This window comes from Branchiostoma belcheri, unplaced genomic scaffold, assembly GCF_001625305.1.
Source record: "Branchiostoma belcheri isolate BF01 breed outbred unplaced genomic scaffold, Haploidv18h27 scaffold398, whole genome shotgun sequence".
Lineage (NCBI taxonomy): Eukaryota > Metazoa > Chordata > Leptocardii > Amphioxiformes > Branchiostomatidae > Branchiostoma > Branchiostoma belcheri.
The window spans coordinates 644-72,732 of NW_017804018.1; the positions used below are offsets into that span (position 1 = coordinate 644).

General features: G+C 42.8%; 4 protein-coding genes and 1 pseudogene across 5 annotated transcripts; all 5 read left to right on the plus strand.

The window, feature by feature from the left end:
• Window positions 1-3,040: 3,040 nt before the first annotated feature.
• Window positions 3,041-18,433, plus strand: LOC109476861 (RING1 and YY1-binding protein-like). Of its 2 annotated transcripts, none has more exons than XM_019777878.1 (4): window positions 3,041-3,189; window positions 12,477-12,614; window positions 15,048-15,317; window positions 17,258-18,433. In XM_019777878.1, the coding sequence occupies exons 1-4, from the start codon at window positions 3,152-3,154 to the stop codon at window positions 17,514-17,516; spliced, it is 705 nt and encodes a 234-aa protein (XP_019633437.1). In that variant the 5' UTR covers window positions 3,041-3,151; the 3' UTR covers window positions 17,517-18,433. The 2 variants fall into 2 exon arrangements, with proteins under 2 accessions (XP_019633437.1, XP_019633438.1); XM_019777879.1 differs by having other exon boundaries at window positions 3,045-3,189; window positions 12,492-12,614.
• A 10,174-nt stretch (window positions 18,434-28,607) lies between these two features.
• LOC109476856 lies at window positions 28,608-29,691 on the plus strand (annotated as a pseudogene).
• A 20,692-nt stretch (window positions 29,692-50,383) lies between these two features.
• LOC109476857 lies at window positions 50,384-60,814 on the plus strand. The gene is made up of 6 exons (XM_019777874.1): window positions 50,384-50,527; window positions 50,629-50,774; window positions 52,096-52,316; window positions 52,783-52,902; window positions 53,247-53,385; window positions 60,512-60,814. Exons 1-6 carry the CDS (start codon window positions 50,428-50,430, stop codon window positions 60,812-60,814), a joined length of 1,029 nt encoding a protein of 342 aa, XP_019633433.1. The 5' UTR covers window positions 50,384-50,427.
• Window positions 60,815-61,041: 227 nt separating this feature from the next.
• LOC109476858 (tripartite motif-containing protein 2-like) lies at window positions 61,042-70,250 on the plus strand. The gene is made up of 6 exons (XM_019777875.1): window positions 61,042-61,246; window positions 61,492-61,563; window positions 65,175-65,194; window positions 65,410-65,475; window positions 67,864-67,929; window positions 69,637-70,250. The coding sequence occupies exons 1-6, from the start codon at window positions 61,042-61,044 to the stop codon at window positions 70,162-70,164; spliced, it is 957 nt and encodes a 318-aa protein (XP_019633434.1). The 3' UTR covers window positions 70,165-70,250.
• A 569-nt stretch (window positions 70,251-70,819) lies between these two features.
• On the plus strand, window positions 70,820-71,845 carry LOC109476859. The gene has a single exon (XM_019777876.1). It carries the CDS (start codon window positions 70,820-70,822, stop codon window positions 71,843-71,845), a length of 1,026 nt encoding a protein of 341 aa, XP_019633435.1.
• The last annotated feature ends 244 nt before the right edge of the window (window positions 71,846-72,089 follow it).

Genomic DNA, 72,089 nt, shown 5'->3' on the forward strand with positions numbered 1-72,089 from the left:
GTATGACGCGTTTCAGGCTCTAAATAAGGCAGCAGAACACAGTTTTTTGCCTATGGGGATTTCTATAGTTAAGGACCCGGAAGTGACTGACATCGACGCGGATGATAAAAATACAGTAGGGTACCATAGAAAAGCACGAGAAACGAATATGTTAAAATATAGGGTACGATGTACAAAATAACAAAAAGTACAAAAAGTTATCGTTTTTTTGACATTATGGCGCCCTCTTTTAAATGGCCTCCTGCGGAGCGCACCGGAACTGCAGCCGACTCACCCTGGCAGGCAGCGAAAAGGTCACGCGCATTTATACGCCAACCGAGCAGCCTTCCTTATCTCAATTATGCGATATCAAAGCCGACATATTATGGTACCATACGGTAACTTGTATGTCCCGGTGTCATCCACGTTAGGCTGTGTACAAGTGGTGCAAGCTGTTTGTCGCACTCATTTCTTATCCCTACGTCATCATAAATACTGTGTTCTGCTACCATGATTTCCAGATTAAAAAAACCTCGCTTTTCACCAGCTTCCCGGAAGTCCGTTACCCCATGGGGTGCGGGGTCATTAACCTCCAGCCGAAATCTTGTGTAACACACGCTAGTATCCAGGTCTGTCGTTTGCTAGCGACGCTGCGAATGGTGACTTGCATTCGATATATCAATCCCCAATAACATTCTGGGACAGTTTACATATGTAACGTGTGCACAACGAAGGGTCGCTATCTCTGTATAGATTTGTTATAAAGAACCAGCAGCTGAGTTACACGAACCCTGCGCGGGGAGAACAAATATGGAAGCGTGGGCGTGAATAATTCCTGCTTATGGTCCTGTCGATCACCATAATTGACTGCAACACGGTACCAATCAGCGTACATGACGTCACAGGAAGAAGCACATCTTGGATATCCAGGAGTTACGACAAGGCTGGATAGAGCATGTCCTGGATACACCAGAGTTCAGTAGCCTGACGTCCTAGACAGGCAAGGTAGACAGGTAAGGTAGACAGGCAAAGTGACAGCATAGGCAAGGTAGACAGCTCAGGGTTTTCCATAAACCCCTTTCAATACGTTAGATCCCATAGATAAATTCAACTACATTCTCAGGATCTCTCAGGGGAGATAACCAATACAGTGTTCAAATAGGAAAATACATTAGATGTTTCGATCTTAGAGAACACGTTAGAGAATAGTTAACCTTTATTGTTACATCATACATATACTCTGTAACGTTATGTAAGATGACGTTATCCACACATGTATTTAGCTTTGTTAGATCTTTAGTTTAGTTGTAGAAGCAGGCTCGTAGAAGTCCCTGTACTTTTTGTTGTGTCAATAAAGAATATATATATTGGTTTATTTCACAAATACAATAAACAGTACAATTGGTATGTTTCACATCGCAGCCGCAGGCTGAATTGCGTGCACATATTACATATTACTTATTAAAATCATAATGCCGCAACTGTTTAAAACCCTAGCTTATTTACTTTTAAAAACTAGTAAAGTATATACAATGACACTAAATACAAGGACAATAAATACAACCTGTAGGCAGAAAAGGACTGTACGGATATCCTACTATACAGAGTTGTTCAACAGTGTGACAAAGTATGGGATTGAGCTCTTTTTATAACGGTCGGTTCTTGCTGGCAACTGGTCAATCTTTCTGTTCTGTCTGGTCACCCTGACGCTAATGTTACCTCTATGTTCTGGCAACCAGTGACTGTACAGATCGGAGTTGTGTACCTTCTTGGCGAACTTAGCACACAGAGCGACTCTTCGGTCTTCAAGTGTTTGGAGTTTCAGCACTTTCAAGGCTGACGAGTAGTTGGTAAAGTTCTTGCCCAGAATAATCTTTGTTGCTCGACGCTGGATATTTTCAATCTTGCATCTTTGTCTTGTTGTCAAGCCAGGGTGCCATAGTGGCGCAGCGTACTCCAACACGGCGCGGACAAAACACGTATAGACAGTCAGAAGGTCTTCTATAGTATAGGCAGGTTGAATTGACGCAAGAAGTCTACATAGTAAGTATAACCTTTGATTCCCTTTCTTAGTAGTGTCCGTGATGTGGGTGTCCCATTTCAGATCTTCTTGGAATGAGACTCCAAGACACTTGGCTACTTTAACAACTTTCAGCAGGTGACCGTCGATGTTGAGAGCTGGTGGCGGCGGTGGGTTACGGGAGAAACAAATGTGCATGGCTTTACATTTGCCTGGGTTAAGCTTCATCTTGTTTTCAACTGTCCAGCTTGAGAGCTGATCGAGATCGTTCTGTATTCTGGGTGGTTGAGATACGGGTCTGGACTCTATGACGTTCAAATCATCGACGAATGACCACGACGGAGTATCGATGATCCCAGGTAGTTTGTTGACGTGGACTATGAATACCAAGCTTGGTGCCCTGCGCCAAGCCACAAGTAACAGTAAGACGTTCTGTGTGGGACAACGACCCTTGGTATCTTGTCCTCTGGCACCGTCCCTCATGAAAGCTGGCGAGCCAAGGGATGATCCCTGGTCGGACACCATGCTCAAGTAAAATGCCTCATCGCTATTGTGTGGTCGACCAAGTCAAAGAATCCGCATTTCTTTTCTTTACTTTGCCATTAGGCTAGCCGCGGCGACTGTTGCAGGGCTTCTCTTGCTTGCAGTCTTTTACAGTAGCCCTAACACTGTAAAAAACTGCAAGCAAGAGAAGCCCTACAACAGTCGCCGCGGCTACCATTAGGCATACATTGTACCGTGTGCAATTGTCGTGCATAAAGGAGGGCCTGCAAGCCCTTTTTTGTAAGGCGTAATCAGGCCGTTTTACACTTCGTAATTCGTAGGCAGCCTCCGCAGAAATCAACGTAATTCGTGATTGGACATTAGCCGCAAATCGTAAAGTCGTAATCAGCTCTGAGACTTTAACGTAATTCGTAATAGGCGGCGAAAATTTTGTGTAATTCGTAATCACTAGTACTCCCCCTTGCAGGCCCTCTTAAAGATCTTCCTCTGTCAATGATCTGGTGACCGCAAATAACCCGATAAAACCTGCCTTGGACTCTGATTGGCTTGAATAGGTCACATGACGTCTACCGCGCTGAGAGGAGACATCTTTGCTCAAGGCAGTGGAGTTTCTCCACGGAATTCTCCACAAATCGGAGTTTCTGCAGAATGACGGATAAGGGAGAACAAAGAAGAAGTCCCAATAGGTAAGAGGGTAATTTGATACTCTGATAATATTGAAATTTGATGCACTTATATGAAAATATTCTCTAAAAACACGAACGAATAGAGACGAATATGTCTGGTTTCGCGGGTAACGTTGGTTGTGCCCCCCTCCCCATAATTTAGACCCTCATACCATAGTCATCAGCTAGTGAGCGGACACACCAGACTGAATGCATATCAGAACAGCAAAAGTACCGAAGTAACGGGTTCCTTTCTCAGCACTAGGTGTACAGAGAGGTGAGGCGGCTTCCAGTGCCGAAGTTACGTCAACACTTGGTGTCCAGTGTCGGCGGCTTCAGCACTGGAAACTCTAAATCGACAAATCAAACCATGCCATTCAGCACTAGAATTCCTGTGTGGAGTTTCCTTCCGCACAGGGCCCCGAGTGCCGATGCCACTTTCCCCGCGAGTTCGGCACTGGGTGGCTAGTGAGGAACCCGTTACTTCGGTACCCTTGCATCAGAACTGGAAAAACCCTGAGGTTCCACCACACTGCCCAAACTGTGACGTCTCAGAGACCACCAATCACTACCTGTACCACTGCCCTCGCTATGACAACAAACGGCATCACATGCTGCTAGAAGCTGACAGCATACATGAGACATACAACATAGAAGAGGAAAACAGAGACACGGATATCGTCCACCCAAGCCAGAATGAGAGAAGGCCTTTCTGAAGCAGCAAACAAGCAGATGTACCTAATCCTCTCCCGGTACATTGAGAGTACGCACCGTTTCGACGTGCTCTCAATAAAGACACTCCCAGCTTCACATAAGCACAAGGCACCAAGACCAAACTACCTAGAGAGACTCTGAGCTGAACCACGCGAAAACGAGCACCAAGAGATCACGTCTAGGGATATATTAGATGTAAAACAAGGACAACAACAACAATAAGTTATATAATAACGGCAGTGAACCTTAATCTGACGCAACCTTAATCCGACACTTTTCAACACTCCTCTGTCTGTTAGGATCTAGCACTGATATGCAAAATCTTTTAATTGCTTTACAAACTCAATAAGGTATACAGCATAAAAACTTGAAACAGTGAGCTAACGAAGTCAACATGTTACATGGAGATGAGGTCATGAAATTTTCAGCCTGTTTTACACTGGTACGGCATGTCGTGGGAGGAAGCTTCCGGAAGGACAGTGGTCAAAACATAGACAATTTCTTCTTTACATCCTCATGCTATACATTCAACGTCACAGCGAATAAAAAAAAAACAATTAATAAAGTGTCTGTTGCTGACAAACCACTTGCCTAGAAGTGTCCTTCTTTTTAAGCACAGAGCGAGTTTGTTACGGTCATTCAGCGGCTGATCGAACAAAACCGCCATTTTGAATACTTGTTGTTGTTGTTGAAGACGATACCACTAGTCCGTACGTGGACGTGGCAAATGATCGCAACACTTGTATATCGCCAAAATTAATTTAGTGACGAATACTTCGGAATAGTGCAGAATAAGCTTTCTGTATGGTAAAATTATCGTAAAATTCTTCAATTATTCCATATTCAAATATTTCTTGCAACGAAATGCCCCGCCGTAACTGATTCGAATGTGGTCCCCTTCTTTGAAAATTCAATAGTCCCAAGCCACGTGATCTGATGTAGCGATGCCGGCGGTGCACCGGCCTGCCGACTGTTACTTTTGATGCCAATGATAACTAGTGTAAGTGTCTGTTGTTTGACAAAGGGATTGAGAAAAAGTGTTGTTGTGAATAGCAAAATTACAGGCAAACAGCTACACTGTTGCATGGCGTCGGATTAAGGTTTCGCTTAGAACAGAATACGCAGGGCACGGTGAATCGGGAGCGATGTTAAAGACGCAATTTTCCAGCGATATCTCAATGGTTGGGAGAGTGACACACACGTAGGTATGGCGTTAAAAACAGGCTACAAGATGCACTCAAGTGTCGGATTAAGGTTCACTGCCGTTACTATCCCAGTTATAGGATGTTTTCTTCTGAGTAGAAGATAGCGCTAATTTTTAAGTAATGAACAGCAGAGAGGCAGCAGCAGACTAGCCTGGGTACCATCCTACTTGTATGCCGGGGCTCCCACAGTCGCTTGCCTAAGAAGTACTACTTCTTAGGGAAGCGACTGTGGGAGCCCCGGCATACAAGTAGGATGGTACCCAGGCTAGCAGCAGACAGTCCATATAGAGCTTTTTACTGCACTCATCTCAGCTGGTTTAAAGACGATTTACCATTAATTCCAACGAAGTACCATTTTTTAAAGCCAGTGATTTATGACCCCCCCCCCCAACCTAAAATTTTAGTGCTATTAGACATATTCTTTCTTGTGCACATGTACTCAATCCATACTGATGAGTTTGGGATGCATTTATGCCATCTTAAACAAAGAAATTTTAACCATTACTTCTACGGAAAAAAGCACACTAAGTAAGTGGCGTGTTTTTTTTCCATAGAAGTAATGGCATGTTGGACCTAAAGTTTTGCAGTTTCATGCGGTAATTATCTAGGGTTCAAAAATATGCTATAATTCTACTGTAATGGGGGGGGGGGGTCCTAAGTTCGCTACTGTACCATAAATTTGTCACTTGATGGTTCCTCTATTTTTGAATTTACCTTAACTGTAGGGATGTTCCTGTATATCTCTGCAGTCATGATCAGGAGCTTTTCTCTAGTAGCTCCTCCATGGAACACAGTCTTGATGTAGCTGTCAATGCTAGTCTCAAAGCCATTGACAACTGTTCTTACTGCAAAGGATCTTTCTGTGATTTCCAGTTTCGCTGGGGGGATTTTTAATCTCAGGCTATGACTTCTCGTGTTGTATGGGGTATCAGGACGACTTGGACCGTTACCAACTCGGCCCATCGCAAATTTGGTCAACTCGGCCCACCGCCCTGGTCAACTCGGCCCACCATCCTGGTTAACTCCGCCCACCACCAAATCAACCATGTTGACTATGAAGTTTTTGAAGTCCAAAACTGCTGGTGCTTGGGCAATCAACAGGATTTTATAGAGACCACGTCTTCACCTTTTTGTTAGACAACTTTGAACTGTAAACTTTGAGTTTTTTTAAAGTCAAAACCCCGCATGCGCTTGGGAAATCAACATGGCTTTAACCGAGACCGCGACTTTTTGTTAGACAACAAAACTATTGAATTGTTTGGCTATAAAACGGGATCCAAAAAAGTCTAGTCATTCAGTGTACCGGAGAGCGACGACTTTGCCCATCGTTAACGTTGTGCCTACCACACGATACTAAACGAATTCATTTGTTTCACTATTTTAGTACATTCTTACTTTGTTTCATGACGATAATTATGTGACTGTTGTACCGATTACTTTAGTAGAAATACAGTCAAACCTGTACTAGCGGTCACCTTTGTATAGTGGTCACTCGGCCATAGCGGTCAGTTTTTGCCTGTCCCTTGAATTTTTCCCATTGACGTAACCATTAAGAATCGTGTCTATAGCGGTCACTGTTCAACGCGGTCAGCGGTCACCCCATTCCGGTCCCGCCGGCATGTCAACACCGCCGATAGCGGTCGCGGCTGACCGTAACCCGCTAAGCACCACGGCCGTAACACCACCCAACTCGGACTACAGCCGTTATAAATGAGCCTTGGGATGATTTTCCGATCGCTACATTACTAAAATGTGAACTGAAAATTCGACTCCATATGTGTATAAATAAAGGAAAACTTGGTTTTGACACGAAGTTTCTGCGGTCGCGTGTCTTTGATATCGTTTTCCCCAACGCCAGTGCCGTGCGTGCCGCATGTAGCTTTCAATGGACTCGGCCGCTCGGCAAAGATTACGGCCATTATCTTTACAAAAAAACTTAAGAATATCCACATTTGGTTTTTCGATTCCTTGAAATGCGTAGATATGTGCCCAGCGTCCGTTTTTCATAGGCATAACTCAAGAAATTTGGGATGGGAAAATGCGCTTCGTGTTTTCCAAGATGGCGCTTGTGCCAGCAGCAGACGGGTCAATTGGGGTCAACGGACGACTCCACTGTTATGGAGGTACATACACCGAGTTTTCATTAATCTTATAGAATCAAATGACGTAATTACATTAATAAATATTTGAAATACATTACTACAAGTAATTTAAGATGTAAATTTAAGACTGTACTAGATATTTTACAAAAGATATAAGCCTGAAAGGAGCCAATTTTCTGTTGACTACCACATTGGCATAATGGTAGAGGCAGACAACCCACGCGGGAAGAAACCTAAGCCGTAAACAAAGGAGTTTTTCTCTGCGTTTTCATGTTCAAAAACGACCAAAAACGGAAAGTAACTGGCAACTGACGGACAATTATTTTGCTGTTAACTAAATGGACAGCATCTTGGTACAAAAGAACTTATTTACGTGGTTGGAATTCGCTGTGGCGTATGTCGGTCGCGCGAAGCATTCACCAAAGAACAAAAACATGGCGATGTCGTTCTCTTACACTTCTCGACTTACTAGTAACGTGGCGATTGCGGAGAAACGATGGCGAAAGCGGAAAGACAGACGCCGAACTTATTCCAAAAGGTGGAAGTGATCGGACTGGCAGAGAGAGTGTGGAGAAATCGTCGAAAGCTGAGCTTAGATTAAATGAGTTTGCAGTCGGTAGAAATTTGCTTGGAGTTGACAGAAACTTTATTTTTGCTTGTTTTGCTTTCTTTCTTTAGCCACATGTAGTATGTACACAAGAACAGTAAATGACAACCAGTGATTTTGTATGTTTTAGTGTGAATGGTTTCATTATTTTTCAACCAAGTACAACTAAAGTTAGCCTGGTATCCAGTCTGATCGTGATTGGGGGTATTGGGGTGTTTAGGCAGGTTGTGTCTTCGGGGCCTCTAACTAGTAGTCTAAGAGCTTCCCCCGCCCAGTGCAACAGACCGTCCCAGTAGGAGTGTTACGCTAATCAGAGAGAGTATGCTCGGGGATTTGGTTTCCCCCAACACGATAGTTCGTGGAGGGCTAATTAATCTCTTGTGAAATACACACCGGGACGCTTATGTGAGGCGGGCGGGCCAGAGCTCTTGCGGCCCCGACCACGAATCAGACTGGATACCAGGCTAAACTAAAGTAAAAGAACAACAAATTATTGAACTATAACGTTAACAAGTAACGTTACATCCAAAAAGGGGTGCAATGTATGTATTCATATGTTTCAGAATAAAGACATCTCTGTTGGTACTGAAAGCATCATGTGTCGCTTTTTTTTTGGCGGGGGGGGGGTCAACTAACCGGCTGTTTCTCTATAGTGGTCACCTGGCCATAGTGGTCAGATTTGGCCAGTCCCTTGAGTGACCACTATAGACAGGTTTGACTGTAGTATGTAAGTAGTAAACCTTCAATCAACATCGTTCGTTGACTAAGAAGTAGTGCCAGTTGTAGTCGTTATACTTGTGTAAAAAGAAAGAAATTACATTACTTGAATAAACTTTTGATTGTAGATCGATGATATTTGTTCCAAAATTGACATTGTGTGTGCGTGTGTTTCTGTCTAAATTACTGTCTCCGCGGTATTGGGCCGAGTTGACCAGGTAGATGGGCCGAGTTGACCAGGTAGATGGGCCGAGTTGTCTGGGCCAAGTTAGTAATGGTCCGAGTCGTCCGACATTCGGGGTAACCAAGGGTTGGAAAAGTGATTCTTTTTCAATGCCTTAAAACCCTTTGAGGATTCTAAATACATGTACTTCCAGCATATCCCCTCTGATTCTGAACCTTCTGACTGCTAGGCTTGTCAGTCCCATCCTTTTTAGTCTTTCTGTATAGCATAAGTCTTGTAGCTCAGGGATCATTTTGCTGGCCCTCCTTTGGACTGCCTCAATAAGGTCTATGCCCTTCTGTAAGTTGTAACCATCTTAAAATAAACTAGAGTTCGGAGGACTCATGCCTTCGACAGTTTGATATTGTTTTGGGGGGTGTTGTGTGTATGTATAGTGTAGGTTTTTTGAAGATGATTATCGTAGTAATGTTATAGTGGTCAGAGAGTCTTTTTGTGAACGAAGCAACATACTATTTACCTAGCCTGTACCATGTCTTTCTACGGAAATACGGAATGTAGAATTCGTCATTTGGTACAGGGGTGCCTTGAGCATATGCTCAAAGAATGATATTTGCAGCTTTGGCATACATCACTTGAAAATGGTGTGAAACAGGTCTTTTCTAATTGTGTAAAATGGGTCTTTTTGCTATGCCCAAAGAACAAAGAAATATTTTTTAGGCAACAGCAGTTGCAAGGAAATGATCTAGCGTAGTTTTCAATACATTAGGCCACACCAATTTAATTTGTTGGTTCTCGGATTCGCCCCTTCGTTTTTTTCTGATTTGCAAAAAAAAAAAAAAAATTTGATTCTGGTCCTGAATCAACTGAAAAATGCTCATGTTTTGCCCCCAACAGCTGAGGAAAGTCCTTTTCTTCCTAGTTGTTACAGTTTTCCCATCTATCATTGCAGTGGTTTGATTAAAAGTTCACAATTCAATGTTCAAATTTTAACCCAGCCTTTTGTGTTGACTTCATGGCTCATTTCATAGCATTTAAGCCTATAATAGGATGCCTTAGACCTGTTTTTATTTTTATTTTTTTTCGCCCTGTCGCTTCATATTTTTTCTGATAAATTCCGAGAACCAACAAATTAAATTGGTGTGGCCTTAACACCTTTGGAATACTTGCTCCAGGTTCCAGGTAGAAAATACATGTGCAGTTTGTATCATCAGGAAAATAAGATATTTAACGGGGGGTGCCCTAATTCCGACCCATCCCTAATACCGAACTAGTTTGAAAAATCCTTGTTGCGGCGTTATGCATGGGAGCACGTGCCTAAAAATAACCACAAGAATGGACAAAGTTTTTGTGTTGATATCGGTAATCTCACAAAGTTTGTTTTAGTTCATACACTCCGACAACAGACGAGTCTGTGTGAATTCGACACTTGTTCAGGGGTTGACGAGCGTGTCAAAAATGCAGGTTTTGCTTTTCAGACAGCCACTTTGGAGCAAGTCGTGTAATCGTAAAAAGAGGACTTGTTTGGGACAGAAGACAGTTGTAGATTGTTTCAGTCATAATTTGTGTATTATAATTTCTAAACTCTCTTCTCAGATCGACCTGTGTTAAACACTGGGTCGGAATTAGGGCACCCCTGTTGCGATAGAACCTTTCACCGGCAAAATGACCAAAAACCTGTCGTGCGTTTTGCGAACCATTACGCTTGGGTGCAAGGCGATACACTCAAGTGAAATATGCAGCTTTAATCGTTGTGATCTTTATCTGTCAATATTATAGCTCATGTTGCGCGGGTTTTTGGTCAGATAAACTATTACCAAAGGCCTGTGCGTTTACATGGAACATAGGTCGGAATTAGGGCACATCCCCCCCCCCCGTTACCGCTGTTTTTGCCAAGATAATGGTATCTAGGGACTTTTCATGGGTTTTCTTACAAATGGACACGCTTTTCACTGGCACTAAGGGACCGTACAATATTTAGCGGGGGGGAGGGCCGGTCGTCTGAGGGTCGGGTAAAACATTTTTTCCTTGACCCTCCCCCCAGCTCAAAATTGTTTTCCTTGACCCTCCCCCCAGCTCAAAATTTTTTTTCTCGACCCTCCCCTTGACGTCAATAATATACATTGAAGAAAAAATGACGTTTTACAAGTCCAAAGGCCGGAAGACGTTCCTGCCCGCCTGGAGTGTAGAGGACGTCCAAACAATATATTGATTACATGTACTAGTATATTTTATAGCGCTGCATTTTGGGGTGGAGGACACCTCGAAAAAAATTAATTTGTCGTCCTCGATCAACAACGCTATGTACTGCTCTTTGAGAGGCAGAATTTGCCGAGAGAAAGGGAGAGATGGGGCCGGAAATTTTGCAAGCCGCCCACGGTTAGGCCGGAGAAATTGTCACATTTTTTTGTTTATCTTTAAAATAATACCTCAAAAAGTACCAGAGTTTGCTCCGCTGAGATTTGTATGGAACCCACTATCGTCTCGCGGCGAACCTAGGGCGGTCCGGCGGCATGCTCCCCCGGGAAAATTTTGAGATTTTTAACCCTCTGTAAACGTGTTTTCCTGCATTTTCGGGGGAAAATTTTGCTGCTATACGAAGCTAGATTTCTAGTACCTTGTAGCTAAGTTTCTTACTCGCTATTCGACTGCATGACGTCCACGAACTTCTTCCACAATACACAACGGGGATCGGGGCTTGCTCCCCGGGAAAATTTTAAAATCTTGACCCTCTGGAAACGCCATTTCTTGTATTTTGGGAACGCCTTTTTGCTGTTTTGCTGATACACAATTCTGAGTTTATCCGACCAAGTGTCTGCATGTGGCAAAAATAAGGCGTCCAAAGACGCATGCCTGGTGGGGACGTATTTTGACACACCGCCGGCGCCAGTGAGCCGCGGATGATACGATACGTCCGACGTAGATCGTGTTCGGGGCATTTTCCTCCGGAAAAATTAATTTGTAGATCACCAAAAACGTTTTTTCCCGCACTTTGAGAGGCAAATTTTGGTGAGAGAACGTCTGAAGTTATTTTGGATCTGGAGAAAAATATTTTTCCTTGACCCTCCCCCAGGCCCAAAAATTTTTCCTAGACCCTCCCCCTAAGCCAAAAAAGTTTTCCTTGACCCTCCCCCCCAGATGACCGGCCCTCCCCCCCGCTAAATATCGTACAGTCCCTAATATTGTATTTTTATCAGGAAAATTGTGCCAATGATGCTATACTGGGGAGTCCCCAAAATCACTTTCCCCGACGTCCATGTGCTTACCGGAGTGGTGCCTTTACTTGCCCGCGGCAATTAATTTGTTTTCTATTGTCTGAGGTGTTCCTTGTGACAAGAGCAAAGACTATATTTTTTTTCAAATTCAAATGAAGCACAGATTGAAAAGGGAAAAAACAACACAAAATCCCCCTGCTGCACCACAGCGTCGGGGGAAAAAATCACAGCGTCGGGGGAAAAATTCACAACGCCGGGCGAATGCGCTGGCGAGAACCCTGTTTTCCTATTAGGCTATTACATTGTACTTGTAGTTGTCAACTAAGTCTTCCTGCAGTTGAAATTTCCTTCTTATACTGTGGGAAACTGTTTTATTGGGATAGAAATTCCAAACTTTCCTTGGCATGCCCCAAACCTAAGGCATACCTAAGCCAGCAGCCGAGTGACCCTGGCTTCCCCTCAAGTCTGTCAGGACTGCTGGTCAGTTAGCTGTAGCTACATGTAGTTACTAGGGACCTGAAGCATTACAACATAGTCTAACTTCATTATGCCACTAACATAAAATAGTTCCCTTCCCTCCAGACCAAAGCGTGACAAGAAGACGGAGGCGGAGGGATACTGGGAATGCTCCGTATGCACCTTCCGCAACAATGCTGAGGCCTTCAAGTGCAGCATGTGTGATGTCAGGAAGGGCACATCCACAAGGTAGGGCACACACAACAGTCAACATGTATTGCTTATTTCCATATAAATGTACATGTACGACAGACTCAGACCATTGGACAACCAATGAATGTCCAAACAGCATCAGTATTGGTCATTGAAATCATTCAAATGCCAGTATTGTTGGAAGTCAGGGATTTTGCAACCTGAAACATACATTTTACGTTTTACAAATTTTATATATACTCAAGGCCTGGACAGTCTGGACCTTAACCTAAACAAGTTTCATCGAGTTATACATGTAACCAACTGTCTTTTTTAGTGGTAAATTCTTGTCTTTGTACAATGTACAGTCAAACCTGCACAGGGCAGCCACCCAGGGGTCATGAGAAAAGCGGTCGCCTTGGACACGTGGTCTCCTTTAGAGGGCCAACTTACAACATGAATGAGGCATAATTGTTTCAAGTCCTTTTATGTCAAATGCAGTAAGTATCGTAAGATCCCAGGGACCTTAAAATAAGGTAGATTAAGGTGGGTCAAAGTTGCGGGCAAGTGATTAATCAAATGCAAACAATAATTTTACTGAGTGCTGTTACGCACGGTGATCAAAAATAGAAATGAGCTCAATCTGCCTGGCTGTTTCCCATTAATCACTTCCCGGCTTGTGAAATAATGCACGATTTCTAGTCATTTTATCAACATCCTTGCCTTTACGAAGGAAAAATATTTTAAAACTTTAAAAACAATTTTGGTCAGCAAAGAATATTTACAGCAGCCACCTAACCCCCTTCTATCAACCAATCAGAGGATAGGCCATTTGAGGTGAACCAATCAAAGACCTATAGTAGTATTTACATATTGAAGATGGCGACCAAACCTGAATTTGCTTGCGGCAGTTTGTATTTATCTTTGACTAGTCTGGTAAAAATCGATGTCCGATGGCTTATCCTTCCATAGAAATATTCATATGGTTTCCAGCTTTTAGTCGACAGTTCTCCCTTTTGTCTTAGCAAACTCTTGGTGCTAAATAAGTGTTCCCTGGCACGTAACTGCAGCGAATTGCTAATGAAAATGACGGCAGCCTTAAGATCAGTGCTGAAAGATACGTTTTTACTAATCCTGAAAGATATATTTTTACTCGTGTGCCGACATTGGTTCTTTGCAAACACAACAATAGCGGGGCAAATTGGCTGTCAGGGCTCTAGCCAGCACCCATTTTTTTTGTCAATTGTAGGAATGGAATTTTGCAGCAGGTGAAGGAAAAAAATTTAAACCAATCCATCAGCCTTGACTGACAATTGACAAAAATCTTGGGGAAAAATATAAAAACATCCAAAGGACCACCTACAACCACTCTCAATCCCTTCAACACGGCTTGATTTGCCTTTCAAAATGTGGGAAATTGAACCGTTGACTGAGAAAAAAGCAGTCCCCATGGCCAGGTGGTGGGTATGAAGTGGTGGTCGCCATGGCAGGTTTGACTGTATAAATATCAAAATGTTCATAGATTTTAATCCAAATACAAGGTTTTTACAAGTTTTCCTGATTTTCAAAAGCTGAATTGTCAAATTTGTCAACTTTGAGATGCAATTTGCCTAAGTTAAAAAATTGTGCCCACTTAGTAGTTAATTTTGTTCAAGTACAGTGTACCATACACATACACTAAAAGTAAATGTTTAGGTGCAGACCTGTACTTTAAGTTAATTTTAAAGGTACAGGTTTGTTAGTTTTTAGCCCCAAGGCCACATCGACTTAATTTTATGGATGACATCCCCGCGCGCATTGATTTTCGCCTGTACCTAAAAAAAAAAGATCACATCCTCTGAAGCTCTGGCCTGGCTCTAGGCTTGGGTAGTCCATGCTAGTTAGCGACAATAGGGAGCTGGCTGTAATTCTGTAGGATGGCACCCAAAGCTCCACGAAGCTCCAGATCTCAGTACATGCGTACAGTGCCGATTCAAAACTTCGCAAAAAGCCAGCATGTGCCGGCTTGTCCTATACGTCGAAACTTTACAATACCAGCTTTGTATTCCTGTGGTATAGTTACTAGCATTTTTATTTTTGCCCACGCGCACTAGTTTGGGGTCTTCAGAGGGTGTCATCCATAAAAGTAAGGTCTACATTTTTATTGGCAGTGCAGTCTCACTGTGGTATAACAGTTTGCCATTGAAGAGATCCACAGCTGTGGGTTAGCAAATGTGTAGGGTCTTCTTGGTTAAAGACTATGTTTTCGATGGGTTAATGGTTGGTACTCAACAAAGTAAATAACTAGAAAGGCACATTAAGATTTTTAAATACATGTATTCCAGTGTTTACTTCATGATTACCATTTAACTTTAACTTTAACTTTGGATGCTTGCATAGGGTGGGACTTGTATTGATACCATGATTCAGTTTTGAGATGTTTTTGAAAAAGAATTGTACCTTGTCTCCCAAGTGAAAAGTAGTGTGACCCAGTCAATGTAATCTTTACAGGAAGCCTCGCCTAAATTCCCAACTGGTTGCACAGCAGGTGGCACAGCAGTTTAACCCCCCTCAGCCTAAGCCCCCTAAGAGAGAAAGAGAGAGGGGAGAAAAGGACCGGGAAAACGGAGTATCCGGTAGTGCCACCAGTCCCAATAGCAGTGCCACTGTGAGTGTGAGTAACAACACTGGTAGCAGCGTTGGGATGGGCAAGAAAAAAGAACACAGTGCTGTGCACACCAACCCCTCCAATACCAGCAGCAATAAGAAAATGAAATACATGTAAGTATCTTTTTACCTCCATGAAAAATGGAGGTATTGTTTTTGGTGTGTCTGTGTGTGTGTGTGTGTCTGTCTGTCTGTGTTTTCGCACATTTGTAGTCAGCATAACTTCAGAGCGTCTTTATGGATTATGATGATATTTGGTATGTTTGTAGCTTGTAGGAAGACAAAAGTCAAGGTCAAATATGGGCTCCCTGGTGGCTGACCTTGGTACTGCAGCAGAACTCCCATTTTTTGTATCTTTTGACCTGAACATGCTATGGTCCTGGATTTTTGGTGACAGATTTTCTTGTCAGGAATAAAATGGTGTGGATTTGGTCCCCTAGCAACTTGTTTTCTGGCAAAATCGTAGCCCATAAGTCCAGATAGGAACAACGTATTTTCATCATTTTTGGTATGTAGGTAACTGAGATGTACATAATTAGATGCAATTTAAGTGGACTTAATTTGCATAATTAGAGGAAATTCTATAATTAGTGTTTTATATATTATTACTTTTATCCATGTAATCTAATCTATGCCAGGTGGAACATCAATGGATACCAATTATGCAAATGATGACCTAATTGGCATAATTAATGTGAAAATTCTATGATTTCTTATTGGTGAATGATGGCAATTTTATACCTTGTGACGTGTGTAACATCACCATGCAAATATCATTTTAATGTAGAGGTCATTTGCATAATTAATGAGGATATGTTGAAATGAAGTATTGACAAAGGAAAGGAATTTTACGTGCAAAATATTGTAACTTGAATTTAGAAAAAGAAAATTAAACTATATTATGGCAGGGCTCGAAATACCCATGTGCAATGTGCAAAAATGCACATGATTTTCAAAATTTGCACTTAAAAATATTTTGAATGTGCAATTTTGCACCTAGAGCAGAAGAGGGGAGGGGGCAGTATACAATGTATTTCACTTTACAAATTGTGCATGATAATCAAGGGTAACAAATATGCAAAGTAAAAAGGATTTATTGCTCTTAAACTGTTGGTCTTTATTTGCTGTATAAAATGTTTTGATTTCGGGAAATTCCATCAGTTAGTTTTAGACTAGTGTTTGTAACATGTACAATGTAGAGAGTAGGAGGGGCGTGGGAGTCACTAGTGGCTCCCTGGAAAGCTAAAGCTAATGCCAAGAAATACCACAAATTTTCTTTTGATATTTTTCTTCTTGTTTCAAAGCTTTGTATTTTTAATTTTTTTCTTGAAAAATCATGCAAATAACACAAACTAGGAATGTCAGTTAATTCATTCTGGGTTTACATAATTTTTGCAGGATGCTTTCACTGACTACTGAGCCACCTGGAAAAGAAATCGTTTACCACTTTCAAACCAGCTGGAGAACAGTTGCAAACCAACTAAATATAATTTTGCACATAAAGTTTTCAAATTGCACCTTATCTCTTTGCCAATGTGCGTTTTTGCATGTACCTGAAAATTGTATTTTGAGCCCTGTTATGGTAATTACTATCTTGTTTCCAAAGTCAATGGGACATATAAAAAAACTCATGGAGATACGATGTCTACGAATTCTTGTTTGAGTTTGGAAAACCATAAATTAAACTAGATGATGATAATTACGACCTTATTTCAGACAAATCCCCCCAAAACATTTATATAAACTCTACATATTTCAGTAAATATGCCCCATTATCTATTTGGATATGTTAAGTAAGAAGTCCCATATTTTATATACATGCCCTGGGTTTACCGGTAGGTCCAGACTTACAAGACCTAAACCTCTGGACTTAATTCTGGACCTACATGACTTTTATTGTAGACCTGAACGTGGGCTTTGGTACACATGTACAGCATTACACGCAAGTCACTCAACTTTATAGAGTATTGAACAGCAGTATCCTGAAAGTTAACCACTGTACCAATTATCGATGTAATCAGCCAGTTTGCATTTGTACATTTCTGTCCCCACAGGCCAAGATTGAAAAATGTGGATAGGAGCACTGCCACACACATGGCCGTCACAGTCAACAACGTCACAGTTATTATCACAGACTATAAAGAAAAAGCCCCCAAATCTTCCTCAGCCTCCTCATCTATATCTTCGGAGCCCCCCAGCACAGTCACGTCAGACACACCCAGTACCAACACCACTGTTGCCATGGCAACCAATCTACAGGAGAGCCCAACGGGTCAACAAAATGGTGAAGTCACTATGAGAGAGCAGATGTAGACTGTGTCCTTTCTTTGCATCCTGACATCTACATTGTTAGGTAGACTTTGTGTTATCTGACATTAAACAAAGAAAATGATGATGTCATGTTACATGTATGACTCTTAAATGTAGCAAGCTCAAAAGGTACAAAGACTTAGAAATGTGAGTTTCCCTGGCAACTAAGCTTTTTGTCTTCATTCCCACTTTTATATCCTATTTGCATTATTTTGTGTATAAAGAGCCAAGAAAATTAGAATGCCTTCAATGTTATGTCTAGTAATCAAAATAGCTCTGCTGTACATGTACAGGGGTGCTAAGGTATTCATACATTTTGTACTACCCTAGTATTCACTACTAGGAAAAATTTGAATTTTACAGAATTCTCACAATTTACCACTGTTTAAAAGGAACAAACAACTGGATCCTTGCTAATTTGGACCAGCACCTGGGTCACTAGACATAAGTGTCGGGGAACTCTGCTCAACCCTGCTATCTCCATTTCTTGCTACAACATTTTTGTATTCAGTAAAACGTAGTAAACTTTGTATAAATACTTTAGCATACTTGTTGTCAATTACATTACAAGTTACAAATGTAGAAAAAGTGGTTTATATTGTATGTACAATTGACAGGTTACTATTGTCTACTCATGAGCTAGGAAATGTATGCTGCCCCCGTAAATATGTTGTCGAGAAATATGTCATGATAGGTTGCCATTATTACTGAAAGAAACTTCTTGTTACTTAAATCCTTACTTGACATACATGTAAAATAGCTTGTGAGAATTTTGTCATTCATGACCAGTAGTTCTACATGTATCAGCCCAGCAATCCACGGGAACAATCTAGACTTAGGCCACAGCAAGTAATCAGCGCATGCATTAATTTTCGCCTGATTTTCGAAAAAAAAAAACACACAAGAAATTTGAAGTTTACACTGAATCAAAACCATTTATTCAATGATTGAGCCAAAATTTGAAAATGTGGGAACCATGTTTTTTTCGGCCCGCCTTGTTATTTTTTCGCCCGCTCGCATTAGATTTGGAGTCTGCAGAGAATGTCATCCATTAAATTTTCTTGCTGTGGCCTTACAAGTCGTGACCCTAACAAAGTAGGTTGAAATGCTTATAGTTATTGTAGGCGCAGCACCACTTTATTACTGTGGCTGCTGCTATTCTGCATGGGATGGACGTATGAGGAAGTGTTACCGAACTCACCTCTGTTGGTCTTCAGGGAAGAAGTCGTACAAACTGATTGGAATACGTCATAAATGTTTAATCTTCAGTAGAGTTAGTAATACAAACTGAAATCCGCCCTGTTCTACTTCCGCCGTATAAGTTCGATGTTTCTGAATTTGCTGGTAGAGTTCTTGTTGGTAATTGTATTCCTAGGGCAGTTTGATTTCTTGATCCCAATTCGAGGAACAAAGCACAAGTTCTTGTTAACTTCTTGACGAGTTCTTGACAAGTTCTTAGCAAGTTCCTGGTGAATTCTTGGCTAGTTCTTGGCAAGTTCTTGGCGAGTTCTTGGCGAGTTCTTGGCGTAAAACTGGTATGGTCTCATCGTCCTTCCACAGAATATCCTCTGGTATCTCCTGGACCCTCTCTATCCAGGCCTTTGATAATCCTTTTCTGGATTTCCTGGATCCTTGTATCCAGGCCTTTGTAATCCTCTTCTGGTCTTTCCTGGGACTTCTGTGCCCAGGCCTTTTTGGTCCTAACTCACGAACCACACCAGACTTCTGTCTCTCTGCTTGTGCCTTATGCACTGCCTGTCGCCTTGTCTACCTAAGTCCCAGACAGACGGGCTCCCTACCCTGGTGCTCAGGGGGGCAGGGAGTTGGCGGGAAGCTATACTAACTTAATCTACTGGCGGGAAATTCAAAATTGGAAGTTGGCACTTACAACTGCCTTAACCAGTTCTTTATTACCATTGGCCACAAATTGGCAGAGACTTTTAAAAATCAATCTGCCAACCTACGCATACAGTGCCCTCAGAGATATAAAAACCTGACATCCACTTTCAGCTTCAAACAAGTAAGTGAACTGTCAGTGTATGAGAAACTGAAAGCTTTGCAAAGAAACAAAGCAACTGGTCTAGACAAAATACATGCAAGGCTTCTCCAGGTAGCAGCACCTAGCATATGCAAACCTCTAACTCACATTTTCAACTTGTCTCTCTCTACTAGCCATATACCTGCAGACTGGAAGACAGCAAGGGTCACACCTATACATAAAGGGGGGGAGACAACAGATCCAAATAATTATAGGCCCATTTCTGTACTACCTGTTATTATGAAGGCTTTTGAACGAGAAGTACACACACAGTTCCTTGAATATTTACACCAAAACAGTATTCTGTCCACCCAACAGTCTGGTTTTAGAAAAGGGCACTCTACAGAATCAACCCTATTAGACGCTAAAGACTATATACTACATAACATGGATAGGGGTAGTCTGGTGGGAGTGGTATATCTGGACCTTAAGAAGGCTTTTGACACTGTTGACCACAAACTACTGTTAACCAAACTGTCCTGGATGGGAGTGCAAGGTGCTGAATTCCATTGGTTTGCAAACTACCTGTCAGGGAGACAACAAGTTGTCTCTTTGAACGGGTGCACATCAGAATACCTACCTGTCACTCTAGGTGTTCCCCAAGGGTCTATACTAGGCCCTTTGCTGTTCAATATATTTATAAATGACTTACCGGATATTGTCACTGCATGTAAAGTCTGTCTGTATGCTGATGATACAGCAATTTTCTGTGCCAGCAACAATGCAAAACACATCGAACAAACTCTCAACTCTGAACTTACTGGTCTAGCTAGGTGGTTCCAATCAAACCGTTTAACGCTAAACATATCCAAAACTAAATGGATGCTATTTGGTACTGCCAATAGATTAAAACTTGCACCTTCTCTGAAACTTTGCATTGACCAGGAGATCATAGAGAGAGTACAAACATTCAAATATCTTGGTGTTTATCTTGATTGTAATCTATCATTTAATGAACATGTAGACAAGGTTTGTGGCAAGGTAGCACAGAGAATTGGGCTAATGAAACGCCTTAGACCTTGCCTAACCCTCAACATTGCTGATATGCTGTATAAAGCCATGATATTGCCCATTTTCGACTATTGCGACACGGTGTGGGAGGGATGTGGAGCCCTCAATTCAAGCAGAGGCAGCTTCAAATTCTACAGAACAGAGCTGCCAGAGTAGTGCTGCAAAGAAGACTACGTGAGAGCAGCACTGACAGCCTCCACCAGATGCTAAACTGGAAACACCTGACTGAAAGAAGATTTGAGCATGTGTGTGTAGCAGCATTTAAATGTCTGAATGGCTTGATGCCCACATACCTAACCTCAATGTTTTTGCACAATTATAATCTTCATACATATCACACCAGACAGACTACTATTACTTACCAAAATACAATACCACAACTGGTCAGCGAGCATTCGCTTACACGGGTGCAAAGTATTTCAACAGACTACCAGCTGAAGTAAGGCAGTTTCAAACTTTAAAACACTTCAAGGCAGCTTTAAAGACGACCTCTGACCTCCAATCATTTTGAACGGAAAACGATTTATGTTGATTATGATTTGAAGTTATGTTTTCTTGTTAATTCCCTCAGTTCATGTTGAACTTCGTATAATTCATTTATTTATGTATAACTTCCAGTTATATTGATTTCATTTACATCTTTTGTTATGTACTTTGTATAATTTATTATTCTTTTACTTATTGTACCCCTCCTGGGCCTCCTTGGAAATCAGCTATTGGCTGAAGGAGCTACCCAGGTGTCTTTGAAGATTAAATAAAATAAAATAAATAAAATCGCGAAATGGCTGCTGTGCGAGGCCCCATGCGTCAGCGAACCAAGAAGCAGCAGCTCGAAATCAAGACTACAAAGAGGGGAAAGCCTACTCCTACTTTGAGAGTAAGTGGATTAATGATGAAGTACATTACCACCCCATAGGACCTGACAGCGACGCTTGTTCGTCAAGACTACATGCACGCCTTCAATTAGGAACATTCCCCACACTTGCTGGGTTGCTGTGGACAAGAAATCTGGGAGGATTCTCAGTGCATACTGTAGCTGCTTTGCTGGGTGAGTTTTAGTTTGTATATCATAAATACATTTGAAATCTAAAATAATTTTCATAACCTAAATATTCCTGCAAAAAACTGATTCATGCATTGTTAATGAATGGATGAATGAATCTTATCTTATAATAACCAGTTTATATATCGTATTATAATTAACCTGAATTTTGTTAAAAGCATACAAAGTAATACAAGTATTATCAATTATTATTGTCATCATGAAAAGGGTGTCACAGATGAACGTTCATGCTAACATAATAAATGCATATATCATGGTTGAAAATAGTTTAGCAGAGCCACAACTATAGATATGATGATTTGCCCTTATGCTTACTTGTTTGTCTTCCTGTAATAACTGCAATCATCATGCAATAACATTCAATATGCACAACTTATTGTATCTCAAATGACATTACGTTCTAGGAGGATCAAAAATGTTGACAAGGAAGAGCTCAACTAGGACAATGGAGAGGTTGACAAGGACACAAGAGAGGTCACCTGAGACAAGGACAAGATCACCCGAGACAAGGGCAAGGTCACCTGAAACAAGGGCAAGGTCACCCGAGACAATGGCAAGGACACCAGGGACAAGGGCAAAGTCACCTGGGACAAGGTCACCTGGGACAAGGGCAAGATCACCTGGGACCAGGGCAAGGTCACCGGAGACAAGGGCAAGGTCACCTGGGACAAGGGCAAGGTCACCTGAGACAAGGTCACCTGGGACAAGGGCAAGATCACCTGGGACAAGGTCACCTGGGACAAGGGCAAGATCACCTGGGACCAGGGAGAGGTCACCTGAGAGAAGGGCAAGATCACCTGGGACAAGGGTATGGTCACCTGGGACAAGGGCAAGGTCACCTGGGACAAGGGCAAGGTCACCTGAGAGAAGGGCAAGGTCACCTGGGACAAGGGCAAGGTCACTTGAGACAAGGTCACCTGGGACAAGGGCAAGATCACCTGGGACCAGGGAGAGGTCACCTGAGAGAAGGGCAAGATCACCTGGGACAAGGGTAAGGTCACCTGGGACAAGGGCAAGGTCACCTGGGACAAGGGTAAGGTCACCTGGGACAAGGGCAAGGTCACCTGAGAGAAGGGCAAGGTCACCTGGGACAAGGGCAAGGTCACTTGAGACAAGGTCACCTGGGACAAGGGCAAGATCACCTGGGACAAGGTCACCTGGGACAAGGGCAAGATCACCTGGGACCAGGGAGAGGTCACCTGAGAGAAGGGCAAGATCACCTGGGACAAGGGTATGGTCACCTGGGACAAGGGCAAGGTCACCTGGGACAAGGGCAAGGTCACCTGAGAGAAGGGCAAGGTCACCTGGGACAAGGGCAAGGTCACCTGCGACAAGGGCAAGGTCACCTGGGACAAGGGCAAGGTCACCTGAGAGAAGGGCAAGATCACCACCCCATAGGACCTGACAGCGACGCTTGTGCGTCAAGACTACATGCACGCCTTCAATTAGGAACATTCCCCACACTTGCTGGGTTGCTGTGGACAAGAAATCTGGGAGGATTCTCAGTGCATACTGTAGCTGCTTTGCTGGGTGAGTTTTAGTTTGTATATCATAAATACATTTGAAATCTAAAATAATTTTCATAACCTAAATATTCCTGCAAAAAACTGATTCATGCATTGTTAATAAATGGATGAATGAATCTTATCTTATAATAACCAGTTTATATATCGTATTATAATTAACCTGAATTTTGTTAAAAGCATACAAAGTAATACAAGTATTATCAATTATTATTGTCATCATGAAAAGGGTGTTGTGCTTCCCTTGCATATCATGTCTCTTGAATTTTTTCCCTTTAGTAATGGAAATTGACTGATGAAAACATGTCTTTGCAACAGGAATTAGTTTTGTGCACATTGTAGTTTAAATTTGTTATTTTACATAACATAAAACAAGTCCTCATCATGGTGTATTTTTGTAGACTTGGTTCAACGTGCAACCATGTGGCTGCCCGCATGTTCAAAATGGAGCACACCTTCATGGTGGTAGCCTCCAGACCTTGTACATCCAAGGAGTGTAGGTGGAATGTCTACAGTGGAAGGTCCGCTGCTGTGTTGGAGGCGAAACGTTAACCCATCAGTGAGATATGGAGTGGGCAAAGCCCAACTACCACAAAGGAGGTAAGAAATTGATACCAAATGATGTCTTGACATTACAACTGTTGTCTTGATATTAATATATGTGAAGAGTTGTGTCATGTCATGCTGTCTCGCTCTGGTTGGTATAAATCACTAAACACTGCTTTCTCTCTCTTCCTGTTGCAGCAAACAGAACGCCAATCAACAAGACCACAAAAAAGCTCTTTAACCCTCTGGGAAACAGAAGAAACATGCCCACAGCAGCTGGACTCTTGGATGCTATGTATCCGTCATGTCAAGACTCTACAGTTTTTAAGTACATGTGCCATGACAAACCCCCACCCCCAACCTATCCCCTATAAAGCTGACTTCAACTTGGGCACAGAAATGGAAACCGAAACCGTTGTCGAATCCACACCCCTGCTCAGTCTGTCAGAAATGGCTACCAGGAAAGAGACAGTAGATTCCTTCCTTGCTTCATTTAGAAAACCTTATTTAGAAATCCTGTGTTTTTGTTGCCTCGCGCACTCACTCCAAACTGTCCATAAATTAGCTTGGTGGGGCCTTACTAGTTAGGCCCTCATGATGTACATTTCTGTAACTCAATACTTTACACGGTCATTCCAGTAATATTAATAACAGCCGCGCGTCGATCGCCACAGGACAATTTTCCCCCGTGTAAACCGGCGCACTGGTTACCAAGAGTACACCAAATCCACGAGAGAAGTTCACCTGATCACCAGCCGGCAGGTCCTCGTGGTGAAGCCTAAAGGCTGCGAGCTGTCAGGCTCTCCTCTGATCATAGCGTACGGTGGAGGAGAACATTACGATGGCGTCCGGCTGCCCGCGCGGGCCGGGTACCGCTGAGGTTCCGGGCCGGGCCGGGAGCAGCTCCGGGGTGGGGATCCTGAGCTTTGCGGGGCTGGGGAGGACTGAAGTGCCGAGGAGTATTGATCCGGATTGAGAACAGCTCCGGGGTGGGGATCCGGGGCTGTGCTGGGCTGGGGAGGACTGAAGTGCCGAGGACTTCTGATCCGGATTGAGACGTGCTGGCTTGTGAGTGTAGGGGACCCGGAGTTGAGATTTCTGAACCGGGGGAAAAAGTATCGATCCGGAAGGTGGAGCCACAGTGAGGTGTACTGACCAGCTGGTAAGGTAAGAGAACGTTAATAAAATCTTGGTTAACTCTCCCGATTTAATAGTCAAAACCTATCAATCTGCACATGGTGTAAATTTGTACAAATTGCACACATCTTTTAGATCTCTCAGCAACACTGTATATTTTACATACAGCAACACATATTTTTATATGCTTTCTCCATTTCATCTGGGAGTAAGAAGCTGTCATATGAGGAGTTGAAAACAAAACTGGCAGTTATCATTGGAAGAACAACGACGACAGAGATTGAGAGGAGAAATCGTGTTGAAAGTAATGTGGCCGGAAACAGTAAGACCACAGAGGAAGATAATCCTTAAGAAGCAAGGCAGGTTAGGAAGAAAGTCACTCAGAAGAAGAGCACGACAGCAGAAGCTGAACAAGCTGGAGGTATAGTTTCTGCTGAACGAGTGTACCTTGATCCAGAGAATGTGAACGTCCTCCTGTTTCTCAACAAGAACACTTAAGTTAGACCACTTTGTCACAGGAGTGCCGGCTTCCCTTTGCGTGCCATATATGGACATTGCATCTTCCCCGATCTGGCACGTGCCAGACGGTCTCAAATGTCTAGAAGTTCATCACTGTAGCATTTTTGGACATTCTCCCACAGTGAACTATCAATCAATCACGAACTATATGCGTTGACCGGTTTTTATCATGTATACGTCATGCAAGTCCCAATGGGATTCAGTGCCTTTATGTACCTGTAGTTGTCTTGTATGTCCACGGTGATGTTCTGCCTAATTGAATTTGTGATTTAGTAACGTTGATGTTTTAGTTGTCTCGGAGTTCTGAATAAATTATTGTTCTCGGCCAAGCCAAATACATGCTCCTGTTGTGTTTATATCCATTATGGTCGGCAAGGGATTCTAGAGCGTGAAATATCTTTTAGCTATGCAAAAATTATGTTTTCTCTCACAGAACAAGCCACAGGGTCCGGAGAGCTGGAGGCTTATGAGCTGTTCCAGGAGGTCCAAGATGGGTTGCAAATTGCCACGACAACAAGCTCAGAAGACCCAGCTGTCGCAGTGGAAGAAGAAGATGACGGGGGAAAGGAAACGGGAAAAGAAAAAAGGAAAGGGAAACTCAAAGAAAGAAACATTATGTCAAAGAAATGCTGGAGAAAACGGGGCCTGAAGGAGGCCTCGAGGATTAGGGCTACCCCATAGGTCAGAGTACATGGGAGCCTGCAGATAACATTCCACAGAAGTTTAGGGATACATGTCTTTTAAAATTTAATCATTGACAAGTTTATATATTGTAGGGTCATGTCGCAGAAATAGGTCCCTGAGCAAGAAACATTTCATTATGTTCTGAGTTCCAAAAGTATAGAGCAAATGCTTAGCTGCCCAGAGAGATACAATATGGTAACAGATGGACCCACAATTTCATCTGACGGCTATTTACGTGACCATTGTGATGGTAGTTTGTTCAGCACTCACCAAATATTTTTAATACACAACAATACGTTACAACTTATTCTTTATTATGATGATAATACTGAAATAGACAATCCCATCGGCACTTTTGCTGGAAAACATAAGGTTGGCATGTTCTACTATAATCTAGGTAATATTGACCCCAGGTATCGCTCTAAGTTGGAAGCAATTCGACTTGTTGTTATACTGGAAACAGACCATTTTAAAAAGTATGGCTATGATGCTGAATTAAGAGTCCTTGTGAAAGACTTAAAAATATTGGCAGAAGGATGTCCCTTTAATGTAAATTGTAATAAAGTTATAATGAAAGGAGATGTTGCTTTTTGTGCTTGTCTTGCTGTAGTTTGTTTTAAACAAGGGGTTGCCAACCACCAGTGCCGCCATTGCGAGTGCACATTTGAAAATGTCAAAGATGTTCCCGTTGCTACAGCAGTGGAACTTCATGTCCCCACAGCAGGCTGACGCACCATTGCAGTCCGTCCTCTATATAAACATACACAAGGAATACATGACCGCCTACAACGAGAATTTCCTCGAGCACAAGGAGTTCCATACATGAAAATATGTTGCAAGAAGAACAGAAAAATCAGAGGCTGAAATACATTGTAATGGAACTAAACCCAAAAGCTTATATAATAATTACTTTACAGGGGTACATCATTCTGTGAGGAGTACCGTAAGGTACCAAACGTCTGGGGTGTGCTGAGCTGTCCCGTCCTGATGCTGACAGCCACGGCAATGGTTGAGGAGATAATATGTGATCTACATCTCTCAAATGTGGAGATGGTGTCTGTTCTACCAAACTGGTACACAATCGACCATTTAAGATGGCTGCCACCCACACACGTTCATAGGTCTCAGTCTCCCACTAGAGCTGCAATTGTTTGTCTCAAAATGGGCCTGACTAACAAGGAGGAGGAAGATGTTATTCCGAGTCTGACAAGAATCCTGCCTCATACATTAGTGGCAGAGAAAATCTTAGATACTCAAGAGTGTCAACATGAGAACACCAAAGAAAATGAACAGAATTACACATATTTGAAGAATGTCCCAATTATGGCAGACCACTCTATGAACTCATCTTTAAGACACGAATATCACAGGGTGTATATATGCACTCTTCCATTACATTGCATAATGTAATGAAGATAAAAGTAACAAAGATGGTATATGAAGCGAAAAATGGTCTCCATAGGCCATGTATTGTTTCCCTAGAATACCTCAATGGTGGGGCAGGGATTCCGGCAGTTAGTCCTGACTTCGCAGCTGTTAAATTGTTTAACCTCTTCGGTCATGAAGTACTGCAAATGTATTGGTACAGGCAAGGGTAATTTCATTGCTAAGCATATAAATATGACTCTGGCCATTGCACGTAGATATGAAGTGAGTGGTGATGTACTGAGTGCCACCACCCAGGCCATGCAGGCAGTTGATCAAGGAGATGCCACATGGATAAGTGCTATCACTACGAACATTGACAGTCTACCACCTGAAGACAAGAGTGCAAGTATGGGACCATTGAGCAAGAAGGAGATCGGTGAAGCGCAACGTCGAGACTCAGCCATTAGAAAGGTAATTGAACTGAAAGAAGAAGGGAGGAATCCCACTACCCGAGAGAGGCAAGACAACTCATTCGGCACAAGAGAGTACATGCGGGAGTGGAAAAGGCTGCAGATCGATGATGAGGGCATTCTCCGCCGGAGAGCTGGTCCAGTTCTGCAAATAGTGCTTCCAAAGGACTATAGAAACGTTGTGTACCAAGAACTACATGACAAAATGGGCCATCTGGGAGCAGACAGGGTTGTCAGCCTGGCAAGACAACGGTTCTACTGGCCAAAGATGCAGAGAGACATAGTTGAATACTGCACCTCCAAGTGTCAGTGCATTAAGCGCCGGAAGCCAAACATTCCAGACAAAGCTCCACTTACTAACATCATCACCACTGAGCCGCTACAACTGGTGTCTATTGACTATGTCCACCTGGAAAGGAGCAAAGGTGGCTACGAGTACATTCTGGTGGTTGTGGACCATTTCACACGGTTTGCTCAAGCATATGCCACCAGGAATAAGGCAGGGAGAACAGCAGCAGAGAAGCTCTTCAATGACTTCATTCCTAGATTTGGGTATCCTCTCAAGATTCACCATGATCAAGGAGCTAGCGGAGTTTGAAAACAAAACACAAACACGAGTAGCTCCTCGCGGTGACACTTCTCCGTCCCAAAACTTACGGTCCCTGCTGGTCGAAGTTGGCATATGGCGTAGGATTTCCCCGCTCCTTTCCCCTTGCCTAGTCTACCAGTTTTGCAATGACCGTAGCTCAAGTTACCGTAGCCAGGAAGCCTGGAGGGTGCACCGGGCAGTTGGATACAGCCGTCGGGATGGCGGACCCATGCCGCTGCGCCCATGCCGCGCAGAAGCTGGCCGTCTTCGGCGCCTGCCTCGCCATTTTCTCGCTGCTGTGGGTCGCCTGCGCCACGGTGTACGTCGTGTACGTTCGGCACGAGTTCGACCGGCAGCTTGCGGAGGTTCGCCGCGGCTGCTCCCCGCCCGACGCCCCGGCAGGACCCTCCCCCGACCGCCGGGAACGTGAACGGGAACGTGAACAGCGAACCGGCCGCAGACGACTTTCAGTTTGGAGCGATGTCGGACGCAGATAGCGAAGAACATGCAGAGGAGGAAGTAGAAGGTGATGGGGTCATGAAGAGATCGGCAGGAGTAGAACCGCCTACCGAGGGGTCTGGAAGGAGGAGGAATCGCCGGTGTAAGAAAGGCTGCCCAGGACCACCTGGCCCCAAGGGAGATACAGGAAAACCTGGAAGGCGTGGCCGCCGAGGCTCACCAGGTCCCCTCGGCATGCCCGGCATCAATGGAGCTCCAGGCATACCTGGTGAGGTGGGCCCACCTGGACCGATGGGGCCAGAGGGGGCAAAGGGAGAGGCTGGACCACCAGGTGTGCCCGGGGAGCCGAAGACAGATACGTCTTCGTCCGTGATCCATGTGCAAGGTGCGGTAGACTCTGCCATTTCTGCAGGGGCAACTGGGAAGTTGCAGTACTGGCAGCAGGCGCTGAACACAGGCGGGTACACGCTTCACGCTAACGGGGAGATAGAAGTGCACGAGGACGGGTACTACTTCATCTACAGTCAGGTCATGTACTATGACCCCTCGCTCATGATGGGTCACAAGGTCATGGTCGACGCCGACGAGTTTCTTCGGTGTTCCGAGAGCACGGTTGCCCCTGACAACCGCTACAACACGTGCTACATGGGCGCGGTGAGGAGGGTGAACGCAGGCAGCAGGGTCTGGGTCAAGACGCTGAACCCCAACAGAGTTATTGAGCTTCAGCCGGAGACTACCTACATGGGGATCATCAAGCTTCACAGTCTCTGACACACCTAAACTTTATTTCTGTGTCTTTCTTAGCCTCCACAGCATGCCAAAAACTGGGGGTTTTGGGGGTCTTCCAGGGTCTTTTGGAGCTTTTATGTGCTATTTTTTTATTGCATATAGACAACATAGCCGGCCTGGTTGAATTACCCCCGTTTTTAGAACTGGGCTAATCAGAAAACAGCCGAAGACCACCAAACCCCCAGTTCTATAAGCCTGCTACAGAGGCTATGTCTTTCTGTCATTTTCTTGAGCGTAAAGTGTAAAAAGAGGGGTTTCATTTTCAAAAGTACAATCAAAACTGGGATCTGGTCTATATGGACAGGTGGTCACTAAAAGTTTGGTAGTGAGATGGGTGGTCCTTGCAAAGAGGTGGTCACTTGTACAGGTTTGACTGTAAAGCAGGAAAGTTGTTGACTCTGTTTTAAGATTTGGCAACACATACAAACTGGACTGGTGGAAAAACCCCACCGAATCTCCCGACCTGAATCCGGTAAGTAAACACAGCTCCTGCTACATGATATTTACTTTGTTCGCTCAAGGGAGTTATAATATATATAAAAGTTACATTAATTGGGCAAAATTCTAAAGTAATGATAGACATGTTAAGGTGGTGCACTGCCACCTAGTGAGATACATTTTTACTACACTCGTGAGCCCTGAAAGCAGCTTTTTCATTTTAACTTTTAGTAAGACTTTCAAATAAGTGACATATATAGAACAGGAGAAAACCTATAAAAGGTTAACATTATTTAGCGAAGGCATAAGACCATTGAACTCGTTGTTTTGCATTGTTCTTTGAAAGTTGTACCATATGTCATACATGTACATCTCTTTGTGTGTACATACATGTACACCTTGCATTTTCTGAAATATTGCCGGGTTTGGCACCTTTTGTGTCTACTCAAACTTTCAGTAGTACATTTTTATACACATGTATCTAAAGGAAAAATGTTTATCATTTATGATCATAGTATGCTCTTCACACTGTATATCATATAACACGATATGAAATTCTTGTTGTATCCCCATTGCCTTGAATTTGATGGATCTTAAATCTGTTTCAGTTACAAGCTGAGCTTGTCAAGTACTTGGCATCTTGTAAGCCAGACTTCCTACAGGAAGTAAAGGACAGACTGCCACAAGAAGCAGAGGCCTTGGTGCTGTTCGCAGTTAAAGAGAAGATCATGAAAAAGGCCAGTGCAAAAGGGGACATGAAGTTAAGGTATAATTTTTACATTATATTTTTAATGCACTGTCCATCCAAGCATGGACTCGACCACATTAAGAAATGTTATCTGCTCTCACAGAGTCAAAATTTAGTATTTTGCTTCGTGTGCATGTGTTCTTGCTTTAAGAAAAATATTATATTCTTAAAAAAGGCAAATATTTATTTTCTTGCCCCTCTCACAGAATTATTTGCTTGGAGACAACAGATAGCAAAATTTTATTTACAAGAAAACTATTTCTTTCTTGCATTTTTGGTAGTGCAGGGAATAGATTCACCAATCCAAGTCATATAAGAGTACTTGTTGTGTAAATGGTAGATTTTACGAAGCTTTAATGACATTGTACAAATCACCTGTGGCATGTGTACAACTTAACGAACACACTACACAATGGTTCCCCACTCCATGTGGAGTTAAACAGGGGGGTGTATTGTCACCTACATTATTTGCATTATATGTTAATGATCTTGCAAAATTGGTAAAGCAATCTGATCTCGGAGTTAAACTAGATGATATAACATTGAGTATTCTACTGTATGCAGATGACATTGTTCTTATAGCTGAGACTGAGGCTCAACTGCAGAAAATGTTGGACATTGTATCTAAGTGGTGCTCAGAATGGAGACTGATGATCAATCAGTCTAAAACCCAAATTATGCATTTTAGAAAACACGGTATTAAACGAAGCACTTATGAATTTATGTTCGGAAAAATGAAACTGGAGTATACAAGCTCCTATAGATATCTGGGTCTCCATTTAGATGAGCACCTGACGTTTACCCCCGGTACCACCATACTTGCAGATGCAGCGGGAAGGGCTTTAGGAGGTGTACTAGGCAAAGTTAAGGTCTCAAAGGACCTAGGATTCTAAACTTATTCTGCACTTTATGATGCATGTGTCTGCCCTATATTAGATTATGCTGCAGGTGTGTGGGGTTTTAAAAAGTATGACAAAAGTATTGTTATTCAAAATAGAGTCATCCGGTGCTTCTTTGGTGTACACCGTTTTGCACCCACCTCTGCCATAAAGGGTGACATGGGCTGGATGCCGTGTGAGGTTAGGTGGAAGGGAGCTATGGTGTCACTCTAGAACAGACTAATGAATATGCACGAAGACAGGATCACTAAGAAAGTTTTTAGATGGGACATACGTAACAAAGGCCCCTGGAGTACAGATTTATATGAAATATTTTGTGACTCTGAACATGAACGTGTCTTCTCAAAAAGGCTCAGAGGTAATACTAGACTCATCAAGGATGTGCTGTTCTCTCAATATGAAGAAAACTGGGCCTCTGAATTATGGTCTAAACCAAAACTGAGAACTTACGTGCTAATCAAAGACACATTCTCTCCAGAAAAATACGTTACTTTATACCTAACAAGATCACAAAGATCTCTTTGTGCCCAGTTTAGATCTGGAATATTACCTTTGTGTATTGAAACGGGAAGATATCGGGGCATTCCAGAAAAGGACACACTATGTCTGCTGTGTGATTTACATGAAGTAGAAAATGAGGCCCACTTTATGTTTTACTGTCCGTTTTATGACAACTTACGTCAGGCACTCTTTGATGAGATGTACAAGAGGCGACCTGTTCTTCAGTGACTAAAATATAAGCGACATGTTACGTTTTACTTGTAGTGTGAAGTCCCCCCATAACCAGCGCGTGATCCAGGCGCTGTTGAGTGAGGTTGTTAAAGACAACGGTGGGGAGGAGAGGTGCCAGTTCTCGACCTGGGAAATAAAAGGTCAGCATTGATTTGCATATTTGTATTTAAGAAGAGGTTGCACATAAGTTCCTGATTACCTCAGATGGACTAGAAAAGGAAGTACACCACTGGCACTGATTACCTACATATAATTCTGTCGTGCTATATGTTTTAATAACCAATAAAGTTTTAAACATACGGGCAATGATGATCGATGAATATGTTTGAGTGTGTTCTAACAAGATCTACCTTACTAGAGCTTGAAACAATTTTTATTTACTTGTTCCAGCTAATGCAAAACGGTACTTCCGTTCGAGAAAGGACGACGAAACAAGGGGGCGTAAAGGACGGGTGTCAGCACACAGGACCCGTGTCAGGAAGACACAGCGTTTGGTGCAGGCGAGTTGATAGTATTTTGAATTTCACTCACTCACACTAGTGCTCACTCACGCACTCACCAGTACTCAGTTGCTATGTTGAGTACCTCTTTGCCACTCCGTGTGTTTCAATAATCCTAACTCTAATACTAACTCTCCACCTCCCCACTACATGCACCAGAGAACTTTTCATTTGCCCCGTGATGACACACTTCCACTGACACTAAAAAAAAAAGGGAAGGCTGATAGTAAAACTGACCTGGTTCTAGGTCAAGTCACATTAAGAGAATACCAAAAAAAAAAAAAAAAACATCCCTTCACAAAAAAGTTGGGCAGCATGCAGAAGTAATGAAGTCAAACCTTCGGGTGTCGCTGAACCTAGAGAAGGTGCGTGCCCACAGTATTGTACAGATGGAAGTGCAGGATGGACGTTCCCATGACGGCATTGGGTATGGCTCAGCCACCAACATGATATCTACAGCACAGGCCTACGAGCAAGCTATCAAAAGAGCACTTATTGATATGCACGTGTCTGACGACTGACGATGAATCAGCATGTTGTTGTCATATGATCCTTTTGACATATGATCCTTTTGACTCTCACTCTCCAAGCGCAATATTGATCTAGCATACACTCTACCAAGAGGGGGCATTGCAATTCACAGCAGAGACAGTAAAACAACACAAGAGCTCCTAAAAACCGTGGGTGGAAAGGGCCTTTGACAACCAACTTGAGCAAATTACGACGCACAAAGCTAGCAGAACTTGTGGGAGAAGAGCTATACTGAAGAACGTTCTGGTGAATGCGCCTGAAGCTGAAATTGAACAAAATATACAAGAACAGACAAATATACCGGTACGTGCACACAGATTCCTCTACCAAGACACAGGGAAAGCACTAAAAGTTGTGCGAATTGAAACAAAAGGAGATCAGCTTTTAGGCTTCTTCACACAGACAATAACCATCAAAGGAAGCGTTGTAAAAAATAGAGCCATATAGAACAAAGAGATACACCGCAATCAGAAACCGCTGGATATGTGGAATAATGAATGCATGCTATCAGCACAACTATATGCATTTTTGACTGGATTAAAGGATGAAAAAAATAATTGCAGTGGACATTATGGTCTAAAATATGTTGTGTTCTCCCTGTAGCTACATGTACATGTCTCTTGGCGCGCATTCTCTCTCTATTGGCAGAGGCAAGCAATGAGAGAAGAGAGGGTATCTTACTTCTTGAAAACCCTAACGGACGTCAGAAGGAAAGGAGGGAAGTGAAGACAGTAAAAGGTAAGAGTATAAAGGGAAAGAAGAAGGCAGCACTGGGAGAAGACACAGACGAAGACATGGCCTTTTTTTCTTCTAATGCAGAAGGAATGATGCACTCTAGATACTGAGCCACACATAAGACGAAACTGGCAAAGGCGACAAGGTAAATAATATCTCACTCTTTAAATTTTGTTGCCTGTAGAGTTCTTACATTTTGCCACATTTTTTTTCAGATAGTAACTGTATTGTAGCCGTTATGGTAATAATATGGTAATACCTTCACAAGTCTTTGGGAGAGGACTTCCGGTACAGCAACCCCTCGGCAACTTTGTTCCGGATGTGGGAAGGGTGTCAAGGCTGTCAAGAGTCCAAAATATAAGACTGAACAGACTGACTGTACTTTTTCTGCCTTGTAGAAAGTCAATGTGGTCCGAAAACATCTAGGTCTCAACTTAGCAATTGAATAATTATATTAGATCTGAACAGAACTGTTCAGGTAAAAAAATGTGAAGGTACTGATAACTGTACTTATTAATTGTATATACATATAAGCAGTTATACCAGACCTTGACTTGATCTACACACTCAGGTATTCCATCATGCCGCCATCAAGGTGTCTGGGAATGGGGACATGCTGGCAATGAAAAGACGGCACCAGCACTGTTTTTTTTTCACTCCGTGTGTGTCAATAACCCTAACTCTAACACTAACTCCACACTACACTTACCAGAAAACTTTTTATGTGCCCCGTGATGACACATTTTTTCAGAGCAGCAGATTTCGTAAGAAGACCGCAACATGGTATAGTAGCAGCAGAGATTGTAGGGAGACCACAACAAGGTATGTTTCCCATTAGCTTCTATAATTGATAGATTATGATTATTAGGATTCATGTTTGTTGCCATTTTGTCATATTACTTTAGTGCTTATTGTTTGTTGTTTGTGTTCAATGTTTGTACACCTCTCGACCGATAAATTCTATGCTAGACGCAGATAATTGTGTTTTTTCTTCATTTTACGCCACCAACACTAGTATAATATGCTGTCTATTGAGGTCTGATTGTCAGTTCAGAAATACGTATTTTAAAAATGTGTCTAAATTGTTGTATGTTTAGTGTTTATGTGGTTTTATGTTTGTACTATGGGTATTACCTGAAATAAAGTCATTCATTTATTCATACATTAAAACATCCCTTCACAAACAAAGCTGGGCAGCATTCAGAAGTAATGAAGTCAAACCGTCGGGTATCGCTGAACCGAGAGACGCGTGCGTGCCTACAATATTGTACAGGTGGACGTGAAGGATGGACGGTCCTATGGAGGCATCGGGTATGGCTCAGCCACCAACATGCTATCTTAAGCACAGGCCTATGAGTAAGCTTTCAAAAGAGCACTGACAGATGGCCTCTGGGGGGGGGGGGTCTGCCAGCACCCCAATCTGTAGAACTATATCTCTGATTTCTTACTATGATGACAGTAAAATTTTTGTTATTTACTTCACTACAGTTACGTATAACTGTTGTTTATTAGTTGTTTATTTTTTTTTTTGTACAAAAACAAAGGACAAAGGTTCACATAATAAAATTAAATACCCAGAAATATTTTGCAAACAATACATTAATCTAACAATTTAGCATACAGGAAATTGTACTGTGCAGTATGCTTCATTTGATTTTAATTGAGTTTCTATAGTATAAACGTCTTTTTTATTATTGTACCAACATTTACATGTTAACTAACATGATAATGAACTTAATCGAATTAAAATCGCATCGCTGCAGGTCAACTGGATTTATCTAACTAGGGCTACCTTGGTTAGTACACACTTCCCCTGTAGTCAATTCTATATGCCTGCCCTGCATTAGCAACTAAAATATGAACACAATGGCTCATTTAAAGGAAATTTAGGATTAAAAGTCATCCATGTCATTTTATCTTTATTTTATATTTTACATGACAGGCTGGACGGAGTACGGAGTCTCGACCTACCCCCACATCCTGGCATGTTCCTAGAACAAGGCCAAGAACCCAGAACATTTCTTTAAACAACTGATGGGGATATATTTCACTGAGGAAGAACTGTCCCGGGGAAACCTTACCGGGAGTGGAACAACCAGGCGCTGAACCCTGCCATCATCAGCACTATTCTTAGTAAAAGTGTAAGACACCAAAGATACCCGTGATCGACGATGTGGAGATCGTTCAGCAAATGGACCGGCTGAAGGCAAGGCTCAAGCCGAAGCCAAGGAACAGGTTTATTAAGGCAGAGTTTAATGGCTGCATAGCTCAAGTATACACTAAAAGTTGAGCAAGATTTTGCATGAGGAAAGAAAAAAATTCCAGACTTGGAAAAAAAATCATGTCTGCAAGGGACGACTCCCAACCACAGTAGATGTTAGGAAAAGTGAGGATTCTTCTGCTAAATAAAAGAGGATAAGATACTGTGAACACCTCTTAAGAAGTTTTGGTGTCATCTACACATGATGTAAGACCCTACAGAACCCCTTCTTTATCCTCAGTACCAGGATTTAGAAAAACCTGCTGCCGGTGCAATCTAAGGATCAGGTAAATTTGATTGGGCTGGAATCTTATATTTATCCAAATCCTGGACCTGTGGTAACAGTCACAAATAAAGAAAGAGCGATTTGCTGTGATACATGTGACGTGTGGATCCATGCAACCTGTTTGAATATGCTTAAAGAATAATATGATTAAGGAAGAAAATGATTATCTCTCAAGCTACTCTTGGTTGTTGAACATGTTTGTCAAACTCCAATGAGAGGTGACATTTTTGCAGGGTTGCAAAAAAAAATGAAACTAGAACTCGAAGCCATCCGTGCACAGCACGAAGCGGAATGCCAGAAACTCATAGAAGAATGTCGCATCTTGGGGACGGGCCATGCCACCGCAGCTGCTGAGTCTACCGAAGGGCCCAAGATGCCCCTGTTCTATGAAGGTGAAGACGTCGAAGTATATCTCACCACGTGTGAACGCCTTGCAACTGCCGACGGGTCATCTGGGTTCAGTAGTGTCTCTGCGTTGTGTTGACGAGCAGGTCGGTGCTGTAGTGCGTGTGCCATTGGTTGCACGTGTTGTTCTACGCCATCCCAATCCCTGCAGGTGTTCTCTGCATGATCATGGACAAAGATCCGGTTTCTGTGGTCCCGTGAGGCGTCTAGAGAAAGGGCGGGAGAGCGCAAGCCGGGCACCGAGGGGGAGAGTGGAGAGGCGGCACGTGCCAGTCAGGCGTTGTCAGCAGTAGGAGCTGAGGAGAGAGCTTCTTGTGGCCTTTCTCTCTTCTTCCGTGTCTAACTGGACAAATCTTGGGTAAAGTCATATGACAAGTGTTACCTGCGTTGCTATGTCGAGAAAGTAGGTAAACCTAAGAAGAAGCGACTTCACAGAGTAGTCTCGTCACAAGATGCCAAACAAGAGCTTCTTGTTTGGACTCAGTGTCTGCGCCTGGAACGGCAAACATTTTTTGGAGAGGAAAGAGAACTCTGTTCATCACGTCGCGTCGGTGGTCCCTGTCAATAAGCCAACTCCACATAAACGAGTTGGAATTGAAAGCAGCATTCTTTGCCCTACAGTGCTTCGCCACTCCTCAGAAACACAGTCATGTGCACCTCAAACTAGACAACACCACAACAGTGGCTTACATCAATCATCAAGGGGGGTGCCGTGCCATTCGATCCCATTAGCTATGAGTGAACACTACTAACGTATGTGAATCAATCGTGGAGCAAAATGTTTTATCATAATAACTAGCGAGCAAACGAAGTTTATTCAACAGGACCTGTAGAAAGAGAACAGAACAACAAAAAACGTATGCTGAGGAACGCCGAGTATTGAACAGGAAAGGTATGATGGTTAAACCGAATCTTTGATAGGCAGATACTAGATAAGAACACCTGTCTAAAAGTTAAGCAGGCAAAGTGACAGTACCACATGTTCCCACACTACCATTAGATAGTCTATCATGCAGCTTGCGTTTGTCATGCTCTACATTAATCCACCCATTATCATTGTGTACTGTTTTTTGCATATACTCAAACATAAAATGTGCTATGTCAAGCTCTGCATTTCCATTATCTTCGACAGTTTTCCAAGAGGCTGAGCACAGGGTCATGCCACATCACTTGAGCCTCTGACTAGCGGAACACAAGGTGCCAACCTGTCTTGTTAACTTTTTCACTACCAATTTTTTTTTTCTTATGTTGAGAAATATTTTTAACATTAAGACTTTGATCAGGATATTCACAGAAGGTAGTGGTGCAAAATAATGTATTGGTGCAGAAGGTAGTGGTTTATGTTTATTTGAATGATCTCTATTAGTGAGTATACGCTTTATACCCACTATTTATCCTGGAGTCTTAAAACATATTACAGACTTAAACACAGACGTACACTTGCTTATTGCTACACATAAAATACAACAACCTGTAACTGATTACTAACTTAACCTATCCTATTATATACTAGTATACAACAAAGTAATGAGGTAAGAGATTGTTGGTTTGAGAGGTCAAAGGTCATGTGTCTACATGTATCTGGTCACTTTGAGAAGCAAGCATCACTTTTTCAATAAAAACCACAGTGCTAGTTTGGGTGCAAAAACATGTATCCAATGTGGGACATTCAGCAAGAACTGGAAACTGTAGAACACAGAGATATCTATCCTTTGAACAGTCCTGCACTGAAAGCACACTAAATACAAGTATAACAGGTATGCTCAGGTCTGGAGAGACTACTAGTCCCTCCTGAACACAGTGCCTATTGTCTAATTCATGGAAATGAATTATAAAACCAACTCAGACAAAGAAGTCATCAAAGTCTGCCTAATCTAATCAATGATGACGTTCTAGCATGTTCTCACGCATGCTCTGATGGGTTGCGAAGTACCAAAACTATTTACCAGGTGGTCCCCCTGGGTTTGCTGCATCCTGTGTGTCAGCTTGGCTGGTGTTCAGATATGGTAGGTACATACGAGCCACAGCGTTCAGAGAATCATAAACACACCTACGCCCAAAAGGCACCTCAGGCAACTCTCTCCAAATACGTTCACGCCTGTCATAAATTAAAACCTGTTGAGGTAGGCTGGACTCGTCATCACTCAGGCAATAGTTGACCAGTGCATGGAGTGTGTTTTGGAGTACAAAGAGATCTCCATCTTCAATATTGTCCTCAATCCCTGGGGCTGGATGTTCAGACCAGCTGTCTGCTTCTGTATCGTGCTCCAACATGTTGAAGAAGCCAGGATCCGTCCAGAAGATCTTTGTTCCCATGGCGAGTACCCGACCGTAGTCAACTCGCACTTCAGGACCGTAGACTGACAAGGCTTTCCTGAACCACCGGTCTTCCCTCGGGTCGTACCAATGCATCTCTGTATGTGTGAAGAGGTAGATGCGCCGATTGCAGGACACTGCAAAGGTGACGTCCAACAGATCACCATCTTCAGGTGTTGAACAGTTGTGCCACTCATTTGTGTGCTGGTTGTATTTTTTAAATGCCATCACTGGCCATGTTATAAGGTAAAAAAGATCATGTCCATCGATTTCCATAAGGTAGTCATTTGGTAGACTTCCCATTTCTCTAGGTCCTTCGGACACGGTCGACTTTTGTTCCCACTTGTTCTCAGCATGGTTGTATTTACACAGATAGATGTTGTGAGAATCTGCAGCTAACACATAGATCTCATTATCGTGTGTAACCACACCATCCTGGTAGGTTGTAGTCACACCTGATGTACTTCACTTCTCGTGGGTTCATCCACAGCATCTTTTTTGTTTAGAAATGCTTGACTAATAATTTTACGACGAAGGCCCAGTGGAACTGGAACAATGTAACATACTCAAGATATATCCACAAAGCAAAATTTAAAACTGTGGATAAAATGTGCGGGACATAAACGTGGGGAGACATAAACAAGTGGAATAAGATGTACAGAGCATCTTTGCGTCGGAGGATTAGTTTAGGCGTGCCCAAAGGTGACAGGGGATGTTTTTGTTGAACGGAAGGGTTTAAAAATATGAGTATGAGACAATAAGTGTTCAGGTTGCACGGAATTGTAGAGCCGCGAACCTACACATAGTGTCATATTTCTTGTACCATGGATTTTTAGCCCGACGGCATGTTTCGCACCTCTGTCATTCAACTATCACACAGCTCAGCTCAGCATGTCCTTATTGATTCGCAACCTTCGAGGTGTCTGAAAGCAGGGTGACGATGAGCGAATCTCTCGCTACTTTCGGGCTGTTTTGCTTTATTTCAAAGCCGTATGCCATAGGCACACTTCTTTTCTAGAGTAAACGCTCCCCTTCCCCTCAGACTGGCTCACCATCTGGAGTAGAATCGTGTGGTCAACAACAAGCTAAGGGTGAGAAGGGCAGGAACATACCAATGGACTTGAGACTAGAGCAAATGAACGCGTTCCTCAAGTCATTCTTGCGTGCCCTTTTCCCAAACTTGAATACTGCAATGCTGTTTGGAGCTGAGTGACAAAATTGGTGGGCCTGGGGAAATACGTAAGGAATTTGTCAAGTTTATATTTGAAAAAGGGGGTGTAACCAGTGCTGGCGATGGGTTGCAACATGAATACACAATAGACAAGATAAAGGATTTTAACACAACGTCTGCTCCAGCATTTGTTGACTATTTCACGAAATTCGTGAAACCTCTTCTTGAGACCAATTTAGGACCAAAGTGACCGTGTGGACAGCTTCACAGACAAACAACAATTGCGAAAGCATGAATCATGTGCTTAAAGGAGTACTAACCTCCAGAAGGAAGTGCTATTTTCCGATACATCATGCTGCAATGAATACATAACTAGCCGACTTTTTACATAATTTTGCTTGTACAAGTTGCGCGGCGCATGTTTGTAAAGTGATATTAATATCATTGTCCCCCATGCTGAACCACAATTGATACATCCGGGAATTCTGGCTTACGCAATACTCATACACTTCAGGTCAACATAAACATTTTTCGGCGAAAATGGTAGGAGACAAGCACATTAACAAGCTGATTATTGAGAAATTACTTGCTTTACTTTGCTTGACCTGTGGCTTGGATATTATAATATCAGGATGTCGAATACAGTGGGAGCCAGTTTCATTCTGCGTGTTTTGATTTTCTCAACTTATTTGCATGTAAGTATCACTTGAACAGATAATTAGATTACGCCACTTATGGAAAGGATAACTACATTACGCCGTTTTTTTCATCGTCAATATTTTCGGCATAAATGAGGGGCGATAAGGACTTTAAGAAGGGCAATGGTTGGTAAGATACCAAAGAACACAAAACGGTACGAATTTTTCTTATCGCCCCCGAAATGAGGTCTGTAACGTAACTTTTTGTTTAAAACATAGACACCAATGGGGTAGCGTGGTGTATTCTGGGATAGTTTTGAGGGTATTTGGAGAGTTTGTCCTGGATTCGATGCGTTTTAAGACTTGCGCGCAAAATGGGCATTTAATTGTATACTGTAAAATAATATGCATTTTTCAATTCCAAAAATAAATGCCTGTCGAAATATAGCACCCCCTTCTGGAGGTTAGTACTCCTTTAAACAAATGGTAAGTGGAAGGCTGTTCCCTTGCCAACCTTGGTCTCGGAACTTATAAAACATGTCAAAACCCAGGACAAGGACTAACAACGAGCACTTGTCGGGCAAGGTGGTTTTGAGTTGTGCAAACCTTTCCAGCAAGGGAAAGGCGTCACCAAAGATGCTTGGAATCACATGAGTGTAGTTTGGCGACAGGATCATTGCAAATTTTTATGACTTGTGGCACGCCTGTAAGAGCCTGGTCAAGACCTTCAAAGTTCGTCAGTATCATCAGGTCTTTCCACGACGGCTCGCGTTATTGAAAAAGGTACGGTGTCTGACCCCTTTCCAATCACGAATGGAGTAAAACAAGGATGCGTCATGGCACCCACTCTCTTCAGCCTCATGTTTGCCACTATGTTGTTCAAAGCACTCTCTGCGACAGATGCAGGAATAACTGCCCGCTACAGATGCGACGGGAGGTCTTTGACCTACGGCGTCTCAAAGCAAAAAAAAAACAAAGTACTGGACGCACAAGTTAGAGACTTCCTCTTTGCAGATGATTGCGCCCTTGCTGGTCTCAGCGAACCAGACCTGCAAGAGCTCACTAGTTGCCTGTCAACACTTGAAGTTGAACAAGTTGAAGAAACCCACAAGCAAGAGAATCTGATTCTGAGGTAAAAACAATCATCTATCTTCGACTTCTATTGACATATGACCTGCCTTGTCAACCTTTGTCTCGGAACCATGTCAAAACCCAGTACAAAGACTAACAACGAGCACTTGTCGCGCAAGGTGATCATGAGTTGTGCAAACCTTTCCAGCAAGGGAAAGGCCTCACCAAAGATGCTTGGAATCAAATGAGTGCGCTGAAGGGCATCCTGAGAAACATCCTTCTTCATGTCGAGGAAGACCCGGACACATATTACCGCGCAGATTCCGAGTAAACAACCGACTCCGACCAGAGCAACCCCGATCAGCCCCGACGGGCCGACCAACCCGACCGTCCAACCGACCCAGACCAACTCGACTGTCCGACCGACTCTGGCCCCCCAATCGAGCCACCGGTGCCAATTCGCTTTCGGGTCCAGGCTGAGATCCACAAGTTCAAATCTCTACCAAAGCTTAAGTCAACAGACTTGGCAGGGAAAAGCCGATGAACTACCCCTACTCAGTAAACACTAGAGGAGGTTGTTCCTGGCATAAGTGTGCGTGTTTTCAGCACTGCTTGGGACATTGTCAGTGCCAAAAGGGCAACTCTATGTGGTCATAAGATTTATTCATAAGGCCACACCAATTTAATTTGTTGGTTCTTGGATTCGCCTCTTCGTTTTTTTCTGATTTGCAAAAAAAAAATAGATTCTGGTCCTGAATCAACTGAAAAATGCTCATGTTTTGCCCCCCAACAGTTGAGGAAAGTCCTTTTCTTCCTAGTTGTTACAGTTTTCCCATCTATCATTGCAGTGTTTTGATTAAAAGTTCAAAATTCAATGTTTAAATTTTAACCCAGCCTTTTGTGTTGACTTCATGGCTCATTTTGTAGCATTTAAGCCTATAATAGGATGCCTAGACCTGTTTTTATTATTTTTTTTCGCCATGTCGCTTCATATTTTTTCTGAAAAAAAAAACCGAGAACAAATTAAATTGGTGTGGCCTAACGACTTTTGCGAAATTATGACGTCATTTATACGATTTTTCGGGGTAAAACCGTCAAAAATCGTTTTTTCCATAAAACTACAACCAAACCATACAATAAAAACCAAACCAAAGACCTATGTTGCCTTAAGTGCAATTAAAATAGGACCTAGAAAATTTTCATGTTAGGACTAAGATGGTTGCGTTGCGGCGAATTGTACTCTCCACACTCTATTGTCTTCAAAACATTGACCCACTCGCCTTCTACACGCAATGGCTTTGCATGCCTTGATCACTGAGGACCCAACTGAAGTCAAATGTCTTGCTAACAATGTTGTGTCAGACGCCCATGTCATGCTGCTATGCACGTTGGATGGGAACTTGTCGATGCCCGTTGCTGTCGATTACATGTCAAAAAGGGAAAGGAGGGACAAAACATGTGTCGGACATGTTTAGAGAAAGAGTGAAGACAACACAATGCTGCGTTAGTTAGTTACTTACGTTCGGCGTCAGTTAACGGCTTGGTCGTGCAGAACGCACCAGATTGTGTTGTAAGTCATTGCCATCAATGTCTAAAGACGGCCATGTATGCACCGAGTGTGTCAAAGTGTGGTCAGAATAAAACTCAATGTATTTCCTGTCTTTCCGTGTGTTCTTTGTTAATCCGTTTTCATTTTGTTCTGCCTTACTTCATCATGTCTGCTAATGTTTTATCAATGTAAAAAAACGTTTTTCAGGGTTGACGTCAGGGAAAATTTCCAGATTCCTGTACGCTGCTATGAGAAGAGGGGAAGTGACAATGGAGGGTTTACCCGAGAACTTCGAGCTCAAGAAGCCAGGGGAAACGGAGAGGAAGAAACTACAGCTCATCCTGGAATGTAGGGAGCAGATCAGTGTGAAACGTAAGTCACCACATTGACCTATGTCTCATATTTATGGACTCTTTCAGGTGTTATTGTCATCTTGAATTCTGACATGTGATCCTGTGACCAATCAGGGGTTGTCACCGATGGCGAATGGAATTCGCTTAGAACAATGGGAGGGGACAGACCGGTCTTCATAATACAACTAATGATGGAGGCCAAGGGAGAAGCAAGGGCGTTGACAGTAGGTTCCTAAACACTCACCGAGGCCAAATCTTGCGTTCATTAGCGGGAACTGTCCGCTTCCAACTACACGAAAAAGGACGCTGCTGACTGGTACCACCTCAACTACTACCGGAAACGTTCGAAAAACGCTGGAATGTATGTTTCTGGGAACACCAGAGGAAGCTGTAGCCGCAAAGGCAGACATGACTGACAAAATCAGTTAAGTCAAGATGCTTCTGGGGGGGGTGGAGAGGCGGTTACTCCCAAGGACATGGTAACGGCCCGTTTAGACCACTATCTGGCCTCAACACGATCCCTCCGCGTCGTCGCTCCCACCAATTCTGCCCAAGTGTCAGTGTATCTCTGCGGAGAACAGAGACCGGGAAGATTTGAAAAATTTGTCGTCAAGTAGGATTTTTTCAAAATATTACAAAATCGTTAAATACCAATTCCGGCAAACATGTGGTACTGATTCCAGTGATAAGCAAACAAGGACGAATATTAGACACTTTGTTGGGTAGAATTGTCGCAATATTATATTGTGTTCATTACATACATTTTGAAGTGTTCACTTATTATTTTTGCAGGCTCTAATTTCGTTTGAGGTACTTCCCTTGTTAAGATTTACCGCGAGGATGTGGTGGACCTGGCGACCACCACCTGACCGTCCTGCCGCTGTGAGGACACCAGCTCTGCAGCACCGGTCCGCCTGGGGTGTCGTGGACGCGAGGCCGCCAAGCCGTACAAGCGCGGGCAGTAGTAATAGTTTTTGTTTGCCCTGGTGTTTGAACTGGGTCTTTTTGCAAAGTCCACTTTTTCCATTTTTTTTACTAGTGATGTACAGCCGAGCAAAAGCCTGGAGGTATGAAAACTGCGTACGTCACATTTTACTTCATTGGGAGGTAGCGGAGCCCTCAGCTGCATCAAAGGGACGACTGTGAAGCAGATTCCACATCGATACTCCAGAGTACAACCTTCAGAACAGGTAGATGTCTGCTATTTATTACTGTCAACAAACCAATTCTAATTATTTAAAATGTCATACTTGATACTTGGAAAAATAAAGCTTTCATTAAGGCCTCCATAACCACCATAATCCTCTATTTTCAGTCAATGTAACTAGAGGTCGGAGATCTCATGTCTTCGTCAGAGGTACATCGTTCTAGAGAAATTAACATGCGTATTCTTTAATCTTTTTAATAATCAATTTGGTCTAAAGAACAAAAGAATCTCTGTACTATTTTTATGGTACAGAACACCCTGAGACGGTTTGCCGCAGATTATACAGATGCGTCGTCACCCGTGTTAGCCCCCCCCCTACGTTATTTGAGTTGGACTGTTACTGGAAAAAAACGTTCAAGAAATTCTTACTGTGTTGAAAGTGTCACGACAGCGCCGCAAAGTATAATAAGAGAAGATGTTATAAAGGAAAGAATCAGAACAGGGTGACTACTGCTGTTTTGTTAATTTGTCTTTATGACAAATAGAAGACTTGTTTCTTGTGTTCTTTGTGTCCTAACATTTGTACTTCTACAGTTAGTATATTCCAAATCTAGGCATCTCGTTTTTCGGCCATTCGTGTTTTTATTGCGCGCTTGCCTTAAATTTAAGGTAATTAGATTTAAGGTCTCCAGTGGACGTCATCGATAGCAATTACTTGGTGTGGCCGTAGAAAATAACCTGACATATGTCCAACCTATCCTCCCCCTGCTGAAGTTATAGTACAATCCCTCAATGTAACGTCATTTGATCCCATCCCATTATGGGGTTCCCCGCTATATCCAACTGTCGGCTGTCTCCAAGCAGATGTAGGTGGGGGATTTCTAAACACAAAAGGTCCTATTACGGGGACATAACGACCTCCACGACTCTCATCTTTGAACTCAATCTTGGAGACCACGACAGTAATATCCCTATCAAATTTCATTAACTTCTATCCATACATACAAAAGTTATCCTGCTCACAAGAAAAATTAACAAAATGCCCCCTTTAGTCACAACGAAACCCCCCACGAAGCTCAGTAACGAACTTAACCTTGGTCCCGACAATAGTAAGCACCACACCAAGAATTATAATCAACATTTTACAAATACTTGAGTTATCTTGCTAACAAGCCACAAACACAAAAGGTGCACTAACGTAACGCACAGACCCCCCACGAAGCCAAAACTTGTACTTGACTTCGGCCTTAACAGCGGTAATCTGCCTGCCAAAAATCATGGACGAAAATCATGCCTTCCAGAGTTATATCGCAAAATCCGCAGTTCCCCACACTCCGGCGAGACAATTTCATAGTCCTTCTGACGAAGACAATTATGGAGTTTTTAACTTGGAAATGTATCCTTGTCACCACTGTAGATTATAAATTCTAGATGTGTACACATGAATTATTTATTGGAGGCAGTTAAAACCACTACAGCTTTAAAACTTGTCTGTTACAGACATGGATTGGTCTCCAGTTTTAGAACAAGAACCTCAGCAGGGACATGTTGGACATTCTTCGTTGGAGGACATTCTTCGTTTCTACCAACAAAACTACATCCCCGCCGAGGTAGACGAGGAAAGCCACATCAGGAGAAATCCTGGCTATGGAGTATCAGTCGTCAGAGTCGAGTGGAGAAGACGAGCAGGAAACCCATATCTTTACAGTGAGGCGGCTACAGTGGGAATCAAGTCGGCTGAGGAAGCTAAAAGAGGCCTTGTACAAGGTGTGTCCCCAGAAAGGTGTTTGCCGTGTCCTGTCAAATACCGACTCTTCCTGAAGAGCAGTGTAATGTGAGTACCCACACGAGCAACACTTAGCGGTTTCAAGTTCTTCAAGATGGGAGTAACTATCTACGGTGGCGAGAATATGGGATCGAACTCTGGCAACGTGAACAAAAACCAACTAACAATCACAAATGGCTGTAACATCCAGCTAACTCATCTAAGCTGGACCAGCCCCCACTGAGCCTGATAGAGGCACAGTCCCTGAAGTCTGGGTTTCCAAGAGGCTGGGCAGCTGTAAGAATAGACCTAACCCTAACGAGCCTGAGTTAGCTGGATGTACCTACTGTCATACGCCAATCAATAAGTTAAGTAATAGCTGCTCTGTCACCATTGTTCACATACGACTCGGCTGTTGCAACTTGCTTGTTATAACGACCACAATAGACTTTTCAGAACGACTGTTGGTGTTCTTGATGGGATGGTCCTCGCAATCCAGGATATTTGATGTTCCTCTCAGGAGATGCTGTAGTAGAAACATGAAGATAAAGAACAAGGATAAGAACAGTAGTACTTGGAGAACATCGGTGCCGACCAAGAACACGGCAGAAATTGGTCAATTAGGTTCTTAATGGGTCAACGGTAGGGGCGAATAAATGTTTGATAGAGACAGGAGCAGCTCAGCCGTGTCACAGTTTTGACAATATATTCTACACTGCAACAATATCTTATTCTTGGCTTGAATAAACATGAATAAGAATGGGTTCCCAGATAACATTGAGAACACAGTTCTCGCCAACACGTAAACAAGATAATCCATCACAGATGTCAGCCTCTGCCAACCTTTCACAAAATTTTTGGCCAGTTTTGTCCAAAACAGTTAAAGTCGGACACATTGTCGTGTCAGTATAGCACAGGACGTTTTCTAGAACAATACAGATTTGTGACAAACTGATTATTAGTGACGAGACACATTCCACACACTGCCGTACACAACACGGCGTGGCTCAAGTAAACGGCAGAATCAATCGATTTTCCTCCACTAGAACTTGTCGATATTACATACGAGTAATCGTAACATCTTACAGATTCATTCTACGTAAGCTGACAAGCACAGAAGCGACGACTTAACACACAAAAAGGCATGAAAATGCTGCACTCACCTCTCACCACCGTCTTTCCTCTCCAACTGAAGCTGGGTGGGACGGTTTTCGACTAGAAATTCTGCCTATATCCATCCGCCACGGGATTAAGCTGTATGGCAATGGGACTAGTTGACGTAAAACAAACAATTATAATTTTGTTTTACAAGACAAATGTAACAGTCTGAAAATAACGCCAATAGTTTGACGGTGAACCCTAATATACTAGATGCTTCGTCCTTGTCACGTACTACTTTCTGGCGGCACTTGTGTACATCCCGTCTGAGGTCGATATTCGGTGGCGTGGCCCTGCGAGGCTCACTTGGGGTTTGTCTGAGTACCAGTAAATGGATGGCCGCGAATTTAGAGGTAGGGGCAAGATGTTTTTAAAAACGTATTGTGCGTACAATCTCCATGTTACTATTCATTGTACTGTCAACATGAATTGTGATATTTTCCTGTATACATATTTCAAGGAACAAAGTTCCAGATGAAATCCATTTGTCATGCAACCTACAACTAGAAAACTTTAAGCGTTCCACTATGACTTTTCCAACAAAGCATTTACAGAGATGATGGACGCCTACATGAATGCAACTACACTAACAAAAGCAGAACAGATCAACATAGAACAGCAAACAAGAGGACAGTCTACCAGTCCCATGTGGATGGAAGAACGAAAGACAAAATTGACAGCTAATTTCAAGGCAGCCATTTCGTGTTCAGTAGAGCACTCCAACAAAATAAGAGCGATGCTGTACAACAGCCTCTCTACTGCAGTAACTGAATATGGTAACCATAATAAGGCTACTGCAGTAGACATAGAATAAGAATTCCCTTACTGTGGGCCTACTGTGATGAGGTTGGACTGATCTTGTCAATGCAGCGACCCTGGCTGGGAGCTTCAGTGGACTGGTAAGGAAAGATGGGCAATTCATAAAAGGCATGGAGGTGAAGTGTCCTCTGTCAAAACAGGGAATATCGGCAGAAGATGGCCAGTCAGGACAGCAAGTTCTTTCTGAAGCAAGTGAACAGATCCGTCAGCCAGATCACAAATATAACGATCAGGTACAGGGCCAGTTGTACTGCTGCGAGCTTGACTGGGTGGACTTTGTGGTCTACTTCGGACAAGGTAAGATTTTTCAGAAACTGTTTTGCATGCACAACACAGGACCATAGAAATAGTGCCACTAGGACTCCTACCTCTGGATCACATGGCCTTTGCCCCACTCTCCAAACCTGCAGAATGGACACAGCCAATGAAGAGTGCAAACACCGATATTTAAAAAATCAAAGACATGGAGTGGCAGAGCCCTAATTGGTCCAAGGGAAAAAAACAAGCCACCAGTAGACATAACAGCTAGGAAGTTCTTCACTCCTATTAATGACAATTCCTGCCCAAGTCTGAAAGAAGTTATGGCAGACCTGTATGTACCCAGTAAAGATGTCTGTGCGTTTAAGTATGGGATATGGGTGTTCCATTAATTGAGGATGGTAACTTCTCACTTCTTTTTGTTTCCAACTGTTCAAAAAGTTTTATGGACTATGTGACCTGTGTGGAGGACTTGGGTAAGAATAGAACAAAGTCCACAGGTACACGAGGCCAAACCTGGCAGCCGCTACGGCTAATATATCTGCCAGTGTCAACAGCAGGTATGTGACTGACGACACAATTTTGGCTTATCTAACATTCAAAATTGATTTCTGTGTTTTACGAAATGGTGAAATGACTGTGATACAGTGTATACACAGGGTTCACATCATAATTGCTATATTATTCTTCCAATGACAGTCTTATTTTTGACAAAAAGCTATTCTAGCATTTCCTTATAAATTTTGCAAATGACATCATGATTTGAATAACTTAATGTTTAATGATGTTCACCTTCACATAACTTCCAAATATTACAAGTATAAAATTCCCAGCAGTTACCACTATTGAGTAATGTCCAATAATTGTTTGACACTGTTGTCTTTGGAGCTACAGTACTGTAAGTTAAATTGGTTCTTTGTCCTGTTTCACCAGCATGAAATGGCAGATGAGCAGGCACGGATTGAATCCTTTTTGCCTTGGCCATTGCATGCTCCAGTTAACCCAGAGTCACTTGCTCAAGCAGGTTTCTACCACACAGGTAAGTAACACTACAACGTTATTACTTAATGCACGTTTTAAAATATCACCAGGTTTTGAAATTGTCTTCTGGCAAAGAAATACATGACAATTGTATTGCAGATTTCGATGACCCATGGGTGGAACATGCTCGGTGGTACCCAGGGTGTGAGCTCTTAGGGCAGCTGGAAGGGGGGGGGGCCGTCGTGCGAGCAGAACAGGCCTCTAGATCTTCTCCTGACTACACTCAAAGCCAGCAACATGCACAGGTATCAATAGAAGCACAATTTCCGTCCATGATTTCTGATCATACAAATTGCCACATTTGCAATTTGCTTAGTACATGTAGTTACCTTCAAGAAGTTACTAATAGTATCCATGTATTGTATTTAACTGCCTTTAAGTTTAGGGCTGAGATAAACCGGAGCTTTGTCTTGTTTCACCAGCATCTTATATTCATCAGCAATTGAATTGTATTGAATTATACTACCTACCTATACCTAGCCTCTTAGGACATGGTAATCATTGAATATTTGATTGGATCTTTATTAGTTAATAAATTTATTTTCTTACTAGGTAAAGATGCATTTACATTGTACATGTACATGTACATGTAAAACCTAGAGACTCTCATGATGCTTCTGACAGAATTCTCTCTGTTGTGCACCATACAATGTAACATGACTTATTGCCTCCAGGGAAGGAGACATCCTTCCGCGGAAGGGCTTTGTAAGGGATTTAGATTTTCATGTTCGCAGCTGTTTCTTGCGTTTGGGTGGACGGATTCTTTTGGGACTCGGTATATGCTTTGCTTTTGGGCTGTAGATGGTGCACGTTCTTTTTGTTTTTATTGTATATGTGTTTTCGGGCGGGAAAATGGTGTTTTGGTGGCCCCAAAATACCCTTTGAGCGTGAAAATGGTCGCAATGTCGTTGACCTTTTGCACAGAGGGGTGTCCGGTCTTGATACATACTTTGTTTAAAAATATGCACCAAAACGCTGTTTTCCAGGGCTGCATAGCCAGATTCAGTGAAAATATGCACAATTCAAAGAACCTTTGGTGAAAATATACATTCCTTTGCGGATTTATGGTGTTTTTTACTTGGATCGAACCCGGAAGTGTCAATACGGGGGCACGGTGTCTGGTAAACGTAGTGAGTCACAAGTATGCAAATGAGTATTATGCAAACTTTTGCATACGTGCCTATATTACTACAACTTCTTGTAAACCCTTGTATATTTGACGTACTATAAGCAGCAAGCTTCTGTATGTGACATTTTGGACCCCAGTCACTATGTTTTCGATCGAAATATTTGTGGTTTTAACGTCTGATTTAACGGTTCCGGTTGTCATTCTGAGTTTCATTACGAGTTCCTTGCGGCAGATTAAATAGAATTTCATAAGTTCATGGGTAAATGTTATAAGCTGCAGATGAAAATGTTGACCTGTGTTAACACAACCTGGAATGCTAAATCTAACACATAAAATTTAACACCATCAACTATTCATAACAACATATAAGAATATACAATAAAAAGCCCGGAGGTATAAAATCTCAGATTTTACTTGTTTTGTCTTTTATTCAACAGTATGTCCTCGAGTCAGCACTTGACTCCAGGTGGTACCTGTTCAGAAGTGCCCTGGGACAGCTGCAGCTGTATGACAGTCACCTGCGGATCAGCCTGCCCCTCGGCAGTGGGAAACACCGAGACAGGTTCCAGGTGCTTCTTCAGGTGAATGGCCAGGCCATGGTGGTGGATGTCGCCTCAGTGCAGTTTGTGAAGAATCCACCATCTACAGAAACAGCAAGGTATGTTCACAATCATGTGTCTGAATAAGAAGTGAAACATTTTAGAATGCAGTATATAGTACACTGTAGGAACTAGTTATATGTCATGTAATAATTATTGTATTTGTCATCATTATGTCTATGTTACATGTTTTATAACAACTCTTACAATTAGCCTTCTGGCATGTATTTTCATTAAAATTACTTGTAATGATAACATAAGATGACTTTTGAAACATATTGTGACCATTGGTTATGACCATACTTTTGCTATTTATATGACTGTACATATACCACATACATGTTACATTTACATGTAATGTTAGCTACAAAAATCAGAAATCCTAAATTTTTAGTCTTCCCAATTTAAAAGTCATATTAATAAGAGATGTCATTGTGGATGCTTTATAACATTTTGAGTCCTGATAAATTCTCTAATGATACCTGATGCATAAGGATTATCTACTGTGCATTTTTTAATATCCAGACAGGTTTCTCTTCTGTTGGAAGATGAGACAGCTGTGATGGAGAAACTGCAGGAAGTTCTGTTCACCAACAGCTCAGGGTTTCCAGACTTGCCATGTGGGATCAGGCCAGGACAAATCTGGTGAGTAAATCTAATTCTGATGCAAAAGTCTGTTAAAGTTTCAACGGAAAAGTAACTCAGAAAATTATAATAGGTACGAAGTAAACATTTGTGACTTAATCTAAGAGATACCTAAAGGTAATATTTTTGACTCTATCATAAATATACATACACAGGGTCTACAGCACTATGCAATAATTTAAGAATATAATGAATCAATTTGCTTTCTCTGTAGTACATTTATTGGAAAATATTTGCGGTATTTTTTAATAAACAAGAAGATTTAGAACCTAGATAAGAGCACAGAACTGATCAGACTTATCATGGAGGTAAAAAAATTGGTCTTATTCACAATGCCTGTGCAGCCTACACAGACTGGACAGACAGAAGAAGGTGGTTGTGAGTTCAGCTGCCCATGCCAACTCACAGTGTGGCACGGTCTTGGTGGCACCAATCAACGAGCTGGGGACTGCAGACATCAACCAAATCACCTCAGCAAAGAAGGTAACTACATTGTATGTAAGACAAACAAACACACACAATACAAAGTCATGTAGACCTACATACATGTACACATGAACACAGTCACACAGACTCACACAAGCACACACTCATCATGATCACACACACATGATCACGGCTGCAACAGTCCTTCCTGCACCACACCATTAGACTCTACAATAACCTACCTTGAACCTACATTGGAACTTGTATAGCCTGACCAAGCAACTTTGTGTATATCTGTTGTAAATAATTTTTATATGTGTCTTTTGTATATATGTTAGTTTAGATGTATTATTTTTCAATGTGAACGTTGTTTTTTTAAATAATGTGACAAATTGTACCTAATTCAGGGGGATGCGCTTCTGCTCCCCCTGCTGTTGTACATTTGTAAAATGATGAGCAACAAATAAATTTCAATTGTCCATGAACACTGCCTCTCACATATGCACACACACATCCACATACTGTCTCTCACAGGGGTGCACACACACACACACACACACACACACACACAAACTCCTGAGTGAACTGAATCCACACAAAGCTAGTGAACTGAATCCACACAAAGCTAGTGGACCAGACGGCCTTCCAGCAAAAATTCTTAAACTAGCGGCCGTAGAGTTAGCCCCAGCTCTAACCTTAATATGTCAGAAATATTAGAATCAGGCCAAATCCCGTCCACTTGGCTACACGCCAACATCACTCCCATTTATAAAAAAAGGTGATAGGACGAAACCTTCTAACTATCGTCCCGTCTCTCTCACTTGTGTTTGTAGTAAGGTTATGGAGCACATTATTCACTCCCAGATAATGGACCATTTTGATATGTATTCTATCTTAACTGAAAACCAACATGGCTTTAGGAAAAAACATTCGTGTGAGACTCAACTTGTCCAAACCACAAATGACTTAGCCCTTTCCTTAGATTCCAAATCACAAACTGACCTAATCATAAATGATTTTGCCAAAGCCTTCGATAAGGTTCCCCATAACCGTCTTCTCTTAAAACTACATAATTACGGTATCCGAGGCAAACTCCTCCAGTGGATTTCTAACTTCTTAAAAAACATAAACAAAGGGTGGTAGCTGGGGGGGGGGAACATTCAGATTGGGCAGAAGTAGTTTCTGGAGTACCCCAAGGCACCGTACTAGGGCCTTTATTGTTTCTAGTATACATAAATGATCTGGCTGATAACCTTAACTCTAACATCAGGCTTTTTGCCGATGACTGTGTCATGTACAGAGAAATAAACAATGACAATGACCATACCCAACTACAAGATGATATAAACATGTTAGACGCATGGCAGAGCAATTGGCAAATGAAACTACATCCTGACAAATGCTACGTCATGCGCTACACCCATAAACGAAAAACTAAAGTATTTGACTACAAACTAGGGAGCCATACACTAGCTGAGGCAAATAATCACAAGTACCTAGGGGTTATCTTAAATAACAAACTTTCTTGGACTGAACACATCTATCATATTACTTCTAAAGCAAATAAATCATTAGGTTTTGTTAAACGCAATCTCTACAGTTGCCCTGAATCAGTTAAGATAAATGCATACGGCTCGTTCTCATTAAAATGTACAAAATTGTGATTTTTTGGGTCGAAAAATCGATGATCTGTTTTTTCAGCCAAACCTACCTTATTTTTTAGGAACACATCTCAATTAACGATTACCAAAACAGGACAGCTTAATTGCCATGGGAAGTTACCGAAAATTTATGCACTTAGATAAGACATATGTAAACAATGCATTTTTAGTGGGGCAAAAACGCTAGAACATCAGCATGAATATCACTTCAAACGCCATTAGTTTAGGCGTCAGTATCGATGAAAGTACTTCTGTCAACCCATTATTTACTGGTAAATAAACATGTATCGAACACATAAAGATAGCTAAGTGTAGTGTATAGAAGTAGCAAAAATTATCTTTGGAAGCAAAGAAGAGTAGAACATTTGAGTTTGCTGACGCCACAGAGGGTTATTTTTCTTCGGATCCATATTTTTTCTACTCTATTTCCAACTATTATGTTTATGGTGCGTAGGGAAGGGAAATTCAATCTCTTGTTACGTCTTTTCCGCTACAGGTGTAACTTCCGTTACCGGTAACGGATGTTACAAAACGGACGTTTTTGTAAATTTCTCCAAAAAAATCTGCAGTTTTTATCTTCATCATTTGAGAACAAGGGGGCATAAGTACGGACATTTTAAAACTGGGCGACTTTTTATATACCAGGTGAAGAAACTAAAATTGAAAATAAAAACAACGGTAACGGATGTTACATTCATTACTGTAAAACAATTTGTTCAGCGAAGGTGGCTACAAATGACAGCACACCCTCTTTTCTTCTTCTCTTAGAAACCTAGAAAACTTGCTAAAAGTAATCAAAATGGCAATTTCTTGTCTCATATGTGACTCTATCTAAACTGCACGACCGTCTTACTTGAGCGGTAACGGATGTTACAGAACTTGGCGACAGGTATGAAACACCTTGCACAGCGTACAAAAATTGTGACAGAAGCGATCTGACTTGATCAGTCAGAGGGCATGGCCAGCCGACTTCACCATGCAGCAAACTACTGCCGTAATTAAATTTCTACGTTTTAGGCTGCTTTTTAAAGTTTCTATTTCGTCTCAGGCGACAGCCGCTTTTTAGGGGGAGAAATCCAACCCGCTACCATAATTTCTCTCAAGTCATCAATCAAACCTAGTTTTGTGGTACATTTTTCGTGAAACATAGTAAGTGTAGTGGGAAAGTGAAGGAAGCAACGATGAGGTCCATGATTTGGCTCATACCTAGTCGTAAAGAGTGGCGACAGCATTTTGTACATTTGAATGAGAACGAGTGATACACTAGTTTAGTCAGACCACATCTTGAATATGCTAGCGCTGCGTGGGATCCGTACTACAGGGAACATATTCACAAGTTAGAATCGGTCCAGAAAAGAGCGGCCAGATTTGTCTCAAATACCTATGATACTTATGCCAGCACTACCAAATTGGTCACAGATTTAGGGTGGGACACAGTAAAGGACAGACGCACAGCAAGTAGACTCACATTATTTAAGAAAGCAAGACACTCAAAAACAGCCCTTCCGGTCAAAACCTTGTTGACGCCTATACCGCGCCAATCGCGACACTTTAACTCCAACTCATACAAACCTTTAACGTTTCACAAAGACTGCTACAAATATTCATACTTTCCACAAACTGTCAGAGATTGGAACATTTTGCCCCAAGAGATAACTGATACTGCGGAACCCACGAAGTTCAACGCTGCAGTACTGCAACACCTAAAGAAGCAGCAATAGCGCATCGCACAGCTCCCCTGCACGCTTTACCCCAATCTAGGGGTGTTGTGCAGAACCCGTACAAGATAAGACAATTGTAATGGACTGGGCGATCGAAAAAAGCGAGTGGAAATATTCACATGGTTAAGAGATAAAGCATATGACATCTACTGTTTACAAGAGACCCATTGTACAGAAAAAAATGAAGAAGAATGGCAAACAGACTGGGGGCTCCAATTTTGTTTAATAACGGATCTAGCAAGAGCAAAGGTGTAATAATTCTTTTTAAGAAAAATATTCTGTATACAATTCATCAAATACTGAGTGACAACTTGGGGAGATGGATGATAGTGCAAATTACAGTCAACTCACTCCGGTTCTGCTTGGCGAATATCTATATGCTCCTAATATAGACGAACCTTCTTTCTTTTTTAATCTTGAAGATGAGATACAAAAGTGTACTGACACCGCAAAACATACAATTATTGTAGGAGACTTTAATACAGTTTTGGACACTCAAATGGATAGAACGGGACATAGGGACTCAAATTATCACCCTGTCTCCAAGCTATTAAGTCGTTATGTGCTAAGCTGGATTTGATAGATATATATAGGTATAAGAATCCAAAAACAGTGCGTTACACATGGCGCCGTCGGTCTCAGGCCAGCCGCATTGATTACTTCTTGATTTCCTTTTCGTTGACTTCTTCTGTAGACAAAGTGGTCATTGCGGAGAGCCTGAGATCAGACCATGCGCTAATCGGGATCTCTTTGATTGATTCAAATGTACACCGAGGCCCTGGTTTTTGGAGGTTTAACATTGATCTCTTACAATATCCAGAGTTTATAAAGGAAACATCTTCCTTTATCAAGGTTTTTTTTTTTTAAATTTAATATGAAGTTAGCGAATCCACATATAGTGTGGGACTCTTTTAAATGTGCAGTTCGTGGGCATGTAATTAAGTTTTCCTCATGGAAACTTAAGAAAAGTAGAAACAAGGAGCAGTCTCTCATCAGTGAGATCGAGGGGTTACAAAAGAGGTTAGACCTGTTATACGACATTGAGGTTTTCCAAAGTCTGCAAGAGAAGAGACGACAATTAGAATTGATTTACCAAAATAAGACGACTAGTTTAATTTTGAGTGGCAGGGCAAAGTGTATGGAACATGGAGAAAAATGCTCCAAACTTTTCATGAATCTGGTTGAAAGATGTCAAACTAGAAAAAACATGACAAAATTTATTACTTCCGAGGGAACTGTGAAAACAGAACCGGGAAGTCTCCTGGTTTGGACGGTTTACCCGTGGAATTTTACAAAGAATTTTATAACCTTTTGAAACAGCCTATGTTAGAGTCGTTCAATTACTCCTTTTTCTTAGGTCATCTCTCGGACACACAAATAATTGGACTAATTTCCCTATTACTGAAACAAGACGCTGAGGGAAAGGATAAAGAACCCTCAAATATAAAAAACTGGCGACCAGTGAGTAGTGACTATAATGAATTGGTTTCTGGTATGAGTTTGTTTCTGTTCTTGTAAAACCTGTGCCATGCAAGTCTGTGTATTTTTGAAAATCTAATAAAAATAACGTCGAAAAAAAAAGAACTGTGTGAAGCCTTCCACATTATTTACCACACACATAAATGGCGGGGAAACCCAACACCCACCACACACCGTCACAAAAGTTCATAGAATGGCGGGTAAATTTGAAATCCGACACCACAACCGTCACAGAAGTTCATCGAATGGCGGGAAAGTCACAGAACAAAAGTTCACAGAATGGCGGGAAATTATGAAACCCTACACTACCACACTGAGGTCAGAGGTCACGAAACCAACATGGCGCCTTCCTAGGGAGCTCTCTGCACTGGGATAAGGAATCCACCGTAATCCTACGTCAGGGTGGCCCATGGAGGCACATGTTTGAGTCATCCATCAACTAGATGGTTTTCTCAGTATATTTTGAGTTCCATTTTATGTTTTGTTTGAAGTTAGAACGATTTTTGTTGCAGTACTGTGGGGCTGCGTTACCCCCCTCCCACCCCAGAGGCGCCACGAAACGGGGCTTTGTATTCTCTTTTATTTCATTTTATTATTATTTCCCACGACTTTTTCCTTGGTTATGTTCCGGAATCTTGTGAACCTACTCGTGACCTCGACCAAAACCCGGTGCAGGTGTGGCGAACCGCACAGACATCTCTGGAGCCTAAAGTCAAGCAAGATGGGGTTGGATCTTGCTTGTCAACCTATTCAGTAAGGAAGTCAGAAGCGATCCGGGTGATGGACAGCGGAATGAGTAAACGGTTGTAAGGGACCGAGTCAGCGGAATAACGGCGTGGGTACGCGTAACAGGATATGGGCAAGGGAGGGACACACGTGGATCAGCAGAAGTATAGGGCGGAGGAAGGGGTAATTGGCAGGTGACATTGATGGGTGACAAGCGTGAATTAGCGACGGCCGAAAGTTAGAAGAACCAGACGAGGTGGAACGGGTGAGGTATGCGAGGGAGGAGGTGGGAAGCGCACGCACCGGGTCCCCGGGGAGGGTGGGCTCCGGTGAAACAAAGGTGCACCTCAGAGACGAACGTGGGAAGAGGCTGGGAAGTAGGCCTAGCCACGGCGGCACTGTCAGTCACAGAACACGCCAGGACTATGGGGAAGGGGAACAGATGGTTTTCAGGAGGCTGGCCGGAAGGTGACGGACACTCGAGACGGCGTCAGAGACGTCTCTGCACAATCCTGATTAGTTACGTCCCAGAACCGTCTAAAACCATTGACAGAACCAGGGAATTTACTCAAAGCCTAGACAGGCAGGATGGCAAAACAACCACGAAACACAACGGACCAGAATAACATCACTGAAAAGTTTACACTATGGGAGCACAAGTACACTAGTACACTATATAGCTAGTGATACAACTCACACAAAACCATTAAAACTGAATCTCTGCGCACCGGATTACGTTAGTATCACAACTGAACCAAAGTACACAAGAAAACACCCTGATCATTATAAGGATAATGGACAGTAACGTTTCAGTCACCGGTTGGGCCCCTGACGACACGGAAACTGTGGCAATTTGACACATGAGGCCGCCCCAGGATTTGCAAAGACCATGAAAACACATACGTACAGGTAACAACTGTCCGGACTGAAACCGGAGATTTCTGACGAGATAGGAAAAAAAAATCAAGAAAGGATAACATCTGCGAGAACAACAGAGAGCCAACCCGGGCTTCACAACTGTCAAAGTTCAGATCAATACATGAATACAACGCAAGAACGAAACGACACCGGACGACGACCTAGCAGGTCCATCAAGACGGACAAGGCAATTTACACAGAGCATTTCCACTGCAAAAGTTCATATCAAGACCAAACTACACCAAAACGGAACGTAAATTAGAAGAATGTCTGACGGGGCCCCTCGGCCGCACACGGCGACGCTAGCCGGCCCAGTTGGCGGGACAAAGCATGCCCAGAACACAACACCTGAGAAATCCAGGAAAATACTGATGTACGCGAGACAAAAACATAACTGGGATCACATGTATCGGAGCCCCTGAACGACAGACGACTGCGATAGTACCCAACTGGCCGGACAACCATTCACAGAACGATTTTCCACTGCAAAATCTATATCAATACTTATACAAGAACAGAACGTAAATATGGGGAAATTATTGGAGACACGACGACGCTAGCTGGCCCAACTGGCGGAACAATGGCAGCACAATTGTGTGCACGCTGACTTGTCCAGAAAATCGGAAACTTGGGCCACCACCAGAGGATGAACAACTCCATGTCTTGCCCCTTTACAAGATGGCCCCAACGGACGAGTTTGGCAGTGAAGAAGGCCAGGAGGAAAAGATTCGCACTGGGGCACTAGAAATGCTCACACGCTATACACACCAGATTCGCATCTCATCAAAGCCGAAGACCCCTAAGAAGGGAAGAAAGCAGAAGGACAACAGTGCATCTTCCAGCAATAACAATAACAACACTGAGTCCCCTGCCACTGAGAAGTCAAAGGAGAAGCTGGTCGAACCAAAGGTTCCTGAGATCATTCCCCACCCATCTCAGCACACTGCTTCACCAGCGTTTCAGAACACTAGTATTTCATAGTTTATTTCAACACCAAAAGCAAACCTTGCAGCAGGGATGAGAATCCCTGAATTGAAAGAGTTTGCGTACAGAAAATAAAAGTTACAATAGGCAAAACAAACACTATATACACACCCTCATATACACTATAATACATAAAGAATTTGTACCAAGCAAAAAAACTATATACAGATGAGGTTTAGGAAAAATAAAACTAGTGATACGTCAGTTCTTCGTTGTATAGGGCTATGGCCCTGTGGAGAAAGGACTGCTGGAGCCGCTTTGTCCTGGCCCTGGGAGCACTCATGGCCTGGCTGTTCCTTAGGATCCTGCCGGTAGCAGTTGCTCTCTGGGGGGGCACCAGGTCGTGTAGTGGGTGTTCGGGATTTAGCATCGACCTGAACAGGGACACGGCCGCAGACTCTCTCCTTTCCTTTAGAGAGGGTAGAGCTGGTACGTCGCGTCTCCCTCCGCAAGAGATGATACGAAGTGCGTGACGTTGGACTCGTTCCATGCTGTTTGCTAGAGCTACGTTGCAACCGACGAGTAAAACGTGGCCATATTCCAGTACGGGGCGGATGAGTGATAAGTATACTTGTATGAGGTCGTCCACAATCATTCCCTGCTTGGTTAACAATCGCAGGAAATGAAGCCTGCTTGAAGCATTTGCTACTGAAGCCCTGACATGTTCCTCCCAGGACAGTTTGCTGTCAAAGGTGAAACCGAGGCCTTTAGCGACACTCGTGACTGGGACAAGGTCACCTCCAAGAGTGAGCGGTGGCATTGATGGTACACCACGGCTGGAACAGATCAGCAACAGCTGGCTCTTCTTACCATTAAGGAGCATGTCCGGAGCATGTCGTTCTACTCTCTGTGAGAAAAATTGACGAACGTATAATTGTTGCCAGGTTTAAGGGCAACCCAGCATCTGTAATTGTCTCCTGTTATGCCCCACACAACAGTTTGTCGGATGACATTGCAAATGACTTCTACACAAAATTGAGCAACACAGTCGAGAGTATACCGCCACATGCCATGTTATTCATAGGAGGTGATATGGATGCTCAAATTGCAAAGGGCCATTCCATCCACAAGGTATCAAACCGTAACGGTCTGCTCTTTAAAACCTTTATAGAGCAACACAACCTTGTAGTTGGTAACATCTCCTTCCGCAAACCTAGCCGCAAACTTTGGACATTTCGATCACCAAAGGGTGACCGCTCCCAGATAGATTTATGTCTTTACCGTAAACGATGGCGCAACAGTGTTAAGGACTGCCAGGCATATTCCTCTTCGAACCCAGTCGGTAGCGACCATCGAATTGTGACTGCCACGGTTAAACTCAGCCTTAGAGTGTCCAAGAATGCAGCCTCAAAGAAGCTTTTCTGGAGTGCGGTTACAAAGAACAAGCAACTGGCATCCAAGATAGAGGATACAGTCAAATCTCGTTATGAAAACTTACCCCTGTCTGAACAAAACTACACATCTTTTGTTAACATTGCCCACAAAACCGGCAAGGAATTGCTACCACGTAAACCTCGCCGAGCTCAAGATACCAGAGACGCTGATCCAGTAGTAACAGCAAGGAAAGCAACACTCAAGAGCATCTACTCGGAATGTACAAGCAGCACAGGTCAACCTGCGGAAAACCTATGATCGCTGCGAAGACAGGCGTATTAACGAGACACTCACTATCTTTGAAAATCCAGCTTTGTCAACAGATGTCAAAAATGCATGGGACCTTGTGAAGACTCTTGCAGGAAAGAAATCAAAAAGTGTTGTGTATATTAAGGGGGAAGACCGACTGAAACTATGGGGGGATCATTTAAAAAACCTTCTTAATGTGAATACGAATCCTATAAGCACTGAACCAATCTATAAAGTATTTGATGTTTTCACCGAGATTAAGAGTGGGGAGTTTTCTCAGGAAGAAGTTACCTTGGCAACCATGCAACTAAAAACTGGGAAAGCACCTGGCATGGATGGCCTCCCATCAGAATTTTGGAAACTACCGAGCATGACAAAAATTCTCTTGCACTTTTGCAACTTAACCTACAGGGGAGAGCGCCCCAAGGAATGGGGATTGTCTGGAATCATCCCCATCCCTAAGAAAGGTGACTTGCGCCGCCCAGATAATTATAGAGGTATTTCACTGTCACAAATTGCATCCAAAATTTATAACCGTTGTTTGCTCAATAGGATTCGTCCAGTTGTCGACAAAGTGTTACGTACAAACCAAAATGGCTTCCGTCAAGGTAGATCAACTACTTCTCACATTCTCGCGCTCAGACGCATTGTAGAAGAGTTGAGAAACTTTGACCAAGAGGCAGTACTTGTGTTTATCGATTTCCGCAAGGCTTTCGATTCGATTAACCGCCACAAAATGTTTCATATCTTGGAAGCGTATGGGATTCCGCTGGATGTCGTCAGCGCTATTCGAGTCATGTACGAGGACACCAGTGCTGTGGTTATTACTCCTGAGCGAGAAACCGATGCATTTAGCATTAACACTGGAGTCCTGCAGGGCGATCCTTTGGCCCCTTTCCTTTTTGTTATTTGCCTCGACTATGCGCTCCGGTCTTCGATTTCAGAATCAGACGGGCTTACTCTCCGTCGTCGTCGGAGCCGACGATACCCAGCTGAAACCCTCCCAGACCTTGATTTTGCTGATGATATTGCTTTATTGGAAAACTCAATAAAATATGCACAAGATCTTCTCACAAAAGTTGAAACTTCATGTCAAAAAATAGGTTTATATTTGAATGCTTCCAAAGCGACATGCGACAAAGTTCATGCATCTAAACCCTACTACTGACAGTTTACTTTTTGCCACTGATGGCACTGTAATTGAATGTGTTGCGGATTTCAAATACTTAGGGGGGTACTCTGATAGTGTTCATGACATGGATGTGCGGATCGCACAGGCATGGAGTGCTCTTCACTCATTACATAAGATTTGGAAAGCGCCCATTAGAAAACAAACTAAGATCAAAGTGTTTAAGGCATGTATTGAAACAATTCTTTTGTATGGGTCAGAATCATGGGTCATGAATATGTCACATTCTAGAAAACTAAACGGAACATACACGAAGATGTTGCGAGTGGTTTTCAATACACCATGGTGGAAACACACTACTAATGAACAGTTATACGGTTCGCTACCAAATGTAACTTCAGTAGTCAAATGTCGACGACTAAGCTTGGCCGGTCATGTAATACGTAGTGAAGAACCAGCCAGTAGGCTTCTACTCTGGAACCCTGATACCTGTAAGAGAAGAGTTGGACGCCCAAACATAACAGTTAAGAAACTTATTGAAACTGAAACTGGCTTGGAGGGACATGAACTTTTCTCAGTGATGTATGACAGACAGTTGTGGCGAACTAACTTTGTATGCTCCACCTCTACGGAGGATGAATGATGATGATGATGATGACACTACCACTGTCACAGAAGTTCATCGAATGGCGGGAAATTGTGAAACCCGGCACCACTACCGTCACAGAAATTTGTCGAATGGCGGGAAAACCTGAAACCCATTACGGACATAAACTTGTAGCAGTATTTGACACTCCGAAAAATTCTGTATAGAACTTTTTACTCCGTATGTTATATGTTTTAATCACACGCCTATACGAATTGTAATTGTCCCGACGCAATTCAGCCAATGCTTTGGCTGCAATGTTTGAGACAATTGTTATTGAAATAAACCACACATATATAAACCCTGCCGCCCTGTCCAGGTGCGGCTGTATGTAGTATGCGGTTGCTGTTGCAGTATTTGTTCCGGGGTTGGTTCTGTGGTACATGGTTAGGCGGACACGGGCGCGGGAATGTTCAGCCATCACAAAAGCCCGTTTCAAGCAGCTCTCTGATGCACACAAACGAAACCGGCGTGTACTCAACACGCGTACGGGAGTAGTCTATACACACCACGCTACGGAGATGAACCTAAGATAAACTTGAAAATTTTGCTAGAGGGCCAGGGTCTTGGCGCCTCAATACCTCCCACCTGTTGGATGAGAACTATGCTATGGGTGTGAGATCTACTGTACTCTCTGTAGTTAAGGAATTTGAAAATTACAGTGAATCAAAACAATTAGCTTGGGAGATATGTAAAGTTAAGATTAAGGAGTTCTCGGATAAATATGCTAAGATTAAAGCCAGTAGAATTAATATAGAACACCAAGATCTAGAAAATAGACTGCAAGAACTGGAGAGGCAACTAGACGAAACGTTGAATGACGAAATCTTAAATAAATACACGCAAGTTAAATTAAAATTAGAACATATATATGAATACAGAGCAAAAGGGGCTCAAGTTAGAGGAAATATTAGATAGCGTCAAGAACTTATACAATGTCATTGTCTCACTTCTTTCAGTGTCGCGGGGTTATGACAAGGTCAAGAAGACGTAAAATCCTCACAAATTTCCTAACACGTTCAACTGAATAGAGATAGAGAAGTGTGGAAGGGAAAAGGATGACAAAGAGACGGACTGAAAAGTTTATTTTTTTGGCTTCTTGTTGTACTTTTATGTTTTCATTTTCATAGCAATGAAAATAGAACTCGTACAGAAGCAAGAACACATTAATAGATATTTGTCTGGTGCTTACAGGCACAGGAGCTGAAGGCGCTGAGGAGATTCCTTCTCTTTGTGACCCAGGTTTTGCTGCCCATGCTGGTCAGTAAATATAGCATTTAGGACACACTAATTGTTTGTCATTCATCGATGATATGTGTACATTTATTAGGAGGAGGAGGAGGAGGAGTACGCACCAGTGACGGGAGGAGATCGTCGGCGGACGTTTTTAGTCTTAGAGTGCACTCCGGTCGCCTATGTACTGGAAGATGTCGACCCGAGTACTAAGGAGTCATGGACGACCGCATCCACCCCCTGCTTTGCCTTTGGACATACAGTCCATAACACTAAACAGGGTAGAGGATATTATTACGAGTATCAAGGATCCAAAAGGAGCGTCTGCCATCGCTATCCAGTCTGAACTCCCAGACATGAAGGAAGAGCAGTGCAAGGCACTACTGAGGGCCGATTTGGATGGACATGATCTAATTTGCTCTGCTGCATTGGTTTTTAATTAAGCTATTTTTTACGTGATTTTTTAAATATTTTTTTAATAGAAGACCAGTAGTCGAAGTATGTTAGTACTAGGGACGTTTTAAAGTCTAGATTACCTGAAGAACTACCTTTTTAAAGATTCTAGAGCCCTTTTTGTGTCGCGCCACGAGACAGCGCCTCGGGCGCCATATTGGATTTCCGCGAAGGGAGGGAAGTGACGATACCGGGAATCACTCAAGGCCCTTTTCCACTGGCAGGGAAGCCCAGAAGGATACCCAACGAAAATCCAAGGGGGAGATAGCTACAATCTGGTCGGGAGAGCAAAGGGGGTAATCCCTGAAGAAGGTACCTAGGCAGCAAGTGGATAGAAACAGCCTCGGTGGACGCACCGGCGGGGAGCGATACAGAGCCCGACTCAAACACTGAAGCACCACCACGAGGGAGAAACAGCACCACCACGAGGGAGAAACAGTGCAAAAATTGAGAAAAAAATCAGAAACATCCTGCAAGTTAAAAAAAAATGACTGAGAAGACGATGAAAAAACAAACATCCATGGAAAAGAAGGCACAGAGAAGGAAGAATGTTGAGCAAGCAGCACAAGAGCACTAGCAAGTTTACGTCTTGTGACGTCTTACGCAGTCCCTGAAGGCTGGGAGTGAAAGAGAGATCAAAGAAAAGCTGCAAAACCAGATCAGGTGGCACAAATTGAAAATATGTACTTAGGTCCACCTGTTGCCTTCATGTACATGTGTATGATCAGGAGAACTATGGGACTCCTATTTACTGAGGTTGAAACGCCCAGGGGAGGCAGGCTGTCGCCAACATGTACCAAGTCACTATACAGATGGTGTCAAATCTGGCTGTAAGTTTACTCCCACATATTTTATTCCGATATATATCAAACTATTGCGGGAAAATAAATCAGAAACAGTAGGTGCATGAATGCTGAAAGGTATTTTTATATATTTTTTCTGTCTAAAGAACCACAACACACTTCATTATACCGGCAGAAGTTGAGGCGTAGCACCCTGAACGACCAAGCAGCCCTATTTAGGCCGGACAGCACCGCTTGCTCCAAATGGGGACAGTCCCATTCCCTATGGGCTGCGGGTTGGCAATATATCTATAAATGAGTGCTTGCTTCTGTATGAGTTCTATTTTCAACTGTAGGCATATTGCATTACTTCTTCATCTGTAAGTGTAACGTTATATTTTAAAATTTGCAAGCAAGGATGATTGTGTTTGTCCTTCGGAATAAACTCCCCGGTGAGTGTTTGAAGCACTTTGGCTGTGCATCTTTCTCTTGCCTTCCGGCATCGCCAGTGCTGGCCTGTACCTGTCATGCTGCAACAAAAATATACGTACTGGGGGGTGCGTGTGCGCTGTGGAGTATGAGTTCTATTTTCAACTGTAGGCAACGTCCGCACTTTTCCGTGGGACATTCGGCGAACAAGTGACCTTGTTCGCCGCACTTGTTACAAGATTTGACCTGCCCCAGGTACCTGATATACACAATACTTTGTCTGATTGTAGAGAGGAGGAAGAAGGAGAGATAGAGCGCCAAGGATTAACTCGTCACACTTCGGCGTTTGTGACCAAGGTGTTGCTGCCCATGCTGGTGCCATGAAAATAGAACTCATACAGAAGCAACCACTCTCATTAATAGATATTTGTCTGATGTTTACAGGAGATTTGAGAGGGCAGAGGTGACCTGAGGACAGAGAGGGAGGAGGAGCAGGCAGGACCTGGATGCGGAGCTGCTGTCCCTCCGACGATTTGTGTTCTTTATCACACAGGTTTTGCTGCCCATGTTAGTGAGTAAATATAGCATTTAGGCGACAGCAAGTAATTTTTATGATTTGAGCTCACTACGAGCTGGCTAACACCCAACCCCAAACAGTCTAGAAGTCAAGCATCTCTACACAACAAGCAATGAAAATAGAACTCGTACAGAAGCAAGAACACATTAATAGATACTTGTCTGGTGCTTACAGGCACAGGAGCGGAAGGCGCTGAGGAGATTCCTTCTCTTTGTGACCCAGGTTTTGCTGCCCATGCTGGTCAGTAAATATAGCATTTAGGACACACCAATTGTTTGTCATTCATTTCAAACTACATATTTATAGAGTGAAGCGTGCAGATAATTATAGCATTTAGGCCACACCAATTTAATTTGTTGGTGAACCTTGAAAACTTCCCTGCCTGATCCTGTCAGTAATAAACAGGCTTTCACCTCAAATCCTTTTAGATCAGGTCTGAGTGATGAAAGGGATTTTATGGTAGACCTAAACTCACGCTGTTCAGGCACAATCATTTTTTTGTCGGGACTCTTTTAGACCCTACACGTGCGGAGTAATTGCAGTATGAGACCTTAATAACTATTCATTATTAAGATTGTATCTTAAATGAAAGAATATGAATCCCCTATACAGCCTGTATATTTATTGGTCTTTGATAAACATAAAACAACATTCTAAATTGTATACCTATATGCTTAGTAAATTAGTTTGTACATATTGTTTTTGTTCAGTTTCCTCTTCTTCAAACATAAAAGGTCAATGACCTGAACCAGACAGTCTATCACCATGGTAACTAGTGTTGGGTTACATGATGTTGCAATTTTATAGCAGACTCCTGTCTGACCATATATGAATGTGTTCGAGTAAGAATTAACAGAGCAGCTTATGCAAATGTAAACATAACGAATATGATTTGCTTTGCAAATGTTACCTTTCTAGTTCAGTTATTAACTGAAAAAAAATATCTCGAACCAGTTTAGCTCACTGAAGAGCTAATCTTCCACTGGTCGTGACAGAGATGACAGACGCTATGTACAGTATTTACAGGTTCATTGTACCGGGGAAATTCCCCCAGATCATTTCGACAAGCCCAATGAACAGTGGACCACGGCTTAACATCCCGTCCTAAGGACTGCGACCCTAAACAGTAGCGTGCATGTCGGGTGAGCGACAACAGCCGGGATTCGAACTCCCAACCTCTCAGTCCAGAGGCAGGATCGCTGACCACTGGACTACGCACGCTACTCGATAAAAAAACAATAAAACCATCTTGAATCTCCATGCAGGCCTTGGAACTGTTTGACTCAACGCACTCGCTGGCTGGTCACGTGATGAACGGGTCGCCTGGCAACTAGTACGTACTATGTTTGTTCACCAAACTACAGACACATTTGATTCCAGCATGCCCAAAATAACTGTCACTTTGGAAGGGATCCAGAAATTACTGCAAGGCATTAACCCTAACAAAGCTAGTGGACCTGAGTACTAAAGGAGTATGCCCTCGAGATTAGTCCTGTTTTGCATTTTATTTTCAACCAATCCCTGCAAGAGGGCCAAGTACCACCTGATTGGCGTAGAGCATTTATACACCCAATATCTAAGAAAGGCGACAGGAGTGATGCAGCCAACTACCGACCTGTATCGCTTACAAGCGTTTGCTGCAAAATGTTGGAGCATATTATGTATTCCAGACGCAGAAAATTATGCTACACTTTTATTAATAGGCTAAACAACACCAAAAGCAGCATAATACAATGTCTTCTGAGGTCGGATTGTCAGTGCAGAGATTCCTTTTTGAAAATGTAGGTGTTGTATGTATAGTCGTGTTTCTATGTTTGTATCGTTGTTTTCTATGGGTGAAATACCTGAAATTAAGTCATTCATTCATAACCCAACATTTGTGACGTCATCGCCAGGTCAGCGCAGCTGACTTTTTGGGTCTTTTAATGTGAAAATTGCATAAATCCTTTTGGCCTGGCAATACAGAGGGACGGGAGGGTTCTTGTAGCTGATCGTGGTAAACACAGCATTTTCCTGTTTGAGGCAGATGGGACACTGGTGAAACAGATGGGAGGGCAGGGGAAGGGGGAGGGACAGTTTGACTTGCCCTGTTTTGTCTGTGTGGATGAAGAAGACAACATCATTGTAGCAGAAAAAGACAACAGCCGTGTTCAAGTGTTTGACAAGAATTTTAACTTCCAACACAAGTTTGGTCAGAAAGGTAGACAGCCACAGAACATGTGGGACCCTACAGGGGTGTCAGCTGACAGCAAGGGGAACATAGTTCTGGGAAACATTGGAATGGAATCTAATGTAGGTGGTGTACAATACGGCAAGAAGCTTCAGGTGTTCCGCCCAGATGGCACCTGGGTGTCCACCATTAGCAGTGAGGGGGACAAACTGAGCAAACCCCATGGGGTGGCTGTGACAGAGGATGGACATCTGTTTGTAGCTGATCCAAAAGACCACTGTATCAGGAAGTACAGATACATGTGAGGGACTTGCGTTTTTCTGAGTTGAAGACAAAAATCATCAAATTGTAAGATAAATGGGCTACGTCACTATGTAGACTAATTTAAGAAAGACCATTTTATTGACCATGTAATTTGTAGAAAATGTTTTTTTCATACAGGGTTTGTAAGTTAAGCTTTCCTAGTGATAGAGAAGACAAAACATATTGGTCATGAGTTAGCTAGTAGAAGAGCTTTGAATGAAAGCCCATCCAAGTTGGTAGATTTATCCATAACAGTATGTTGTAGAATTTATAAAGCTATGTTCCAACACAAAAAAACAACTCAACATGATTTTCAGTCAATCTCAATCTGCCCTCTCGGGTGCATGATGATATCCTACCATCCTATCTACATCAAGAACCTTTCAGAAGCTCTATGGAGAATTTGCAGTGCTCATACATGGTATTAAAACATGTTTCAAACCAACCTGGACATTAAGACAGTTGTTATTGGTACCTAAGTAAAGACAAGACTACTGTAGATCCCCAAAAGAACAGAAGTGTGGGATGATCGATATACAGACTACAGTGTGCAGGACAGAATATCAGAGGACACAGCACTCAAGAGACTTACATTATACATGGGGGAAATGGAAGGGTCACTCAAAACTCGCTAAAGACTGTGTGTATTGGCCAGGGATGAATGCTGAAGTAAAAGACTACGTCAGCAGATGCGACATATGCCAATCAGTCGGCAACAGGCAACAAAAGGAAAGCCTGATTCCACACCCCGTCACACAACGACCATGGGAAAAGGTAGGAGTCGACCTTTTCACACTACATAACAGAGAATACCTCATCACAGTTGACTACTACTCAAACTTCTGTGAGATAGACACCTGCGAAGCGGACACACGGTCCACCACCAACATCAGAAAGCTGAAGATGCAGTTTGCCAGACACGGCATTCCCGACGTAGTGATGACAGACAACGAACCACAGTTTGCGTCCTCAGAGTTTGAGAAGTTTGCCCGTGAGTGGAACTTCAAGCACCAAACGTCATCACCAGGATACCCCCAGAGCAATGGGAAGGTGGAGAACGCAGTTAAGACGACCAAACGACTCCTGGAGAAAGCAAGACTAGCACAGAGCGACCCGTATCTAGCGTTGCTAGACTTCAGAAACACACCATCGCAAGAGATCGGAAGTAGTCCGGCTCAACGACTCTTCAGCAGGAGGACGAAAGCTACCATGCCGATAAAGACAAACCTCCTCCAACCGAGAGTTCAGAGCGACATTCCGAGTAAACTCCAAGAAGCAAAGAAGAGACAGCGCAAGTACTACGACAGACAAGCTAGAGACTTGCCCGATCTCAAGGCTGGCGACATAGTAAGATGCCAACCAATGACCCCAACCGCTAAACAGTGGAAGAAGGCAACAGTGGTAGCGGAGGTTGGGAAGCGATCATATGAGATAAGAACAGAAGACGGAGGCAGCTACCGCAGAAACAGGAGGCACCTACGTAAAACAAACGAGGAAGCCCCAGACATGACCGCCGTGGAGGAAGAAAACAACCCTCCATGTCCAGCACCAACAACACCAGCAGCTGAGACAACAGTGCCAGTGGAACACGCAGCTGCACACGGACAGCCGATGACAACGAGGTCCGGCCGAGTTGTGCAACCACCAGCACATGTACACCTGAAGGATTACGTGCGCGCCTGAAGGATTACGTCAGCGAGTGATTATGTAATGCATGCAGTTTTGAAGTAGAACTCGAGGACTGAACTAACAAACTAATGAACTAACAGGAAGAGAACCTGGAGAAGACCATAAAGCACAAGGACTCTAGTGTGCATAAGAACTGACATGCCAAAGAACTCTAAGGCAAAAGATATGTGAATGTGTAAGATCGGAAAAGATCCGTTGAGAGAATGTAACTAAAGAAAAGGGGATGTAACATGTGGTA

Bases quoted from the DNA above. Each gene is read 5' to 3' on its own strand.
- LOC109476861 (XM_019777878.1), top strand. From the start codon at position 3,152: ATGACGGATAAGGGAGAACAAAGAAGAAGTCCCAATAG. The intron at 3,190-12,476 runs GTAAGAGGGTAA...AACATAAAATAG, and splicing joins CAAAGAAGAAGTCCCAATAG to TTCCCTTCCCTCCAGACCAA. The intron at 12,615-15,047 runs GTAGGGCACACA...TAATCTTTACAG, and splicing joins AGGAAGGGCACATCCACAAG to GAAGCCTCGCCTAAATTCCC.
- LOC109476857 (XM_019777874.1), top strand. From the start codon at position 50,428: ATGGCAGATGAGCAGGCACGGATTGAATCCTTTTTGCCTTGGCCATTG. The intron at 52,317-52,782 runs GTATGTTCACAA...TTTAATATCCAG, and splicing joins CCATCTACAGAAACAGCAAG to ACAGGTTTCTCTTCTGTTGG. The intron at 52,903-53,246 runs GTGAGTAAATCT...ATGCCTGTGCAG, and splicing joins ATCAGGCCAGGACAAATCTG to CCTACACAGACTGGACAGAC.
- LOC109476858 (XM_019777875.1), top strand. From the start codon at position 61,042: ATGGCCCTGTGGAGAAAGGACTGCTGGAGCCGCTTTGTCCTGGCCCTG. The intron at 61,247-61,491 runs GTACGTCGCGTC...TGTTCCTCCCAG, and splicing joins CTTTAGAGAGGGTAGAGCTG to GACAGTTTGCTGTCAAAGGT. The intron at 65,195-65,409 runs GTCAAGAAGACG...TGGTGCTTACAG, and splicing joins TGTCGCGGGGTTATGACAAG to GCACAGGAGCTGAAGGCGCT.
- LOC109476859 (XM_019777876.1), top strand. From the start codon at position 70,820: ATGAATGCTGAAGTAAAAGACTACGTCAGCAGATGCGACATATGCCAA.